General features: G+C 38.0%; 2 protein-coding genes and 1 long non-coding RNA gene across 9 annotated transcripts; 2 read left to right on the top strand and 1 right to left on the bottom strand.

The window, feature by feature from the left end:
* The first annotated feature begins 23,726 nt into the window (after nucleotides 1-23,726).
* On the top strand, nucleotides 23,727-25,430 carry LOC115981765 (pentatricopeptide repeat-containing protein At5g08305). The gene has a single exon (XM_031104111.1). The coding sequence runs from the start codon at nucleotides 23,799-23,801 to the stop codon at nucleotides 25,428-25,430; it is 1,632 nt and encodes a 543-aa protein (XP_030959971.1). The 5' UTR covers nucleotides 23,727-23,798.
* A 509-nt stretch (nucleotides 25,431-25,939) lies between these two features.
* LOC115981932 (thioredoxin X, chloroplastic-like) lies at nucleotides 25,940-30,158 on the bottom strand. The gene is made up of 2 exons (XM_031104371.1): nucleotides 29,638-30,158; nucleotides 25,940-26,404 (listed from the first exon to the last, which is right to left on the bottom strand). The coding sequence occupies exons 1-2, from the start codon at nucleotides 29,974-29,976 to the stop codon at nucleotides 26,198-26,200; spliced, it is 546 nt and encodes a 181-aa protein (XP_030960231.1). The 5' UTR covers nucleotides 29,977-30,158; the 3' UTR covers nucleotides 25,940-26,197.
* An 821-nt stretch (nucleotides 30,159-30,979) lies between these two features.
* Nucleotides 30,980-35,778, top strand: LOC115981933. 7 transcript variants are annotated; one of them, XR_004089473.1, is made up of 6 exons: nucleotides 30,980-31,364; nucleotides 31,506-31,639; nucleotides 32,065-32,148; nucleotides 32,272-32,383; nucleotides 32,551-32,642; nucleotides 35,383-35,778. It is a non-coding gene; the product is annotated as an uncharacterized LOC115981933 (long non-coding RNA). The 7 variants fall into 7 exon arrangements; XR_004089477.1 differs by adding an exon at nucleotides 33,267-33,307 and having other exon boundaries at nucleotides 32,065-32,383; XR_004089475.1 differs by having other exon boundaries at nucleotides 32,056-32,148.
* The last annotated feature ends 36,311 nt before the right edge of the window (nucleotides 35,779-72,089 follow it).

Here is a 72,089-nt window from a genome sequence, read left to right as displayed (position 1 = left end):
GGTTACTACCACCAGATTTTGAGATGGGTTCATGCATAATTTGTTGTTTCATGGCATGCATAATGATAGTTAGGAAAAGCTACAAACAAAAAAATATGACATTTCAAACAACATTCCATACAATATCATACAAACATAAGCAATATTATATAAGCAAAAAATATCATACAAACACAAAGGTATGTCGATGCCTCGCAACTACTCGACCACCCATTGCAGCGACGCTCGCATGCCTTCTCTCTCGGTGCCAGAGTTGTTACAAAGGTGTGTCATACCTCGGGTGTGTGACTGGAATATGAGTCAATTTTAAGGAAATTACCAAGGGTAAGTGAATTCGCCACCAATCATTGGGTTTTTCTAAGGTGTGACTGGTCACCTGACTCTATTTGATTATTACTGATCATAGGCTAAGAAAAAGGTCGTTATTCCTAATCTAATATGGATGGGTAAAAAAATTGATTCTTGAGTTCGGAAGTCTAGTTATGTATGGGGAAGGTGTTAGGCACCCCACAATGCCTATTCGTAGACAATCCTTTGTTTTGGTAAAATCATAACTTAAGGACATTGGCAATTGAAAACAAGCTATTGGCATTAGCTTTTGGGGCTTTAAACGTATTGTGCTTTGAGGTTTGGTTTCAAAATGGGTGTGGTCTTGATTAATGCTTTCCAAATGTGTTTGGAATCGTTGCCTAATTTCCATGGCAAAAATTCGGCAGCATTTCGCATTATTTTCGTGGCTAAAATTCGGTAGCGCTTCATCTCAAATGCGTCATAGCACACCAAATGCTATTCTCACCAAGCTTTCGAGGTGAGAATATGGCAATGGGGATTCCCTATTTTCACAGCGAAAATCCAGCAGAGTTTCATGTTTTGTGTGTTATGGTGCACAGACAGGGTTTTACGTCTGTGTATACAATATGTATCAACATACTCGTACTGTGATGACCTGAAGCCCTTCAAAGCAGCAAGTATGTTGATGCATGCACATGGATCAAGACCTTCTCTGTTTGGTTCTATCAACTTTGTAGTTCTACCCTTGGTGGGTACTCTATCTCATAGCACTTCTTTTATTCCCTCTCTCCTATTTGAGACTATTCGGTCTCTTTCTCTATGTCGTGAGACGGGTAGTGGTAGGCTTGGTTATTGTGACATTCTGCTATAGTTGTGGTTCTGTAGTCATCTGAGTGTGATATCTAAGGCATAGCTTGCTGGGTTCTTGAGGAAGAATAGAGTTAAGATCACTGTAGCCCTTGATCTTCCTTTTACTAGGGACACCATTGGTTGGTTGCAGTATCTGTTTGGCATGGGTCCCACTGACTAGACATAAAGAGTCAAGTGGGGAGTCGTTAGGTGGTAGGGTTGAACCCATTGTGTTGGTTTGCTTGGTGTCCCTTTGGTGGGCATTTAGGGTTGTACAGGGTACCTTCCAAGTATGGCTTTAAGGCCGTTCGGGGGTGATTAGCATGTCCCTCAACTTAGTGATATTTCTACTATTACTTGTGGTTATGGGCTCCAAGACATCGATGTGGTCATGATAAAGCATCCTTTTGGGTTTTGGCAGGAATGTAGGTCGACTATCGACTATCCTACTTGTCCTGGGGACGACCATGAGAGGTCCATTGCTGAGTTTAGAGAGTAGAGGGCTAGTAGGGGCCCATGCATTGTTGTCCTATCGATTCCAGATCCTCTTGATCCTTGCCTTCCAACTAATATATTGAGGTATTATGCACTAGAGTTTGAGGTTAGAGTTAAGAGTACCCTTAGGGCCCTGAAAGAGTGCTTAACGTAGGCTATTAGGGACAGTGATTGCTGCAAGGAGCTTCTTGATACCACTGTGGAGGATTATGATGAGATAGGGAGGACTTATGAGACTGAGCTTGCCACCATTAGAGTAGAGCTTAAGCAAAGGAGTCTAGCCCCTTCAGCCACAGAGGTAGAGTGTATTCAACTGAGATCCTAAGTTACTAGCTTGGAGAGTAAGCTTGCAAACCTTACTTGAAGATTTATCATCTTGGATCAAACGAGGGATAAGGAGAGGGCCATAGTGGAGGCTAGCTGTGCTGGGCGAGTGGCAAAGTTGATGATTTAGCATTGAGGCTATTAGAGGCTAGATCCTTCATCCATTCCACTTTGAGCTTGGAATATGGGCTGGCTGTTGAGCCTAGTGAGCCACAGTTGGCTTTTCGTCGCCTTCAGGATGAGGTAGCCGAGAAAGAGGAGGCATTGAGAGTTGCTAATGCAGAGGTTGGCACCTTGTAGGCTTTGCTTGATACAAAGAGGCAGGGTTACACCTCAACCCCAGTATGGAGAGGGAGCTAGTTCGTCTTTGACATTAGTATGGCTGACTTAGGGAGATTGCCAGGGATCTAGGCTTTGAGGCAGCAGGGTTGTTCCATACCCATTCCTCAGATGATCTAATTCTTCTCACCGGTTTTAGGAGGCAATGTAGGGAGGTTTTTGAACATTTAGGCCATGTTTAACTTACTAGAGTCTTTTTTTTGTTTCTTTTCATTTCTACACATGAGCTATGTAGTTAGTATTCCACCATGTATGGAAAGCATTGTTGTAAATTGCTAGGAAATTACATGCGACCTTCCATTTTTGGAGTTTCAAAGCATTGTCTAGTTTTTAAGGCATGCTTAAAAACGGAATAAAGGTGGAAACAGAGATATTTTTGCGTATATTGATTATCAATAGATATTTACAAGATTTGTGTTTAGATGCATAATGATTAATGCATGAAAGGATTAGGAAGGCACCAGACAGGCATGTTTAATGAATATGTGTGCAAGTATTTTGAAAATGCATGCAAGATCATACAAATAAAATGGCAAATGTAATTCTATGCATATCACTATCTCAATTTTCAAAGGATACATCCTGTTCTAGACGGATCATTTCCTTTCCCATTAGGGTACATCTTCGATTGGCATGGGCCACAAGATCTTTGAATAAAACCACAGCCGGCCATGCGTGTTGCAAACATAAAGTAATCCAAGAGGGTGCATGCTTTCTTCCATTGATCTTGATCATAAACCTAAGTGGATTCAACTAATTGATTTTCCTTTGAAGATATGACCGGGCCAAGGTGTCTGCCAACATACCTCCACTGGGAAGGATCAGGTCATCATGTAGTTCAACCGACATTTTTTATTGCCTTAATTTTTGCCTAGACCACCCCTTTGGGTTCTTAATCTAGCAGGCTCCCTCACGCTTTTTCTTTTGCTCTCCTTTTGCGTAGACCACCCTTTCGGGTTTTCAATCTACCTTTTCATATTTTTAGAAATTTTTGCTTTTTGCTTTTTTGTTTTTTGAATGTAGAAAAAGAGGTTACACTTGGAGGCTCCCTCATGTAAAGTACTGTATGACAAGATCAAAATTGGTGGGCATATTGAAGTCGTGCCCATCCGTGTCGGCTAGGATCAAGGCTCCTTCGGAGAATGCCTTCTTCACCACATACGGGCCCTCATAGGTTGGGGAAAATTTTCCTCTGTGATCAAGCATGGCTTGGTTGCACTTTTTTAAGACTAGGTCACCTTCTTCAAAGACTTTGGGTCTAACATTCTTGTTGAATGCTCGCTCGACGTGGCATTGGTACAACTATCCATGGCACATTACGGTCATGCGCTTCTTATCTATCATGTTCAGTTACTCATGTTAAGTATGGGCCTATTCAGCTTCTGACAGCTTTGTCTGTGATAAGATTCTGAGAGATGGGATCTATACCTCTACGGGGAGGATAGCTTCCGTGCCGTAGACCAAGGAATATAAGGTTGCACTCGTGGAAGTATGAACAGAGGTGCGATAGGCACATAAGGCAAATGGAAAGAACTCGTGACAATCTTTATAGGTGTTTGTCATCTTTATGAAGATCTTCTTTATGTTCTTATTGGCTGCTTTCACCACGCCATTCATTTAGGGGCGGTAGAGAACCAAATTCTGGTGTTTGATCTTGAACTGTTGGCAAAGCTGCTCAATCATTTTCCCATTTAGATTTTTCCCATTATTGGTAATGAGCTCTCTTGGTACGCTGTTACGGCAATGATGTTTTGATTCAAGAATTGGGACACCACGACTTAGGTGACGCTTTTGTAGGAAGCGGCTTCCACTAAGCGGCTTCCACTAACTTGGTAAAGTAATCGATAGCCACCAAGATATACTCATGCCCATTTAAGGCTTTCGGAATCATGGGTCCGATGACATCCATTCCCTAGGCTAAAAAAGGCCATGGCTCTGCTAAAGAATGCAGGGGTTAAGAGGGAACATTCTTTCTATTCTGATAGACTTGGCAACGGTGGCACGTCCTCACATGCTTGATGCTATCACTTTCCATGGTGAGCCAATAGTAGCTAGCTCTCATGATTTTTCGGGCCAACGGGGGTCCACTGGCATGGGCTCCAAGCAAGCCTTCATGCATCTCTTCCATCAAATGGTTAGCCTTGGGGGCATTTATGCATTGAAGTAAGGTTGTATTGTGGTTCCTCTTATACAAGACTTCCCCACTCAAAAATAATTGACATGCCATGCACCTGGTAAACTTCCTCATTGTTCATGGCTCCAAACGGGTATTCACCATTTTTGATATAAGCCTTGATATCGTAGTACTATGGCTTCCCATCGATTTCAGCTTTGACGTTCACGCATTCTTCCATGTTCATGTAGTAGGCCAAATTGACCATGCTAGCCAACTTGACCAATTGTCGCATTTCATCTCCTTCTGCCAACTTGACCATGCTAGCCAAGGTTGCTAAAGCATCTGCAAACTGGTTATGTGGTTAGGGCAAATAAGCAAAGCTGATGTTTCGGAACATTGGGATTAAGTGGCTAACGCACTTTTGATACGAAAACAACTTGGTGTCTCGGGCTTACCACTTTTCCTCTATTTGGGAGATGATCAATAGGGAATCTCCAAAGACGCTTAGATCGTACATGCCGAACTCTGAGGCAACTTGTAGGCCACTATGTAGACCCTGTACTCTGTGACATTGTTGGTGCAATCAAAATTCAATTTGACTAAAATAGGGATTTGCTTACCCTTTAGGGATACTAGAACTGCTCCCACTCCATTTCTAGTGCTATTGGTAGCTTTATTGAAATAAAGCTTCAAATGCCATGGTTCTACATTATTGGGTTCTGGCTCTATTGCTAAAACATCCTCATCTGGGAAGAAAGATTATGAGAAATTTGGATCGTTCAACGGCTAGTCCACCAGGTAATCGGTTATGGCTTGGCCCTTGATGGCCTTTCATACTACAAATATGATATCGAGCTCGGATAACAACATCTGCCAATAAAAGATCTTCCCTGTGAGGGCAGGCTCGGATAGTCATGGGCTTTTCAGCCATAATGGTGATTAACTAATTCTCAGAGATGAACTTGAGTCTCTGGTGGAAGGTAGACATGACTGCATCTGCTATATGCAACCAGGGCCTCCCTAAAAGCATGTTGTATGGAGAGTCAACCATAATCACTTGGAAGTTGACCATGAAGGATCTTGGGCCGATCTCAATCATTAGCTCAATTTCGCCTTACACTTCACAGCACGTGCCATCAAAGACACTAATGATCATAATGATAGGCTTAATAAAAGACATATCCACTTTCAAGCACTCAAGAGTGGCCATCAGGCAGACATTCAAGGCTGATCCATTGTCGATTAGCAACCTTGCGACAATCATGTCTTCACACTTGACTACAATATGCATGGCCAAGGTATGATCTCTACCTTCTAGAGGCAACTCATTATCTAGAAAAGAAACCTAGTTGGTGGCCAACACCAATGATACCATACTCCTGAATGAGAAGTCTGTAATACTGATAGGAATAAGTGTTTCCTCCAACACCTTCAATAGAGCTTCACGATAGACCTCGAAAGATAGCAATAGGGCTAAAATAGAAATCTAAGTTGGAGACTTATTCAATTGTTGAATCACACTATAATCGGCCTTTCGAATGGTTTTTAATAATTCATCGACTTCTTCAGTGGTGACCTTATTCCTGACTGGCTCTGCTGTGCTCTTGCCATTTTCTTTCCTTCTCTTTTCTAATTCTTCAAAAGTATAAAATCGACCACTCCTAGTGAGTCTAGCTAGGACTGAAGAGATATTAGAGCAAACCTCCTCCTTTCCAATTCAGGTGGAAATCAAAGTCACATCGTACTTCCATACAACGGCTATCCTTGTAAGGGAAGGGTTTTGGCATGCGGATGATCGCACCTTCTTAAGTCTGCAGAGTTGGTGCCAGGGAGAACATCTCCCGGCCAATGATAACTGGGCTAGGCAAAGTAGCTTCTAGAGCTATTGGGTCAAGAGCCCTAAAAATTCCTTGGATAGACCTTGGCAAGACTAGAGGATTGAAACCTCGAATGGTGGAGACGATAAGGATTCCCTTCTAGACAAATCCTAGAGATGGCTTTTCGACTAGAGGAAGTGCCAAGACTAAAGGAGTAAAACCTTCGATGGCTAGCATGGCTTGTCCTTTCTTTAAAGCTGGTGCCCCTGAATCTATAGGTGATTCTGTAATTTCTTCGATAACGACGGAAGTCGAAGGAGCTGGAGGAACCTTACATAAGTGCTCTCACAAGTATTCATCCCAGTCTTTCCTTGATTCCATTGTCATAGTGTTGTGGCTAGTTCCCGCTTGGGTATTTAGAGGGCATAGGCTGGCTACCATGCAATCGCTCCTTCGCACAACCTCTCTTTCAATCCAGATAATACCATGGTTGGTAAAACTTTGAACCTGTGCCCTAAGAACTCTACAATCGAATGGGCATGTTAGTCCCCACTATGACAAAATGAGCATATTTCCCAGTCGAATCCTGGTGCTCCCATGTTTTCGAGAACAATGTGACTTTCCTAGGCTAAGGCCCATAGAAATTCAAAACCCTTTTCTTCCATTATGGAAATAGCATTCACATTCCCTTCATGATGAGGAGGCAAGGGGTTAGTGATGACATTCGGCCCAGCAGTGTTGTCGAACTATATTAGCTTGTTGTCAATGAGGTCTTGGATTCGATGCCTCAACTGTGTACACTCTTCTAAGGAATGCCTTTTGCTCCAAAATGGTGCTCACATTTCTTAGATGGGTCAAAACTGGGCAGAGGAGGACCGTCTCTGGGTCTCGCGAATAATGGAGTCACTAGCTTCTTCTATAATAGATAGGCATAAAGCTCTGCCATGGGTATGGGTAACGAAGAGAATTTTCATGGTTCCGCCATGGGATATTGGGGTGGATCAGGCCTTCCCCTCTGATTGAATGCTTGGTAAGGTGCCTGGGCTGGCTGAACCTATTGCTAATAAGGTCGAGCATTCGGGGCTATATAAGCAGAAGTAATACCCCTGGGCCCTTCAGGCGCTTTGTCAATCACATGAACATCGACTTCTTTCCCTTCGCAGCTAGTTGCCTTTTTCACCTATTTTTCTATTACAGAATTTAGAGCCTCGGGATCGACTATGTTCTTGCTCTTAATACCTTCATCACTACACTCCCGAATAGGAATCAGGCTTGTGAAGTGAATGACTTGGGAACTAATCATTTTCTGATAGTAAGGAGGCTTAAGGTTATCAATGAACCACTTGATCATCTCATCTTCCATCATGGGAGGAAGCCCTTGGCAGGCTAGCTCGCGCCACCTTTGGGCATGCTAATGGAAAGATTCCCCACTCTTATTTTCTATCATCTAAAGAACTGTGCGGTCAGGAGCTATCTCAGTATTGAATCGGTAATACTATAGGAATGCATTGGCCATCTCTCGAAAGCTGGAGGCCTTTTCGAATCTCACATACCATGTGGCTGCGGTACTAATCAAGTTATCAGGGAAAATTTAGCAAAGCAAAGGATGAATATCTCCACAGGGTGCCATCTTCCTACAGAACATGCATAGATGGGCACAAGGATCTCCAGTGCCATCATACATGACAAACTTGGGTGCCTTGAACTTGGGAGGCATAATGACCTGAGGGAAATTGGTTAGATTGCCTAGATTGACACTTCCTCAAGCGCCAGAGCCCTCTATGATATAAAATTTCTCAGTCAGGATCTCCACTTGACTTTTGACCTAATCGTAACTAGACTCTATGGTCTTATCCTTAAGAGGATCCACTTCCTACTTATTCCCTTATAGGGTGAATGGCAACGTGGTGTGGCCCTGATTTAGATCTGGCAGTGGTTGGTTCTCATTTTCAAAATTAGGCGTAGAGCCCTCTAGAGTGGGACCAGAGGATTTTCAATTCCCTCCTACAACCAGCTATTACATTATGCGTATCATTTCTGCCATCTGCTCTTTCAAGAGAACGATCTCATAAGCGTTTTCCTCAATGGGGGAGGGACCACTAGCAGACATCTTTTTAGCACAAGACCTAGTGATGATAGGATCACAGTGTGATGGTAACTTGGACCATTTCCTTTGAGCAATATTTTCTCTTTAGGACCCTGGAAAGGAAAAGAATGGGATAGGAGAGAAATGGGGTACATTTGAAAATTTGACAATGTGGAAACACAAAACAAACAAAAAGTTAGTTTAGGTTCTTGCTTATTTAAAATGCCCCTATTATGTTCAAAATATTGGCTTGGACCCTTGATCGAGTATTTATCATGGTGAATTTATATAGTGTGGCAAATTAATGCACAAGCTTGGCAAGTAATCGGAATTTTCATATCATGCTTGGAATTACGAGACGGACCCTCCTCTTTTGATTACATGAAAAATAATGCTTTTACAAAACCCCCAAATCATGGGCTATAGACAATGCCTCCATCAATGTGCCTTTTACAATACAAGGAAATTCAAATTTACAATGAAGAGGCTTCATTCTGAATGGTCTTACCTTTTTAGAGAAAATCTTGAACTCTTGGCAATGTCCTCCTTGGCGCAGAGTTTCAACTACTTGCCACAAATTTTATCTGTACACATTTACATGACGAAGCCATTAGTGTATGCATGCATGCCCTTTCAGGGTCGAAAACCCTTAGGGACCAAGTATGATCTAATGCACAAGCAACATGATTGCTTTTCTCTAGGGGTTAATCACAAATGTTGTGTAAACAAGATGGATAGAACCTAGAGTAGAGCATGACCCTTTGATGCAAGTAAAAAGGGCAAACCTGCAAAGGGAAACTAGACACTTTCACCTTGACTCAATTTGAAAACAATCCTATGAAGGATGTCCTACCCTAGGCTAGGATGTTCACTCAAATTTGGCTCTTCCTAGTTCTCATGGGTTTGACATAATCTAGGCCAACTATATGAGACACAGTTTGATTGGTAAGTTGGTCCTATTCTTAGGGGGGACCTCGATCATCTAATCCTTCCCTTCATAGAGGTTGTAGGATAGAGCGGATCAAGGGGGCCTTTTCATCATAATCCTGTCCACCCATGGACCCAGGAAGAGCCCACAATTTGGCATCCAGTAACTATCTAAGGAATACGCATCTAGTATTAGCCTTCAACGCTAAGCCCGAGTTCAACTCAATATGAGGGGTGATGTCATGCATTTTGAAATGAAAGGGGATAGACTTTCCAAGTACAACAGATATAAGCATAGATAAAGGTGTAGCAAAAATAAAATTTTACTACCCTAGGTTTGCACATGTAAAGGAAAGTTGTAAAGTATGCTTTAGGAAAGTAGAAAAGCTTCGCACAAACAAAAATACCTTAAAGCCGGTTTTTGGAAAACCATTTGAAAAACAACATTTTTGAAAAATATTTTTGAGTTTTAAAAATAATTTACTAGGATATAGTAAAAGTAGTTTTCAGAAGGAAAGCCCTGGAGGCTAATGCCAATTTCAATGTTTTTGAAAGCCAATGTCCAAATATTAGGATCTTATCAAAAGCTCTAAAGTCTAAACTCTCTAAGTGTCCCCAATGGAGTCGCTAGTCTATCAACACCTCGTGGCTACTCAACCACCCATCACAACGACGCTCGTGCGCTTGCTTTCCTAGTGCGAAAGCTGTTATGGAGGTGTGTGACTAGAATATGAGTCAAGTTTAAGGAAATTACCAAGGGTAAGTGAAGTCACCACCAATCATTGGGATTTTTAAAGGTGTGATTGGTCACTTGATTCTATTTGATTTTATTACCAATCCTAGGCTAAGAAAAATGTCGTCTTTCCTAATCTAATAAGGATGGATAAAAAATCTTGATTTTTGAGTTTGGAAGTCTAGTTATGTGTGCGGAAGGTGTTAGGCATCCCATAACGCCTATCCGTAGACAGTCCTTTTTTTTGGTAAAATCATAATTTAAGGACATTGGCTATTGAAAACAAGCTATTGGCATTAGCTTTTGGGGCTATAAATGTATTGGACTTTAAGGTTTGGTTTCAGAATGGGTGTGGTCTCAACCAATGCTTTCCAAGTGTGTTTGTAATTTACAACTATCTATTTTGTTGGCTTTTATTTTGTGCCAAATTTTATTGTAATTTTATTCAATCTTTTATACCTTGTATTTATTGTGGGATTCAATTGTAAGGGTTGTGTGATAGAGAGAGAGTGTGAAGACTTAAGCAATTGAAGATAGAAGAGTTTTCGCGGGTATCTCGCGACTAAGCATCTCGCGAAACGATGCATATGCCCTGCACATGACTGGAATGTGATGAGTTAGGATAGATGGAGATAGTTGTGTTTCATGAGTAACTCGCGAGTAAGGCCTTCCAGCGAGACACTCGCAAAACATTCTGTTTTGCCAGACTGTGCTATCTGATACACACTTTCTATACCCATACTATATATACCCACATTACCCACAAAAGTTGAGGAGTGCTTTAAAGAGAAAACACTAACCACAAACCTTGAGAGTTAGAGATTGTTATACCCATAATCCTCTACACAATTGCTTGTGGATTTTCCTCAACTCCTACCTCTCCATTTCCATATCATTGAGAGGTTGATAGCCCAAACACTTACCACACCCTTTCAGAGTGTCAAGTGAGGCTTTGGTGCTGCTGGGAAGCATTGGAAGAAGCCAAGGATGGCAGATGCAACATGGAGCTTGTTGCGAGATCCGGAGAGCTAGACAAGACACGATTCCGAGAAGCCTTGTTGAAGTAGAAGCTTAGAGGGCTTAGGTACATCGAGTAGATTAGGCTTAGAGGGTCTCTTACTAACCCATGTATCTCAACTGATTGTCTAGTGGATTGATTACTGCTTGAAGGGCGGCGGAGAGGTTTTTCGCCGAGTTCTTCGGTTTCCTCTTCGATAACACATCGGCGTGTTATCTTGTGTTTGCATTCTTCTTCCCTAATCTTTTACCTTTCATTTTACTATTGTGTTATAATGTTTATGGGTTAGAGTAGCTTGTTTATTTATCCGCTCACACTTACTCTATTCCGCACTTAGTATTAAGTTAGAGTAAAATCAATCAAGCCGTAACTCTATTTTGGGGGGTCTAAATAGCTCTCGTGTTTTCACACATTTTCTAGCATTCAATTGGTATCAGAGTAGGTACACTCATTGTGGTTTAAATACTTGAGTGTGATCCTTGACCCTTTGTGATGGACCAGTCACAATCTCTCAATGCCCCACCATTCTTTGATGGAGGCAACTATGCCTTTTGGAAGGTCTAAATGAGGGCTTTCTTGTGTGCTATAGATGAGTCCGTATGGGATTTCGTTGAGAATGGGTATGTTAAACCCATAACAGCCAAGTCTGAATGGGACAAGGTAGCTCTTGCATTAGCTAATGCGAATAGTAAGGCCATTAATGCTATATTCTGTGGTGTGTCCCCTAATGAGTTTCACAGGATATCGCACGTGGAGATAGCTAAGGAAGCTTGGATGATCCTTGAGACTACCTATGAGGGTACCAAGAAAGTCAAGGACACGAAACTCCAAATACTTACCACCACTTAAGACGGGAGATGATGAGGCTTTCAATTATTTCTATGGAAAGCTCAATGAAATTGTAATTACTAAGCTCAATCTTAGAGAGAAGATTGAAGATTCTAAGTTGGTGAGAAATATTTTGAGGTCTTTACTGGAGAGTTTCCAAGCAAAAGTCACAGCCATAGAAAAGAGTAAAGATTTGGATGAGATCAAAATCCAAGAGCTAATTGGATCTCTCCAAACATATGAGCTGGGACTGCCTTCTCATAAATCGAGCAAATCTCTTGCTCTTAAAACCATCACCGAGAGAATGGACGACTCCTTCAAAGAGGATGATGTGGAGAAGGAAGTAGCATTCCTTGCAAAGAACTCCGAAAATTCCTGAAGATGAACAACAGTGGGAAGCCTTTCAATAAAGGAAAGTTTTCATCTCCCAAGGGTGATAGAAAGGAATTTAAGAAGAAAGATGGGAAGGAGTCTCAATCTACTCAAGGAATCACTTGCTTCGAGTGTAATGGACATGGACATGTCAAGAAAGAATGTCCTAATTATTTGAGAATGAAGGGCAAGGCATATGCCACAACTCTTAGTGATTCGGACTCTTCCAATTCAGATTCAAAAGAGAGCTGTGATGAATAAGGGAATTACTCTGCTTTTATGACTATTGCTCATATTGAGTCATCGAAGGACTTGAATTTGCTCGTGAAAGAGCTTGGGGAGCATAGTGAGGTGGAGTCAATGGGAGTTGTAGAAGAATCGGATGCTGAAGAAGATGAAAGTTCAACGGGCCTTCAGGAGAACTACAATTCCCTTCTTGAGAAGTGTGGAGAATATGTAAGGATGGCCAAGGCAACAATTAAAAAGATGAAGAAGGCAGAGGAGGACTATAGGAGTCTTCTAGTGCGTTATAAGGAGGCCAAGTGTGAAATAGAGACGCTGAATGGTGAGCTGACTGAAGTTTACACCAAGGTCAAATTCCTTGAGCTTGAAGTGATTCAAGCAAATGCCAAAGTAGAACAAGTCTCCTCTAAGAAGCTTGATGAAGTCCTTTCTCATCAAAAACCTTTCTCCGACAAAACCGAATTGGGATATACTAGAGAAAGTAGTTCAGCGGTAAATGTATCCAAGGATGTAAAGTTTGTGAAAGCCAAAGAATCGACTGTAGCTGCCACTATTGCTGAGAAAGTAAAGGAAGAGAAGAATAAGAATGTGGCTGACCAACGGGTGTTGATAAAACCTCGTAATCAATCGGTCGTCAAATCTGAAGCTAAAAGGAAATCACTTCCAAAATCACAACGTGGTCCAAGAATAAGACATTTTTGCAATCATTGTGGACTTCAAGGACACACCAGACCAAATTGTCATAAGTTGAGAGCATTGAAGAATGCACAAGATCAATGGTCAAAAGGACCAAGAAATGACAAAAGGAATTGGGTTGTTGAACAATCAAGAAGCCGAGATGGTGATTCCAGAGTGATGGATGTGATGAAGATGATTGATGCATTCATCACCTGTTTGGCAAACTTCAATAGAAGGTTTGAAGGTCACAACACTCATACCCAATCCTATAGGGATATCACCCCAAACGCGCGTGACGTGTGGGTGAAGAAGGGTACTCATACATGATCACCTGCTATGTCCATGCATTAATCCTTCCAATGTTTAGGATCATAGGTTCATGCATCATATCATGCATTGCTTCCGGTTTATAGCATGTTTCCTTTACAAGTTTTGTTTTATACTTGTCTCTGTTGATCTTACTTTACTTGTTCTGTTTTCTAGTGTGTTCAAAAAAATTCAAAAACCTATAAAAATTGAAAAATCTTCAAAAAGTTTGATCACTTGTGTTGTGTATATCACATATAAGTTTGGCATAATACCTTCGCACTAATGGCGGAGTGCATTTACGAGCTTAGCTTGTTATGTATGCACATTTATCTGTGTGGGAAAATCTTGAAAACTATAGGTGACTATTGTAAATAGATCTTCAAGCTTGTCATGAATGATTGGTAAATTGTCTTGTTGGTCTTGATACATGCATAGACTTGTGCCTATATATCTTCCCACCTTTACTTTTATGTTTTTGCAAAAGAGCTCACCAAATGTAAATCTCAAAATGAAAAAAGATTATGAGCTGCAAAAGCCTATCACACATGCTAGTATTTGACTAGGAAAAAGGGAAAGCGACTCTTGTATTAAAATGTATGGTGCTTAAAAAGCCAAAAGCTAACTCTCAATGTTGAAATATCAAAAATTTCAAGCACCGATCTCTAAAAGAGATGTTTTATCCAAAAAGGATCTAATGTTATGCTTTATGCAAAAGCCAAATGAAAAGCTTCTAAGTTTTGTAATCGTTCTCTTGTGGGAAGTCATATATGCTCATTTCTATAATTGAGATAGTCCATTTGACTGAGTACCAGTTGTGTATGACTTGATTGAATTGATCATTGAAGCTTCACCTTGGTCTAAGGACTATTCCACATTTGATACTCACCCACAACACACAAGACTTTGATTCAATAAATGCTTATCTCATTTGTGTGATTGTACATGTTCAAATATGATGTGTATGCTTAATTACTTGCTGATCAAACCCAAAAATATTTTTGAGTGTTTTATATATTTTTGAAAGTGATTTTATACTTTTGTGCTTTTAGTGTTTGCTCAAAAGGCATTTTCATGTTTTTCCTCAAAAACTGGTTCAGAGGCTGTTTCACGAAAAGCTCGCGACTTAGAGCTTCCCGCGATATGTGCTTAAGGGAAATTACAAAGTCACATTTTCATACAGTGAGTCTCACTACTGCCTCGTGAGTATTTTGCGACTAAACTCTTCTCGCGAAATGTTTTTAGGCAAAATCTGGAAATTTTTCATTTCATACTGAGGCTATCGTGACTGTCTCGCGACTATTTTGCGACTAAATGCCTCTCGCAAAAGCCTCAGTCTATCTCGCGACTAATATTACAACTCTCTAACCCACGAAAAACGCATGTTTTCAGTCTTTATGTAGCAGATGTGATAGTTTTTCAAAATTTCCTTACTTCCCTCGCACTGCCTCTCTCAAACCCCTCTCAACCCAAAATCAATTTTCTCTCAACCCCATCATTTTCAAGCAAAAATATTTGCAAAATCACTTTAAGGTTTGTTTTCCTAAACATTGTTTCCATTTTTGTCTTAGATTACGCAGATTTTAGCTTAGGGTTTTGAAATTTGGGGATTTTTGAAAAAGGGGTTGGGGTTCTTATTTTTAAGCAAATGTTTTCAAAATTTTGATTGGGCTGAGTCCCATTTGCAGTGTTTGTATCTGTGTTGACCCCATGAGGCATTTTAAACATGTATTAAGGCAAATTTCATCATGTTCATGCATTCTTCATAGGTGTTGTGCACTGTTGCATGTTAAGTGTTTGATAGAATGTCCTAGTGACATTCATGTGTTGAATTGGACTCAAGTGAGTTCCTTTGCTTGGGTTTACTCTTAATTGACCATGTTTAACATGTTTTGATCAATGATAGTGTGTTCTACATACTTTGCCCAAATTGTGCCTCAATGCCATGCCATGCACACGCTAGGCATCCTCTAGGCACACCCCATGCACCTCCTACTGCACTCACTTGCATCAGCACATGCACAGCATATGCACACATATGCACAGTCTCTTATTTTCATGCATTATGTTTATGTTTACATGTTTTAACACTTATAGCATGCTATTTTAAGTTTGTTTGCTCTGTTTTGAGTTGACTAAACTCTGTTTTAAGCTGCTTTACTTATGGTTTGAACTAACTTGAATCTAATCAAGTTTTGTGTTTTGTTTTATGGTTGTGCACATGTTTCTTGTATGTTCTGTGTTCCCTTATGCAGATGTCTCCTACCAAACATTCAGCTTCCAAGAAACCAACCTCAAAGCGTGCACACACAGATTCTGACAACTTCAAGTCCATGGAGGCAGACTTAAAGTATAATGACTACTACAAAAGAGCAACCATTATCATGGAAAGGGTTGTTAAGTTGGAAACCCTTGTGGACACTTTCATACCTGAAGTGTTCAAGGAAAAGACATGGACAAAATTGCTGAATCCGGTTGGAGTAGTGTACTCGGAGATTATTAGAGAATTTTTCTCCAATGCTAGTGTTGAAGGGGATAATATAAACTGTTAGGTAAGGCACAAAGAGTTTGTCATCACTAAGGACAGTATTTAGAAGTTCTTAGAAGTTCGTCCTCCGTCACACCCAATCACGGTGCAATATGAGGATTGATTGGACTCTACTGAGGAGATGGTAAAGATACTTGGGGGTACTCCGAAGAAAACATCCATGAACACAATCCCATTCAGTCTAGAGATGAGAACCCTTGCTCATGTGATGATCAACAATTTATACTTGGTCAATAACCTCATTACATTGTCCGCTCCAAGGAGAATCTTCTTGTATGATCTCTTCACTCATAAAGAGATTGATATTTATGGACACATCTTCCACATTTTGAAGAGGAGCACTGAGAAGAAAAATTCCAAAACAGATATGCCTTTTCCCTCACTGATTATGGGCCTAATTGCAAAGACAAGACTCAAACTTCTGAGTGGTCTCACAGTCGTTCAAAAGGACTATCCCATTGGTGCACACACAGTGACTAAGAGCACAGCTCACATCAAAGGCTTCAAAACAAGTGTGCATACGATACCACGAGATCGTGTTGAACAGGAGGGAGGAGATACAGAGGAAGAGATTGATAGATTCACTTCTGCACCAAGACTTCAGCATAGCCATCCTCTTCAGCACCCACTTGAGGACCAAACAGACTCGATCGTCTTCTTGCCAGAGTAGAGCAGATGTACACTATGCTAGACTCCCATGTGCAGCACACCGTGGATCAGTTTGCTTATGTCCAAGGTCAGATCACAGCATTATCTTCTCAGATCGACGACTTGTCAGTAGCCCATGGTTCAGATTTAGAGTCCATTCAGTTCTAGCCTCTTTGGCCATTCCAATCAAAAAGGGGGAGAAAATTTTGAGGGGGAGCTTGCATAGTTAAGGGGAGCATAGCTTAGGGCTTAGAAACATTGGTTCATTCAGGCGGTATGCCTATGTTTACTTTAGCTTTTATAACTATTGGTTTATTTTTTTACTACTTTCGTTTTAAGCTTTAGTACTCTGTTTTTAATTTCAGTTTATATTCAATAGTTGTGTTTACCTTTTTGGTTTGTAGCATTTTTTTGTGCTTTTAAGATATTGCTAATATGTCTTGAGTACCTCACACTTGTACCCTAGTAGGATCTTGTATCCTAAATGCATATACTTTGTGTATTTTGCATTGGTTGTGTGTTAGACATGAATTGATCCTTGTGAGTGATCTTCATTGCATTGCATGTCCGGATGAGCATTTACTTGTTAAATGTTCATTGTAGTCATTCTTTAATGACTGTTCTTGTATGATCAAGATATGCTTACATGTTTATATTGTGTTTTCAAACTTGATCGCATTTTACTTGCTCATATATGTACCATGTATTCAACTTGTCGTAAGCTTAACAAAAGTTTTGTTTGTGTGCAAGTGTTTAAGGTTACAGGTATATACGTGCAAGTGCTTCACAACTTCTAAATTAGGTGTGAGTGAGTTTTGCCACTGTTCCCAAACTCACGTTTAAGTCTAGAGTCTGTTTTTAGGGGTTTTGTCACAGAATACCCAAAGGGAGAGATTGTAAAGTTGTAATTTACAACTATATGTTTTGTTGGCTTTTATTCCGTGCCAAATTTGATTGTAATTTTATTCAATCTTTTATAACCTGTATTTATTATGGGATTTAATTGTAAGGGTTGTGTGATAGAAAGAGAGAGTGTGTGAAGACCCAAGCAATTGAAGACAGAAATATTTTCGTGGGTATCTCGCAACTAAGCATCCCGCGAAATGATGCATGTGCCCTACACATGACTGGAATGCGAAGAGTCAGAATAAATAAAGACAGCTGTGTTTCGAGAGTAGCTCGCAAGTAAGGCCTTCCCGCGAGATACTCGCAAAACATTCTATTTTGCCAAACTGTGCTATCTGATACATACTTTCTATACCCACACTATATATACCCACATTACCCACAAAAGTTGAGAAGTGCTTCAGAGAGAAAACCCTAGCCACAAACCTTGAGAGTTAGAGATTGTTATACCCACAATCTTCTACACAATTGCTTGTGGATTTTCCTCAACTCCTATCTCTCCATTTCCATATCATTGAGAGGTTGATAACCCAAACACTTACCACATCCTTTCAGAGTGTCAAGTGAGGTTTTAGTGCTGTTAGGAAGCATTAAAAGAAGCCAAGGATGGTAAATGCAACATGGAACTTACTACAGGATCCGGAAAGCTAGACAAGACACGGTTCCATGAAGCCTTGTTGGAGTAGGAACTTGGAGGGCTTAGGTACATCGGGTAGATTAGGCTTGGAAGGTCTCTTGCTAACCCATGTACCCCAACTGATTGTCTAGTGGATCGATTACCGCTTAGAGGGCGGCGAAGAGGTTTTTCGCCGAGTTCTTGGGTTTCCTCTTCGATAACACATCGGTGTATTATATTGTGTTTGCATTCTTCTTCCCTACTCTTTTACCTTTCATTTTACTGATGTGCTATAATGTTTATGGGTTAGAGTAGCTTGTTTGTTTATCCGTTCGCATTTACTCTATTCCACATTTAGTATTAAGTTAGAGTAAAATCAATCAAGCCACAAACAAACAAGCTATGTAGATTGATTTTAGAGTAGCATTGATTTTAGAGTAGCTTGTGTTTTATGGATCTAATCATAAACAAGGCAAAGAACCTAAAAGCATGTGGATCTAAGCCCAAACATTAAATTTAGACATATCCTAACCCAAGAAGGCTAGACCAAAAACATTAAAGCGATAAGTCATGGCAAAAGTAAGGAAACATGCTAGAGAAAACATAAAACATGCTAGGAAGTAAGAAAATGCTAGGAAAAGCAATAAAGCATATTACTGAACAATAAAAAGCTAGAAAAAGCTAAGAGAAGGAAATGATGTGGATTGTAGCTAAAAAGCTACATCCACACCCCTAAACCTCAAATCTAAGGTATGGAACCAAGGAGAGGAAGATTGGGTGCAAGAACACTACCTTGTAATTATGGTGAAAAGGGAAGAATTAAAGGTGTTTGATGGTGTTTGGAAGAGAAAATAGAGAGAGGAGAGAGAGAATCTGCCTAGAAAACTACCCAAAATGTTCTTTTTTTTGGCAAAATGAGGGATCTGGAAGCTTTTATAGCTGAAGACTGACCCTTCGACTTCCAACGCACCTTGTATGGCTACCGGACACCGCTGCTAACATCAGCAGTTTCGGCTTTTTCCTGGTTTAGTTTTGAATACGTATTTGAAGGCCTTACCAAACTTTGATTGAGCTAATCTTAGTGTCCTTGGAAAGCTATGGATGCCTAGTATCCATAACACTAAAGAAATTGAAAATCTGACGATCCGATCAAAAGTTATGACATTGAGAAGCAAGCTGACGGCTTTGCACGATTTTCTAGATATCTCAACCGTTTAACTTCAATTTTGACTCATGAATAGTCTTTGAAAGGGAATTTGATAATTTTTGCAATAGTTCTAGTCCCAACCCATTTTGAAGGTCGGATCAAAATTAGGGTTTCTGGTTCCCCCAGGAGTCAACCTTGGGTCAAATTTGGTCAAAGTTGACGAAAGTAGCTCATGTTTGATGTAGAAACATGAAAAATGTTGTTTTGGAATGATTTTGATCAACTTTGACTTTTAGTCAACCCAAGGCTAACTAAGGCATTTTGGTCAATTTGACCTAAAATAGCACTTTCGAGTGCTCCAACGCCCGAATGGGTTGTGCCACGTCAATTTAGATGTTTCCACGGCCCCAAGGGGAAAGGATAATATTTTTGGAATTTTCGGGATCCGGCATGCAAATCGAGAGTGGACAAAATACGGTGTCTACAGGTTACTTAATTGATAATCCTAAGTCTAATATGAAGCTTAGCCTTCAACATCCATAGTGGAGTCACCACTGTGAGAGACTAGGACTTGGCTCTAAAAAAAAAAAAATGATTAGGCATCGGCACCTCTCTTTTCGGGATCATGTGAAGTCGCTACTTATTTTTTTATTACAAAGAAATAAGAAAAAAACTATAATATACAATTTACATATCTAAAATACCTCATACAAATACAATTTGGTAGAATATCATTACAAGGCTTTGGTCCTAAATACAATATATGTAAAACAATAAAAATACAAAGCTTTAGTCCTAGATACAATCTACCAAAAAAAAAATATAGCACTAGTTCTACCAACCTAAGATTCTAATGTTCGAGTGGGTTCTAGTTAGCTCAACTGGTAAAGTCTCTAATGGTTGTATAAGAGATCTGGGGTTCAATCCCTGCCTACACCAAAAACTGATTAATGTCTTGGTTTGATCATAAAGAGCTATCATCAGGAGCGAACGCCACAGGTTGAAGCTCTCTAAAAAAAAAAGACTCTAAGCACCCATTATGCCCAAATAGAGTCCGGTCTTCTAGACTTTTACAATCAATTAAGTACCCTTAAACAATGCAACTTGTTGTATTCGTATTCTTAAATCTATGGTTAGATATTATACAAATATCATAGATCTATAGCTCTTTTGTATAAAGAAATTAAATCTGACTTTTTATAATAAAAAAATGATTTTTAGAGAAAAAATAACATATTAAATTTCAAATTATGAAAAAGAATAATTTAAAAGAAAAGTTTTAGATCCAGTTTTTTCTAACTAACAAAAAGGGAATAAATTTTAAAGATAAAATTCAAATTTCATTTTTTAATTAATTATAAAAAATTTCAGATCTAATTTTTGGTTATGAAACAGAATGGATTTCGAAAAGAATTTTTAAACCCGATTCTTTAATTAAAAAATAGAATTGATTTCAAAGAATTTTCAAATCTTATTTTTCTTTTTTAATTAAAAAACAGAATGAACTTCGAAGAGAAATTGCAAATCTGATTTTTTTTTTTTTTAATTAAAAAACAGAATGAATTTTGAAATAAAACTTCTTATCTAATTTTTTTTTAGAAAACAGAATGGGTTTTGAAAATAATTTTCCAATCTAATTTTTTAATTAAAAACAGAAGGAACTTCAAAGAGAAATTGCAAATCTGATTTTTTTTTTTTTTTAATTAAAAAACAGAATGAATTTTGAAATAAAATTTCAGATTTGAATTTTTTTTTTAAAACGTAATGGAATTTGAAAAGAATTCTCAAATCTAATTTTTTAATTTCAAAACAGAAGGAACTTCCAAGAGAAATTGTAAATCTGATTTTTAATTAAAAAACAGAATGAATTTTGAAATAGAATTTCAGATCTAAATTTTTTGTTATAAAACAGAATGGATTTTAAAAAGAATTTTCAAATCTGACTTTTAATTACAAAACAGAATGAACTTCGAAGAAAAATTGCAAACCTGATTTTTTAATTAAAAAACAAAATGAACTTCGAAGAGAAATTGCAAATCTGATTTTTTTTAATTAAAAAACAGAATGAATTTTGAAATAAAATTTCAAATCTGAATTTTTGTTAGAAAGCAGAATGGGTGTTGAAAAGAATTTTCAAATCTTATTTTTTTTAATTAAAAAACGGAAGGATCTTCAAAGAGAAATCGTAAATCTGTTTTTTTTTTTTTTTAATTAAAAAAAAGAATGAGTTTTGAAATAAAATTTTAGATTTGAATTTTTTTTGTTAGAAAATAGAATGGATTTTGAAAAGAATTCTCAAATCTGATTTTTTCTCTTTTTTTTTTTAATTGAAAAACAGAAGGAACTTCAAAGAGAAATTGCAAATATGATTTTTTAATTAAAAAAACAAAATGAATTTTGAAATAAAATTTCAGATCTGAATTTTTTGGTAGAAAACAAAGTGGATTTAAAATAAAAAATAAAAATAATTTTCAAATTTGATTTTTCACCAACAATGAACAACAAATCTAAGATTATATCATGTATATATATATATATATATATCCTACATCTATATGATCAAACGTATGAACACACATGACCAAACAATCATTACATTTTTTCATGAAATAAAGATTCAAAAACAAGAAAATCATATTAGAGATTAATGTTCACAAGGAAAATGTAATTAGATACACATGCTAATGAAAGAATAAACATGTAATACGAGAGTAGAAGTGATACCTGCAGCAATGCATGAATAAATTCTGCAGGGGAGAATTACTTTAGAGTTAGGGAGAGTGAATCTCTCTAACTCCTAAAGAAAATTTACATAACAGGAAAGAAAATCTTAAAGTCAGACTTCCAGAGTTTCTTTAACGTTGTGAGAGTGCCTTTTTTTGTGACACTCAGGCCCAAGGATCCCGGGCCTAAAAAGTGGTTTGGTGAACCGGGCCTTGACTCACCGCAGCTAACAGGCTGTTTAAGAGTCAAGTAATGTACAGGGGATACTTCCTACAATACAAGTAAAATGACAAGCAAGAATATTCGTATTGAAAGACATGCCAAAACAACAAGGTAAAAAGATCAACAAAGAGACAACAAAATAATGCTAAAAGGATCCTTAAATTACTGAGACGTATTTCATTAATATGTTCTCTGTTATGGTTATAGAAGGCTCACTAAGACGTGATACAATGTTCAATCAAGCTCAAAAATTACAGTCTTGAATGGCTATTTTAGCCTTCAAAACTTGCAAAGTTTGATTCTCTTTGAATCCGAGTATGTGCAATAGTAGCTTTTACAGGATACCGAGAATCAATATTCATTTTTCCCTTGTTTTCTTTCTTTCACCACAACTTTACTGATAGTTCTTTTCTCTAAAAATCTCTTTTTTCTCTCTTTTTCGCTGCCTTGTCTTCATAACCTACCCCTTCCTTTTATAATGAAGTTCTGGCCTTCCAATGGTTCCCCTGTTTTGCCTTCTGGTGAACAGAGCCTGTTCCGTGCCTATCACTCGGCAAGTTCTATTTCCCGTTTTTCTCATTCTTTCCTTCTTTCAGCTTTGATTCCTTTGAAAGTCCCTGGTTGGTTACCTTCTTCGGGATGTGCTGAGGTATGCCCTTCTCGGCCTCACTGTTTGACAGTTCCATTTTTCCCTTTTTTTTCCCATCTGGGCGGAATCCTATTCTGCCAACTTGAAAGGTCGCCTGTTGCCATTCTCTTTTTCGTATTTCTCTATTCTGGTTCCCCGAGACTCTTTCTACTTCTGCCATGAGAGGTCGTTGGGTCTTTTGGCGCTTGTGTTTTTTTGCTCTGTTTCTTATTTTCTTTTCCTGTCCTTTTCTTTTGAGTTGTCCTAATCTTCTTTTGACTGTGCGCCTAGAAGGATCCGCACCTCTTGATGGTTGCTGAGGATCCTGGCTATTTAACCTCTTGCTGTGGGTTTCTTTTTCTTCTCGATGTTTTTTCGTCTAGGCTTCAAGCCAGCTAGGCCTTTGTATTCAAGTGGTCATCCACAAACATTTTTTGATATCTATTAAATCTGTGTAATTACATTAAAACAATCTCTCTCTCTCTCTCTCTCTCTCTCTCTCTCTCTCTCTCTCTCTCTCTCTCTCTCTCTCATATATAGCTTTAAGATGTTTCTTGAGTGATAAGAGATAACACATTCCAAGTAAACTTTTCATTGTCCAAACTTTATATTCGAAATAGACTTTATTTGTAACACAAAATTTTTTTTTTTTTAAAGTTAAAATGCAAAACTTATTTCCTATGTTTCACCGAAATTCATTTTAGTTTTTATATATATTTTTACTTTCTGTTTAATTTAGTCTTCAAAATTTCAAGTTTATATTCAATTAAGTACATTTTGACAGGGCCAATCAAAAAATTCCATTCAAGTAGACATTTGACATTTGTCATTGCCTTGTAAAAATGGCATTATAAAGTATAAACCGAACTCTAGAAAGTCCGAACACAGACGTGCAAGAATTCAACGGAGCGGTGCTTGGCAGCAGAGCAGTAAGTAAATGTTGCATGCGTCGTTGCCTAAGCCTACATGTATAAACCAAACTCTAATCACCGTTCTTGATCAATGCAAATCAATGCACGAGCTTAAGAAAATTTATGCTCTCATAACCACTCTTGGCCTCTCCCAAGATGACCCTTTGGTATCAAAAATTCTTTCTCTCTCTGCACTATCTGATTGGGGTGACATCAATTACTCTCACAGGCTATTTTCACAACTTCACAATCCAAAAACCTTCTATTGGAACACAATCATAAGAGGCTACTCGAACAGCAAAAACCCCAATCCTTCTGTATCAGTTTTTATTAAAATGTTGCGAGTTGGGGTCTCCCCGGATTATTTGACGTACCCTTTTCTTGTAAAGGCTTCCGCACGCCTTTTGAAGCTGGAACTCGGTGCGGCAGTTCATACCCATGTCCTGAAAACTGGGTTTGAGTCTGATAGGTTTATTCAAAACTCTTTGATTCATATGTATGCTTCTTGCAGGGATATCAGATATGCACGCACAATATTCGATGGAATGCTTACAAGAAACTTGGTTTCATGGAATGCAATGTTGGATGGGTATGCCAAATGTGGGGATGTGATATCTGCGCGGGGAGTGTTTGAATTGATGCCAGAGAGGGATGTTGTGTCGTGGAGCTCTTTGATTGATGGTTATGTTAAGAGTGGGGAGTACCAGGAGGCTATGGTTGTGTTTGAAAATATGCGTGCTGCTGCTTCGGGAACCAAGGCCAATGAGGTGACTATGGTGAGTGTTTTGTGTGCTTGTGCTCACTTAGGTGCACTTGAGCAGGGGAGAATGATGCATCAGTATGTTATCGATAATGGGTTGCCTTTAACTTTAGTCTTGCGAACATCTCTTGTGGACATGTATGCCAAATGTGGGGCGATACCAGAGGCTTTGAATGTGTTTCATGGGGTTCCAATGAGTCGTACTGATGTTTTGATCTGGAATACAGTAATTGGAGGTCTTGCAACACATGGATTGGTCAAAGAGTCACTTGAATTGTTCACCGAAATGCAAATTGTTGGGATCACCCCGGATGAGATCACATACCTGTGCTTGCTAACTGCTTGTGCTCATGGAGGATTAGTAAAGAAAGCTTGGGATTTCTTTGATTGTCTTGGTAAACATGGCATGACACCTAAGAGTGAGCACTATGCTTGCTTGGTAGATGTGCTGGCTCGTGCTGGTCAAGTAGCAGATGCATATCAATTTATAAGTCAAATGCCCGTGGAGCCAACAGCTTCAATGTTAGGTGCTCTACTAAGTGGGTGTATGAACCATGGAAAATTAGATCTTGCTGAAATAGTTGGAAGGAAGCTTATAGAGCTGGAGCCAGATCATGATGGTCGATATGTTGGCTTGTCAAATATTTATGCAGCTGAGAAGCGCTGGGATGATGCAAGAACCATGAGAGATGCCATGTTGAGGAGAGGGGTGAAGAAATCTCCAGGTTTTAGTTTTGTGGAGATATTTGGAAACCCTCATAGGTTCATAGCTCATGATAAAATACATCCTGATTCTGAAAAAATTTATGTGATGCTGAAGTTTATTATAAGCCAAATTCAACATGATACCAATTATGAAAATCTAGAAAATTGTATGTATGATATGAAAGATGTCTGAGTATTTTGCTCTTCTTCTGCATAACAAATCTAGTTCATAAAACCTAATTTTTATTAATTATTAGATATTTTTATATGATTATTGAGAAAAAAACTAAAATTTTCTTGGTAAAGGGATTTGATATCTTTTGAGTAAAATGCTATGCCGCTATGCTGCTTGCAAGTTCAGACTTGATTGGGGGAGTGGAGAAGGTTAAATGAAGCCTTCCCTACATTTGATCTTTGGTCCCTCATTCTTTTAAGAACCAAGCTCCTTATGTTTTGGGTCTTCACCCAAGAACTTAAAGAATAGTACAATCATAAACTCTGGTACTTCCTGTAGGAGGAAAAATAATTCAGCTCCACTTTATACAAAAAAATCATCAATAAAATTGTACAAAATGCATGTCGGTGGTGGACTAGCAGCATTTTGCGTGGGTGGGTGTTAGTGTTAAGAGAATGTATTATATATTCTCAGTTCCATGTGAGACTCAGAGAGATTTGGGTGGTGACATAAAATAAAAACAAAAATTGGTGACCAATGGAACCAAGCACCTATCATTGGCAATGGCATGAGTTGAGGGACACTACTTGTGAAATGGTAATTGGGTGCTCGAAAGGATTAATCATTTGTACATAACCATACCCAAGTTACCATGGAGAAAATTGTGTGTGATGATCAAGTACGGTTGCTCAACTCAACAGGATATACAAATTACAAACCCTGTTTACTTACAAAGTATTATAGCAAATTATAAAATTACAGGTAGAAAGATAAGGTAGGCAAAACTATGCAACTGATACTGACTCCAACAAAGCATCCACATATTCCTTAAGCTTCACTTTCGTAATTGCACCTTCCCTCCTGCTTTCTGGAACTTCCTCCCCATTCTTGAAGAGGATCAAAGTTGGCAATCCATAAACTTTGTACTCTTCAATTAGCCCTGGATTTGTATCATGATCTATTTTTACAACCCTCAATCTGTCTCCGTATTCCTGAAGTTATAAAATTATATATATTAATGAATAAATAATTAAATATAGAAATTACTCATAATATTTATATTATTTGCCAATATTTATATAAAAGTAATTGGGATAAATAATTAGTTACCAAAGAAACATTGACATAAATACTTGTTTATTAGTGGTAGAAGTAACATCAATCACATTCATTATCAAATTGTCATGTTGATTCGTGAATTTCATAGCAAATTCATTATCAGTTTGTTATGTTAATTTGAAAATTTTTAGAGTAAAATTTATAATAACTTAAATATTATTCATCAATCATTATATTACCATTACCATATGAGTAATTACTTAGTTTGTATTCCTTTCTCTAGTATATTAATAATGAATCCTCCAAATTAAATTCATAATTATTTGTTGATGCCTATTTTTGACAAAAAAAACCAATGGCAGAAGAAGCCCAACAATAGGGGAAGGTGAGAGAAAAAGGGAAATGGAAGAGGTAAAAGTAAAGTAAATGGGCCGTGAAAGCCCAAGAAAAGAAGTAATAAACCCAATGGGCCAACATGACAAAAATGATAGCTAAAGGTAAAGTAAATGGGTCGTGGAAGCCCAAAAGAAGAGGTAATAAATCCAATGGGCCAACATGGCAAGCCCATAAGCATGGCAAGAAAAGGAGCAATAGAAATGGAAGCCCAGCGGGCTGGACAGGCAAGGGCTTCTACCAAGACAATGTCCAAGCCCACGAAGGGAATAAAAGGAGGCAGTACAAGCCCAAGCCCACACTCTTCACACCATGAGGGATAGCATGAACCTAGGACATGCAACAAAATGAGACAAAGCAAGAACAGAGAAATGGCATGGGAGTAAAAGAAAATAAACACAAAGGATAGTAGAACTCACACAAGGGCTGGAGCACCACCCACTTGTACCCAACCAATACAGGAGAGGTGGGTCCTCTATCAAGGAATTCAGAGGGTGTGGTTTGATAGTAAGGAGAAAAGTGGTTTATTTTGGAGTTCCTACCGAGGCTTCTTTTCAGAAAAATGCCTTGCTGGGATGACATTTCGCCCAAAAGAGGCAAGTAAAGGGTCAGAGCCACCTAATGCATGCCATTGGGATAAGTAGAGAGAGAGCCTCCAATTCTTATCCATTCGGGTAAGGCAGAGAAGGGAAGGGGGAAAAACAAAACAAAGAGTTTTGTCCTAAAATAAAGAGTGGTGCAGCAAGTACACTCTGAGTAGAGGTAGTGGCCGGGTAACCAACAGGTTAGTGTCCTAGAGAAATGCCCACAAGAAACCAAAAATGATTAGTGAAGCCTTAGGGACAAAAATGAGAAATCCCATGGAATCAAGCAATATAAAAGGAAAGGAGGTAGCAATTAATAGGGAGGACCTCACAGAGGGGAAAGGAGAGTAAGAGAAAAAACTAAGAATCAGATAACAAAAGAAAAGAAAACAAAGTGGTAAAAAAAAAGGGAAAAAAGAGAGAAATCAGGGTAGAAATAGAGGCATGCATCGATAGATCATCTTTTCTCTCCATCATGACATTGCCACCCTCTAAAACTCTATGAATCGGAACCCAAAACCATTTAGGCCCTTTCTCCAGCATGAGTAACTTTAATTGCAGAAACTTGTAACAAGGTTACCCGTGTTGCCGTTTGGTTCCCTTCTTGGACCCATTCCTGCTAAATGACTCAACCCAAGATTGGGAGAGCGAGCTAACGCTATTGCACTTGCTTAAAATTGTAGTTATTCCCTTGTTACAGCATATTTTAGCTTATTTGATATTCACGCTGTTATTCATTCTGCTATAGTGTTTTCAAATTATTAATTATTCTACTGTGACATCCTTACTCTATTTGCTATTTCAGTTGTTCTGCTGTATTATCTTTTATTTGATTCACGATAATAGTTGTCCTATAATAGTTTCTTTTGTTATACTTTATTATAAAAGTTACGTTATCGTAGTATCTTTTGTTGTGCCCGTTGTAACAATTATTCTGCTGTAATTACATTTGCCGCATCCAACCTACCGTATTGTTTTCACGCCATCTAAGTATTGGGCATGTCTGGCTTGCGTGCAAGCTAGCCTATAGTATAACCCCACAAGGCTAGTCCCAACTCCCTTATCCACTCACTCACAGGCCTTGATGTAGCAGATGGGCTTTGGCCCATTAATGTGAAATGGCCCCCACATTATTATTTGATTACTACATTTTTACTCCGTGATTACTAAAAAAGTTTCTAGTTAACAAGACAAAAGCAAATTTATGTGCATGTTACTAAAGTAATTCATGTGTCAACATTTGCTGAAAAGTAATATATAATATATATATATATATATATGTATGTATGTATGTATGTATGTATTTATTTATTTATTAGTTGTTGAAGTGACACCAACGATATCTGTTGTCAGTTTTTCAAGTTAATTTAAGATTTTTTTTTTTATAATAAAATTTATAGTAAATTCAATATTATTCATAAAATTTTATTTCTACAATCGTATGTTAGAATAAGTAGCAACTTCTCAATGTGGATAAACAATGTTTCTTTACACGTTAACGCTGTAATTTTAGCCAATATAGTTAGTCTTTCTTAATAATGTATACCACCTTCTTAAAAACTTAAAAAAAAAAATGCTAGAATGAGTAATTATTTAGTATATGCTCCACTCTCTCATATGAACGAAGAATTTAACTAATTAAAATAATTATGATTTACTATTCATGTGAGATAAGAGACGAAATACAAAATTTAGCTACAAAATTGATTGTAACCTAATGTTACAACCTTACTTAATATCTTATTATTGGAGGTAAATTTTCTTCTTACATCTTCCATTTTTGCAAAATTTCTATAAAATTAAAGATGAATAACTATGTCATCAATAAATTGTTTAAATCGTAAGTTTTTTTTTTTTTGTTAAAATTATGCATAAAATGTAAACTTATAAATCATATAATAAATAATATCCAATTGGCATAAAATTTGATGTGTATTAAGAATATAAAGAACATGCAATTTAACTGTTAAATTTCAAAACACATAGTAATGTGAATAATATTGAGAAAACTTGTAATCTTAGGTTTTGTAACTAAACTTTGTCAACAAGGAAATACTACTGCTACTGCTACTGCTACTGCTACATCAACCCTACTCAGCAAGTAGTGATACTTTTGGGTTAGAATGGAGGTGATATTTTGTGTAACAATGCAAAAGGTAAATAAAAAAATAGATAGATAAATTAAATACCTGGGCAATTGATTCGATAGCCGGGGAGATTAAGCGGCAGGGACCGCACCAATTGGCAACGAACTCCACAAGAACAAGACGGTCTGACTTCAACACCGCGTCCGAGAACTCCTTCTCCTCTATCTCCCTAATACCACCACCACAAGTAATTATTGTTGATGACTTATTATTACCAACAGCAACAACTACTGTGTCAGCACAAGGATTTTTACGGAACCTAACTACTCTTCTTTTTTGGAGCTTCTTGAAGAAATAAGTGGTTGTTGAATTCAAGGTTATTCTAACAGGAAGGAGTGGTCTTGGAAATAATGTTGAATTTGAGAGAACAGTATCCATCATCAAACTCGATCAGTTGAGCGAAACAGAGAAAGAGAGAGAATGGGATCAGAAGATAAAGTGTGCGTGTGAGTGTGAGGAAGAAAATGGTGCTTGAGTTGTGGGGTAGAAGATGATGAGGAAAACCCTCATTTGATTTGCGGTCATATGAATGTCACGTGGAATCAAGCCTTTTGTGACTTGCACCAGATGGGGCAAAGTTGGCCTTTTCTTTTCTTTTATTTTTTTCTTCCTTTCACAATCTGGGAAATACTAATCCCAACAATTCAACCAAATTATATCACGTATAAAAATTACTCTAGGAGCGCTAGCATCGACTCTTCTATCCCAAATGTCATTTTTTTCATAACAAAACTTACTCTTTTTTTTTTTTTTGTTAACACATCATTTTATAATGTATTCTACATCGCACATTCTATTTTAAGATTCAACACATTAAAATATCTTCAAATAATATCCCTACCAAAAAAAAAAAAAAAAAGCTCAACAACCCAACTAGTCAACCGAACCACCATAACCCAACCAAAAACCCATCACAACTTGCAACAACACAACCAAATCAGAATTCACCATTGTGAGAGACTGTGCTCCCAACCCTTTTTTAGGATGTTGGGGTAAACCCAAGTGAATAAGTGGAGTCATGTTATTGCCTCTCAAAATGGAGATTCGACTAATTATATTTTTCCATTTAGATTAAAGGTTTTACAATAGAATCGCCACTTATTTAATTATCTCTATATATATATATATATATAATAGCAGAAGCTGAGAGAAAGTGAATTCCTATAATTAAGAAGGTGTTGACAAATAAGACAATTGACTATCTAAAATTCAGACACATTTAAGTTAAAAAGTGATAAATTATATTGTTTGGTAATGCCATAACACCATTTAAAATTAAAAGTGGTAAATTATAATATTTCACTACGTTAAAATACTGTTTAGAGCCCTCTTGGTATAAAAGGAAACTAACCGCTTAAAAAAAAAAAAACAAAAAACAAAAAACAAAGATTGGTACACGGAGAAAGGAGAGAGAGATCAACAGAAAAGAGAGAGAAACAGAGAGACAGAGATAGAGAGAAGGGCGCCACCCAGATCTTCTACCATCACCATATCCCCAATCAAAAGTTCAAACTCACTCTAATTTCAGTTTCTCCTCCTATGAATACTCTCTCTTTTCGCTCCCTTTTAAATTTTCTTAACACCAAAGCTTGCGATGCGGAGATAGAGAAGGAGGAAAAAAAAACCTTGCGATACAGAGATGAGAAGGAGACAGAATTCGTACGCACCACCGTCCGTTCCCCTGCCAAAATTATACCACCAAAACCGGCACCGGTAACCTAAAGGTACATGCAGGAATTGAGATACGGACATAGAGAGAACTACCATCGGTAAGTTTTTCTTTTTTTCTTTCTTTCTTAGATCTGGGTATGGGTATGGAATATGAATTATTTTTGAGAAATTTGGTTGGATTGATTTTAATTTAGGTATTTGGGTTACATTAGGTTTTGATTTGATTTTTTGGAATTTAGGGTTATATATGATTTAGGTTTGGAGAGGGCAAAGACAGAGAAATAAGAGAAAACGTGAGTTCGTTATTCAGAAAGAGCATTAGTAACCAGAGAAATCAGACATCTTCCTATCAGAATGCCAGAAACCTTTATCGGTAATTTTTATTTTATTTTATTTTATTTTTTATATTGCTTTAAACGTTTGAGTTGATTTAGTTTTAGGTTTGGGTATTTAATTGAATTGAATTGATTTTGGTTGGATTGATTTTAATTTAGGTATTTGGGTTACATTAGGTTTTGATTTGATTTTTTGAAATTTGGGGTTATATATGATTTAGGTTTGGAGAGGGCAAAAACAGAGAAATTGTGCCTCTTCATATACAACAAAACACAATTTAAAAACCTCTTGAACAAAACGGTGTACCATTTAGTTTTTAACCGATTCATCACTATTAAATATAACACAATCTAAACAACGATAGTAACAAACAATCGAATGGTAGTTAGAATTGGTTTGGGGTAAGATTATGGGTTATAATAAGGTAGTTAGAATTGGTTTTATTGTGCATAGTTGTTGCAGTTGAAAGGCAGAAATTTGAGACTATAAAGCACAGATAGAGTGACATCTGAACCTCCGCCAGTCAGACTACTGGAATCGTTACTGGTAAAGTTCTGATTATATTCCTATTTAAATACAATATCCTGCTTCTAGCCAAATTGTTTTTGTCTGCTACCGTCCATACACCAATCTTCCTCTCTCCAATTTATCCTATCTGACCCTCTTCAGAAATTTTAAATATTTACTATCGAGTATCACCAAATGCATTCAATGATGACAAGCACTGGACTTCTCAATGACACATCAAAGATATTCAGTGACTCAATATTGTTTCACCAAGGTATTTTTGAATTTGATTTGTGTTTCAATTTATTTCCATTCTTACGTTTAAAACCTATGTCAATGCATGTAAAGAATTATACTTTAATTTGCACTTTATATATTTCCAACACACTATTCCAGCAGGAAATGATGCAACCCAAACTAACATGGCTTAAATCGCATCAGGATTGAAAGCTTGAACAACCAAGGCTAGATTGAATGCAACCCCTGGCAGTGCCTCAAGATTGGGAGCAACACCATAAACGTTTTTTTTTTTGGTATTTAACTATCTTCTTCATTTATACATTTTTGCTTTTGATAAAATTGTTGTCTATGCTTTATTGCAAATTAGATCATTTTTTTGAAAACACACATTCTCCCTTCTATACTTTCTGCTGCATCATACGCTGTATTTCTTTTTATTTTTCTCCTCCAACCCTACCCAGGTTTAGTTTAGATAACTTTCCTAAAGGCAAAAATAGTTTCACTTTCCATAGACGCGCACCATCTGTTTGATAAGAAGCTTCTAAATTATTTTCATGACCAACCAAAATTAATACCAAAACAAGGAATCTGATTTTTTTTTTTTTTAAGTAAATAGGATATATTCATGATATAGAGCATTAGATCAATTAGATAAAAAAATTGAATACTAATTTTAAAGTTTGGGTACTATTGCAAATTTGCATAAGCATGTGCCAGAAGAAGTTCATGGTGTTTTTTAAGTCTCTATTAAGGTAAGTATATCATTTTATCATAAAAAAATAGCAAAAGAAGTCACAGGACATAAATTTTTATGTTTCTTTATGTTTTTGGTATAATATGGGTGATTGAAATGGAATGTAGCATTTAAGTACCTGGAAAAAAAAGTGACATTTATATTATAAATACTATTGTTACAGACACTTACGGCCTACTTTGTTGGGTTCAAAATCGCCGCAAGGTATGATGTGCTTTCTTCTGATATAAAATATAAAAGCCATGTGCCATGAAGAGTTGGGTTTTTGGCTTTACACTGTTCATGGAATAAGTTAATTAGTTATGTAGTTCCATGTATTTGATACTTTTCAGTTTGTTTGTTCTGCCTGTTCATCGTGTTATTGTTGTTGAGTTATTTGTTGCGTTACAAGAACTGTTCAATGTGTCAATAAGTTGTGTATTTCTGTTTTAATTCCTATTATTTATAATAACAATTGTTAATATCTTAAACATTGTTACATGAGGTGTGGATTTCTGACTTGGCTTTGATTGTATGGACCATCTGATATGCTTATCCCACACTTTTTGGTTGTTCATTATTGGCTTTATGGTACATTCTAATGCTGAAATTTTGTGCACACCATGTGTTTGACAAAATGTTTTGCTTACTCTTGAATTAGTTTGTGTCCACTACATGGTTTGTGCCTCTTGGTTTTAGTTGCCGTTGGTCACTGCATTTTTTCTAATGTGCATTTAGGCCTACTATGTCATCAACATAAGTGGAAATTTAGTACATTGTCCACTTGAACTTCCCATCATCAAAAAACCCAAGCTACAACATTAGAAAATTTAGTAGTTTTCTTAAATTGGAATGTATTTTGAACTACACCTTCTTTATTAACATATGTATATAACAAAACAACTACAGCTTTAAATTTGATTGAGATCAGCTAGATAGGCATGTTTTATCATTTAATTTCAGTAAAGTGAATAAAAAAAAACATCTAATTACGTGTAGCCACTCTTAGAACTCATACTCCTATTAATGGCACTTATCTTTCCTAAATATCTAAGTCAACTTAATGACATTTCAAATGTATGCAATTCAGACCACTTCCTGGATGTGACTGCTTTTTGGTTTATTTATGGGATAGTTTCTTATTTGACGTGTTGTTGAAGAAAATAGGGCAATGATTAATGAAGGAAATGGCAATTCAATTTTGGTTAGTGGAGATAGTGATGATGGTAAATAGGACAACAAAGACGCTCATGAGATATCACGCACACTTATATATATAAAATGAAAAACTATTACATATTTTAGAAATTCATGGTTTAAAAAATGTGGCATGTAATTGTGTTACAACGAATATCAAACAATGGGCATTTTGTTCTTTGAAACTTTTTTCCCTACATCTTGCCATCCTATATCTATGGTAAGCTTTTTTGTAGCAGGCATTATTCTTTTGATGGACAATTTCTACTTGAGCATAATTTGGTTTTAATGCTAATTTGAGAAATTTGTAATTTGTAAATTCTATTAAATAGTTTACTTGCTGCAAGTATTTTGATCTCTACTAATTACTATGTTTTGTGTCATACTATGTGCTTGATATTTTGTTTCTAGATGGACACCATTGTAACATATGATATATATTTTTAAAATTCTATAAAAGATAGTTGGAGTTGATATTGTATTTTATACATAGCATTCCTACAAGTAGGACAAATGAGGGGCTATACAACATGCCCTTGCACTAATATATATTTAACTGTGAAGGTACTTTGATGAACATTTTCTTTCATTCTTAATTTTTTTTCCCTCTTTTTTATATAGGTTTGGGAAGAGTTTTAGACTTCCATTTTCTTTTCTTTTTTCCCAGCTAAAAGTACTTGCCTCTTTGTAGTGAAAAAATTTCAGCTGAGGTTTTGGACTTTCTTTCATCAAGCCAGTGAGTTAGGCAGCTTAGATTTGGTGCAAATTGAGTTGGGTGTTTTGTCATTTGATGAATTGTCTTGAATGTGTTTAATTATTGTTGTCAATCAGAATCACATCTAGAGTTTTGAATGAGATTTACACTACTTTGACTCAAAAGAACAAAAAACTAAGCCATCTCTCAAAATTTTATTATAAGAATAGAGAATGCCAAGAAGAAATCTGCACTTGACCATAAATTAGGATTTAATATTGGATTATTTCAATGAATTATGTAGACTACTTAATCTATCCTTTGGAATTGTTTTCCCAGTTTCAGGCTTCTTCTTTTTTCTTCTTTCCTGGGTAAACAACATTGAACTTCTTCTTTTCTTCGTTTGCAGCTTCATCCTGATGCCAAACTCAAGATTTAATGTCAAAATCAAAGTTTGAGAGGGAATTTGCAGCTTGAAAGTGGATGGATTAATTTCATTTTGTACGTTAATAGCAATTTCCCATTTTGATTTGCAAGGACATTCTCACAAATTTAGAGACTACTATGCCCCTCTTGGCAGATATGTTCTGAGTAACCTACTTACAATGAACATAAAGCATAATATTAAATTTGTATCAACAAAAATGGTGTCCTCACACACTATAAATAAAAGAAACAGAGGAAACATAAATTTTTTATAGTTATATTTTTTTCAGCTTCTTTCATTCCTGTTGTAACAGAGACAGAACTAAGTAAAACATGCAAAAGGTTAAATTTTATTTGAATATTCATGTTTTATCAATAATTTTGTTGTGTCTATTGCTATGAAACAAATTGGAGAGCTTGGAAAGGGTACTTTTTTCATCTTTGATTTCTATTTTTTTAGTTATTTTAATTTTTCAACCAAGTCAATATAGTGTATATAATTGTATCATGGCTGTATGGATCAGTTATATATTTGCTTGAATGCATCAAAATTTTCCTTACAATGTCTATTGAATTTTGTGTAGAATTTGTATCATGATTATAATGTAGTGATGTCAAATAGGCTATTTTTTCTTCTCATCATCTATTGAGTTTTTTTTTTTTTTTTTTTTTTTTAAATTTAAAACACGTTGTTTTCCGAAATAGTATGCCATGGTTCAGATATATAAATCTAACGATCTAAATTTTTCTTTCCATTTCTTTTCCTCTCTTCTTTTTTTTTTTTAAAGAAACATAATGATATCTAATTCTTATAACTTTATTACTTCTAATGAAACCATTTTTATAGCTATACACAGGTTATCATTTTCATCTCTCATCTTTAAAAAAAAATTCATATCCAAAAACAAACAAAAAAGGAGGAAAACTATTTTAGCAAAACAAATTATAGATGGAACATATATACTTCAATGCATACAGTGGAAGTATGAGAACTAAGTTTATATTGAAAGTAAGTTCATTCATACATAAAATGATCCCGCGCATTGCGCGGGTTAAAAGCTAGTTGGAATAAATAAGAAAACAAAAATTGAAAATTCCTCATTTTATTGATTTGCAAATGAATTTACATTGGTCCTAAGAAATTACATGGCTTTAGTCCTAGATACAATCTAAGATTAAAGTACATGGCTTTGGTTCCTAGTTACAATCTAGAAATTGAAAATTATAAGGATAAGCATTGATCTATCAACCCTTAATCTAAACTCGAAGGTTATGTTACAAGGTGAAAAGGTGTTAGGCACCCACCTTGCCCGGTGAAACCGGTCTTTTAGACTATGGTGACCAACTTTCATATCATATCATCTAATATGTCAATAAATTTGCATGTTGAATTTAATGTGTGTGCATGTGATAAAACCTAATTCAATTTATTAAGCATTGCATTTGGATTGAAAAATAAATTTTAGTGAATGTGTGCGGATGATAATATCCTAGATCCAAGGATTTGAGAGAATTATGAAACAAACATGTTTTTCATATCTTTGATATCCTAGAATGCATATGAACATTTAAGAACATTCAAACATATTCAAGGAAATTTAAATAATGACTATCATGCTTTAATCTTAAATTCTCATTATGGCAACATAAAAAACAAGTTAGGGAAAGAGATTATACCTTCATGCAAGATTCACATGGTGGAGGAAGAGGCTCTTAGTGGAGGTTCTAAGGGTGGAGTAGAGAAAAAGAGCTAGGAGAGGGAGAGTGAGTCTCACTCAATACCTTGAGTCTCAGGAAAACCAAGATATGACAAGACTATTCTACTTCACTATAACTCAAGAGAAGAGAAGAGATTGGGTTTTTTTGTGTGCTGGAATGGAGGAAATGGGGGTTTATATAATAGTAGTGGAAAAAATATGAATGGAATGTCATTTAATATGGATTCACAAAGGATCAAAAGAATCATGAATGTAGACCTTATTTTAGACTTTAGAGAAATCTAGTGCATTAAATGTAGAGATTGGTGGGAGTGAAGAGCAAGCAACATTCAATTTTCCCGTAACTACTGTAACAGCCAGCAGAGCCAAATTCAAAAAATCATATCTTACTCAATTCTTATCGGAATTGTCTTGTTCTTGTGCTCAAATTGAAACCTCGAATGTCTAGTTTCTGGAAACATTAATCTCATTCACAAATTCAAAATATTCTGAGAGATATGGTCAAGGGTATGGTCATGTGAAATCAGAATGTCCTACATTCTTGAGATCAAAGGGTAAAGCTATAACTATAACCCTTAGTGATGATGAAATTTCTAATCATGAATCTGGTAGTGATGAGGATGGAAACTTCATTGCTTTCATAGCTACTGCTATAGTTGATGAAAGTGTTGTGGTTGATGAGAACCCTTCTGATGGGGAACTCTCTGAGAATGCTAATTTGCAAGAAGCTTATAATAAGTTTTGCAAGGTTGCTGCAAAGGATGTTTGAATGTTGATTTAGGTTTAAAGAAAATTGCTTCTCTTGAACTTAATAAGAAAATTTTGCTGTTGAAAATGTTTGATGCTAATGAATTGCTTGATAAGGTGAAGACTGAGAACATATTGTTGCTTGATAAAGTTAAGAAGTTGTAACTTGAATGATCTATTGCTAGAGAACAAACAAATAGGTCTGCTAGTTCTAAACTTGATCACATGTTGAGTATTCAGAAGTCTCCCTTAAACAAAACTTATCTAGATTTTGTAGATAGCATCTTTGTGTTTAAAACTAATTCCACAAATTTTGTTTCTTCTTCTGAGTCCCTCGTATGTGGGATTGTCAAACCATTAGAAGTTACACCTCCTAGGAAGATTAGAGTTGATCTTAAAGAGTCTAAGTCTAAGAATCCTACCCTTCCTAAAGACAAGATGCATGATAGAGTTTTGTGGGTTTGTCATTTTTATGGAAAGACTGGGCACATTTGTCCAAACTGTTTCAAGTTGCAAGTTGCTAAGCGAGCAAATAAGCCAAAAGTACCTATGCCTTAAGTACAAGATCCTATGGTACTTATTGGTGAATTGGTAAAGGCATTAAACCTTTATACCAATCCTGGATTTGCTCATCATTCTAATATGAATAATAACTCCAATGCTAGAGTTGCATCTAAGAGGTCTTGGATGCAAAAGGTGAGTCTTTTTGACATGATCCTTATGCTTCATCTCTATATTCTTTGTGATCATTCTTCTTTTGTTCTTTTTTTTTTTTTTTTTTTTTTTTTTTTTTTTTTTTTTTTTAAAGGGAAAAGAAGGAAAAATGTGTTTTGTAATGAAGGCTGTCCATATTATTTTTACATAACATGCTTGTGTACCTTGTTTAGCTTGGATGATCTTATTTTATTGCATTTTACTAGTTTTGGCTATGTAATGCATGTTGTGTGGGAATTGTCTACAGTTTTTAATCACATGATCTTGATTTTGAAGTCACATGCTTTTGATTGTAAGGACTAAAAAATCCTAAGAAAAGGGCATAAATAACCATCTCACCACTGTTTACTAGCCAATCATGAACACTTTAGTGCATATCATAAGATTTTGTGCTTGAGAAAGTGTAGCACGTGCACAAAAGAACATAAGGTGTAGCCTTGGCTTAATAATAAAATTGGTGTGTACATTATCTAGCCTAAATAATAATTTCACAATGAAATAAAATCTGTGTGTACATTATGAGGCAAATCAAGAAACTTACATGATTGTAAGCTTGTATTCTAGAAGATGTGAGAGTTATATGATATAACTCTTTAGGTGATAATTACTTTCAAACTTATGTGATGAATTTTGTAGAAATTGTGATTGATTACTATCTACTTATCACCTCACATGTATCTCATGCTTTTACTAGTTGCACACACTACACAAGTTATTCTTTGCTAAACTTCGTACATGATATTGTGTGTGATCTTGCTGTGGCCATCCAAGATTAAAAATTCCTTGATTTTAATGCAAAATGTGTTTATTTTTTGAGTTTTCGAGGAAAAATTGTTTCAAAAATGTGTTTTTGGAAGATTTGGGTTGAATTCATGTGTTTTGGAAAACTTTTAAACTTATACTCATGCATTTCATTCATGAAATATGGTGTTTTGAGTCATTTTTGCATTAACTTGCACTATTTTTCAAAAAAATTCACTTTCCCAAATTTTCGATTGATCGAAGCTATTGCTCGACTGATCGAAAATGCGATAAAAAATTAGGTTTGAATTTGCCTGGCTTGATCGGTTCTTGATTAATGTTGGATTGATCGAATATGATTTTTGGCCGATCGAATCTAATTTTCGACCAATCAAAAATCGGTTAGTGAGTTTTTAAGAAGGTTTTTCTCTCACGTGTTCTCACACTTTTCAAATCTTTTTCAAAAGCTCTTTCACTATTCTACGCTAACCGATCTACACCAAGCCTTTTTTGTCGTTTTCTTCCTAAAAATTCTCAAGTGTTTTTTGTCTTCAAATGCAGGTATGACCTAAATACCCTTCCTTTTTCATTAAAATCACATTTTTCATGCATTTTTTCTTAGAATTTTTGAACCTAAGAATTTTGGGTTTTTGATTTTTGGGTTGTTTTTATTCACATTTGATTGTTGGTTTTTTGTCCTTAGATGGTATAAACATGATTGTCATGCATTAATTTGATCAATTTTGTGAATTTTGAAAATTTTGAAATTCTAGGGCTTGAAACTATGTGAAATTGGGGATTTTGTTCAATTGGGCTAAAATTAATGAAATTGACTTGTGTTATTGATTGATTATAACATTATATGATGTTGTTTAACTAGTGTAATGTTTAATTGATCAATTTGGTTTATTTTTGAAGTTGTGTTTTTTTTTTCAAAAATTAGGGTTTTTTGCTCTAAAACTTTATGTTCAAGTCAATTGGTGGTTTATGAAGTGAACTTGGACAAATTTCAATGCATTAGAGCATGCATCATATATGCATTCATTTCATGCATCATATAAATTGTTATTTGTTGAGTTTTTTGTGCTCTAACCCTCTCTAATGTAGTCTGACCTTGTGAATCATTTTTTTTTTCTTTGTTTTTACCCTGAAAAATCAAGAAACCTTTGAGAAACTAAATGTCTATAGGAAGGTGTGGGCTGAGCATAAAGTGATTTTAGATGAGGTTGATCCTGAGATTCGTAGGAGTTTTGATCGTAGGGGTTGGTTGCCTCTTTTAGATGTTGATCATCCTCCTCTGGCTTTTTTGATTAGAGAGTTCTACTCAAACCTCTCTGTCCACTCCACTTCATCCAACATTCAGTTTGTGAATAGTTGGATAAGGGGAGAAGAGTATGTCATTACTCCTCAAGTAGTGGCCTATGCTCTTGGTGTACCTCTGGTACAACAACCTGTCTATCATTACACCAAGGTCCCTCCTCTTAATGACATCATGTCACTCATCACTAGTACTTCCATTCAGTGGGGTACTGATCCTCGTATCACCTCTCATGAGCTTACTGAGCTCAATTATCTGTTTTTCCGGATTTCGTATCATTCCATTTGGCCTATCTCTCATTTACACACTATTCCCATTAAGAGATGTGCATTTTTGTATGCTCTTGTCACCGATGCTTCTATTTGTTTTCCTTCTTTGTTTATTAGCTATTTAGTTGAGGTTTATAGGAGTAGCTCGAAAGGGCATGGTCTTTTCTTTCCAATTTTCATTCATAGGATCTTCTTAGATTTGGGTTTAGAGAATTTTCCTGCATCCAAGCCTATTCATATCATCACCCCCATAGGTGCCACCTTCCTTAGGCAAAGAGTGGCTCAAATGAAAGCTAGCTCTAAACGCCTTAAGGTTGAGTTTTCAACAGGTGATGCATCTCAGCCTCCTCCATCTGGTGGTCCATCTGCTGAGGAGTTTGTCAATCCCACCGCCACTGTTAATCCTCCACCTTCTTCATCCAGTGATGCTTCCATTCGAAGTATGTTGGAAACTATCATGACTGTTTAGGCGGTGTATGGATAGATTTTGGTGTATGTGCTTGTTGAGCTTTAGGCTTTACGTGCAGATTTGGCGAGTGTTCGACATTCTACTTCACCTCCACCTTTTGATGATGAGTCTTGATTGCCCTTTGGCAATTCGTCACAAAAAAGGGGAGTATTTATGCATGTCGATAGGGGGAGATTTTGATTGTATTTAGGAGATTCATGATGTATTCATTTTCTTTGGCTCATGATGTATTTGTTTTTATTGGTTGTATATGATAGGGGGAGACATTTGTGCTTTGTGTTTAGTATTTTTATTGTTTCTTGTTTCACATATGGTACATTTGGTTATTGATTTATATCTATGAGGTTATTCATGATATATATTTTTTTTATTTTATGTTTTGTGAAATCAAGAAGTTTAATTTTGGTTGACTTGTATTTTCCACAAGTGTTTATGTGTTTGTTGAGTGTTTCAAGAATTTACAGGTTAATTCAGTCGTGGCTGCCATCTACATTTGCAACTGATAGATAGAAGTTAGGTTGGGTTGTTTGTAACTTTGAACATTTCATGTTTGTGATGTGTTTTGTCACTGATTGCCAAAAGGGTAGTTTGTTAGGTTCTAAGACTTTAGGATCTAAATGTATTAGAACATAAACTTGTAATGTGTTGGCAAACCATGATCAAGACATTAAGTCTAGATTTAGGCTACTCAAAGTGTGTTTATTTGTAAAGTTGGAATCAAGTGAATTGCAGGATTTATTGGCTAAATTTGCAAGGCTTGATCGATCGAAAATTAGACTCGATCAATCGAAACTCATGCAAATTGTTTTTTTTGCAGAATTTCCAACTCAGCCCAAGCCCATATGACGTGTAAGGTTTTATACTTTGCTACAAGTATAAATGGAAAAACCCTAGCCACGTTTTAGAGGTTGTTGATATGCTGTGTGTGTGAATCTTTTATGAGATCTAAAGGTGTTTACCTTCATACACACTTAGGATTATCAAGATCAAGATTGATGTCAAGAACTTGGTGATCTCTTTGGTTGTTGTTTCAAGAGCTTAAAGATAAACACAAGTAGGAGAACTTGTGGTTGCTGTGGATCAAGGAAAGAAGTAGTCCGTGGATTCGGAGCTATAATGTGGTCATGGTAGTAACTTTTCTACTCGAGGTAGCAATAGGATGTTAGTGGTCTAAGTCTTATTATAAAACTTTAATTCTTTCATAGTGGATTTTTTTTTCCTTGAGGATAGCTAGGTTAAATCCTCCCCAATTTTTTTACCGATTTGGTTTTCCTGGGTTATCTTATCATTGTGCTATTTACTTTTCCGCACTATTCACATGATATGATTTGAATGTGTTTAACCAAGATCTTATTAATGAACTTGTTAATCAGTTTGGCTTAATATTAGGTTAAACAACTTGTGTTAAAGGGTCTAAAAACGTACAGGTTACATCCAAACAAGGCCTCATGAACGCCAGATGTAACCACACAACCACAAACCCACTAAGGGTGTCAAGCATGGCAAAGCCTAGAACTAAAGAGGCTAACACAAGCATAAAGCATAGAAGCAAGCAACATAGATATGCAAATAAAGGTGTTCCAAACCCTTTGATATGGGCCTTGGTGTATGGACAATGACAAAGACCATAGGGTCTAGACCAGGTCCGAACAAATAGGCCAAAACACAAAAAAGAAAGACAAAAGTGACGAAAGGGCTACAATAGCACATGGCATGACAAAACAAGGCCTAGGTCTAAGCACACAAACATGGCATGGAGCACGCAAGCACATAGATGATGGCATGAAGCACGTAGAGAACATAGATCCAAGCACACAATCATGTGAAAACATAGATCTCGACATATAGGCATAGAAACATACATGTAAACATGTAGAAACCGGGCACATAGACATGGAAGAACATGAATCCAAGCATATAAGCATGTGAAGACGCAAATTTAACCATATAGCATGTAAATAAACACATAAAACAAATAGATCCAAGCAAGGCATAGCCAACAACATCATACAAGCATGTGAGCATGTAACCCTAACATCAACCTAGAACAAAAAGAGGAACAAAACAAAGGAAAACATGGCATAGGGTACAAAGCATGTAGATCTAAACATATAGGCATGTAAGAATGTAGATCTAAGCATGAAACATGGAAAAAGGCTTAAAAGCAAGGAGATTTAGGCTAGAAACACAAATAAAGCAAGCAACATGCTAAAGAAAAAAATAAAACATGTTATTCAAGAAAAAAAAAAGCAAGATAAATGCTAGAAAATGATTTAGAAGGTTAGAGGTGTGGATAGTGGCTAAAAAGCTACATCCACAGCCCTAAACCCTAAATCCCAAAAAGTAGAACCAATGAGAAGAAGATTGGGTATAAGAACAATACCTTCTGTTTTTGGTGAAGAGAAGAATCAAGAGGCTTTGATGTGTTTTTTGTGAGTTCTTTTGTGTTTGGAAGAAAGGAAAAATATGTAGAAGACGTTCAGGCAGAAAGTAGAACCAAGGGAGGCCTCTCTTCTTTTTTAGTCTGAAGGGTGCCTGGGGACTTTAATAGCCCTAGCATGCTTTTCGAGGAAACGACCCTTGCAGGGGCACCACCTTCAAAAGGCCATGGATTAGGTTGAACTTGACACCCCTGGTAATACTTTTACTTCCTATTTCTGAAAAGGTATAGATCTTGGAAATCCAACGGTCGAATCGAAAGTTAACGGTGCATCGATCAGTGCGTTATCCCGGTTTTCGTGATATCTCGGCCGTTCTAACTCCGATTTTGACTCATTGGAATCAAAATTTGATCATCTTTGCAATGGCGTTGGTTCTAACCTATTCTAACGGCCGGATCAAAATTAGGGTTTTGGGCCCACCTAGAGTCAACTTGGTCAAAGTTGTTAAAAATCTCTAAAAAGCTCGGATTTGATAAGAAACTATGAAAAGTATTGTTTTGTGAGGGTTTTTACTTCGTTTGACCTTTGGTCAACCCAAGGTTGACTAGGAGCGTTTTGGTCATTTTGGCTAGAGGCACTTTGACTGCTTTAATCTCTGAACGGGTTGCACCATGTCATTCTAGATGCTCTCGCGGCCCCATGGAGTGAAAATAATATTTTTGAAATTTTCAAGGTCCGGCATGCAAATCGAGGGCGTATAAATTACGGTATCAACAATTATGGCCTCTAGCAAGTGCCAATCCAAAGAAGTACGAAAGAGTGAAGTGGCATCTCCAAGGAATTTCTTAATGTAAGCCCAATCATTGGAAGAGAATGAAGTCCACCATCTCTTGAGCTCCCTCTTATGAAAAGTCTCCCACTCAAGCTCCACCACAGTATCAGAAGTCTTGAACCTAAGAACATCCATACTCAGATTTGAAAGAATCTGGTGTTCTGATGTAGATCTGTGCAAAAAAGCGAAGAAAAATGGCGTTTCTAGGAGTTTTCAGTGAAGACAAAGGGTTGGAGAAGACCCCAGGAGTTGTAGACTAGAGTGTGGAAGGTCTGGGAAGGCACCCAGCCTTTATGCACACTTCCCAAGGTCAGCGCACCTACAAGGGCCACCACCCCTTAGGACACGTGCTAGGGTAAACCCCTCTAGCACAAACCCATACCTATTCTAAACTTAAATCCAAAGGATGAAGGGTTTTGGATGGCTCTGGAGTAAAGATTCCTTCGGTTTTTGCATTAACAGTGGTGCATTATAGGTTCAACAACAAACTTGTCCTTTAAAAGATTTTTTCACACAGCCAAGCCCGTACAAAGCCTCACTAGGGAAATTTATCTTTGTGCGTCTCATCTGGCATCCCATAATATCTTGAACCTCATTTTCGAAACCCGGATCACCTGATTTTGGGGTCGGTTTAGCCCTGGCCACTAAAAAAAGTAATAGGACAATGCTAAGGCTATTCCCAATCACTAACAATCGTCCATCCAGCATGGTATGAAGATCTCAACGATCAATTCCTCAAGGGAACTTTTCTCAAAGCATCAATCAATTCAATTAAGAATCGAGACAATCAGTACATTATGCTGCACGGAGAGTCCGAATTCCCACTGTGGAAATCCACGATCATCATTAGGGTTGTCAAGAAACTCGTATCGTCTAGTGAGATTCTAATCTCGCTTCAAGTCAATTAATCATTTCTGAACCATGCAAAACCCTACACTGGGGCGGTTTATTTTGCATGGTTTAGTCTGTTTTCTGCTAATCAATATGCTCAAGAATGGGTCTATCCTACCAAGAACCTTTCCTCTCATGATAAGAACCGCATAAAACCTACACTTGGGCAGTTTTGTTTTATGCGGTCTCCCCCTTTTAAATATCCCTCAGTGGTTCAATCAACATCAGATTCTATCTATAAACCCGTGAAAGTACGGTGCGATGTGAAGTGACCATAGTCGTGCAACTAGCTCCGAAATGCTAAGTGCTACTAGCATACATACATGAGGACTATCGAGTGCCAATGTCGAATCATACATTCGAGCCTACCAACAAGCGATATCCAGAAACATACATGTAAGACCTACCAAAAGGCAATGTACATGCATACATTGAGTGCCTACCTACAGGCGAAATCTAGAAACATACATGTAAGACCTACTAAGAGAAACTATTCATACACACATTGAGAGCCTACCAACAGGCAAAATCCAGAGTCAAACATGTAAGGCCTACCAAGTGGTAGTTTTCATAGATACATCAAGAGCCTACCAACAAGTGAAATCTAGAAACATACATGTAAGACCTACCAAGAGGAAATGTTCATACATACATCAAGAGCCTACCAATAGGCAAAATCTAGAGTCATACATAAAAGACCTACCAAGAGGTGATGTTCATGCATACATTGAGAGCCTACCAACAGGAAAAATCTAGAAACATACATATAAGGCCTACCAAGAGGCAATGTCCACACGTACATCAGGAGCCTACCAAGAGGCAATATCATACATTAGGGTCCACTATGGGGCAATATAATACATACATGTCTAAAGTTTACCAAGAGGCAATATAATACATACAGTCCAAGCCTACCAAGATGCAATCTAATATATATACAAGTCTGGCCCACCAAGGGTCAATGTCTACGAAGTACAAGAAAAATGAGAAAAACATGCCCATTTAGGGGCTACATCATCATGGTACAACAATACATGGCTAGCCCAAAGGGAATCATCATCCGCAATGGGACCTATAGAAGGATCGATTTGATTTTTCGGAGAACTTGGGACATAACCCAAAGCTTGAAAGGGTTCCTAATCAGGTGCAGGGCCTCGTGCCCAATCAACTAAAGGGCCATATCCCCAACTACCGGCCAGTCTAGTTGGAGTAGGCATGTACTCTGATTCATGTAGGCGAATAAGTGGATCTCTACTAGGAATATGAGGTGTAAGCATCCTATGCCCCCTCATCTCACCAATCAAAATGCCGATGTACCCATGAAGTAGGTCTATCTCAACTTAGAGCTGGCCCCTCTCTCTTTATGGCAACAGTATGGGCCTCCCTCTCCCTCTCTCTTTGGGGATTTCAAAGATTACTTAACTCAAAATGGGATTGTATCCTAATTGACTGCACCTGGAACTCCCTAAAAAAATGATGTAGCAAAGAGAAGGAATAGGACTCTTTTAGAAATGGTTAGGTCCATGATGAGTTATTCAACTTTACCAATTTCCTTTTGGAGATATGCACTAAAAACTACAATGCATATTTTAAATTTAGCTCCATTAAAATCTGTTCCCAACACACGTAAGGAATTGTGGAAGGGGCGCAAGCCCAGTATGAAATACCTCCACATTTAGGGATGTCCAGCACATGTGTTGAAAGAGAAGTCTAATAAGTTGGAAGCAAAAACAGAAGTATTCATGTTTTTAGGGTATTCAAAGGAAACTAAGGGTTATTTATTCTATAACCATAAAGATAACAAAGTGTTTGTTAGCACCAATGCAAAATTTTTGGAAGATGATTATGTGAATAATTTAATCCTAGAAGTAAAGTTGTTTTGGTTGAAATAGGTGAACTTGTAAATGAACAACCAATGGATGAAACTAGGGATGATGTGGTTGTATTAGATACACCATAAGACACTACTTATAAGATGTCTAGTACATAGGTGCCTCGTCATAGTGGGAGGATTGTTTGGCCACCTATAAGATTTATAGGTTTAGGAGAAACTTATGAAGAAATCTCAAGAGAGGCTAAAACTAATCCTTATACTTATGAAGAGGCAATGAATGATATAAATGCACATCATTGGGTTAAAGCTATGAAATCTGAATTAGATTCAATGTATTCTAATCAAGTTTGGGATCTTGTAAAGGCGTCTAAAAGCATTAAACTTGTTGGTTGCAAATGGGTTTCCAAGAGGAAGAGAGGGATAGATGGAAATGTTGAAACCTTTAAAGCAAGGCTAGTGGCGAAAGGGTATACACAAAAAAAAGGTATTAATTATGAAGAAACCTTTTCACCAGTAGCAATGCTTAAATCTATCAAAATTCTCTTATCCATTGCTGCTCATTATGATTATGAGATTTGGCAAATGGATGTCAAGACTACATTTCTAAATGCAAATCTTGAAGAAGAAATCTATATGATGCAATTGGAAGGTTTCATAGCAAAGAACCAAGAGCATATGGTATGCAAGTTGAAAAGGTCCATTTATGGACTTAAGCAAGCATCTAGGTCATGAAACATCATATTTGATCAAGCAATCAAGTCATTTGGTTTTGAACAAAATCTTGATGAACCATGTGTGTACAAATGACATTGAGATAAAGTAGTAATGTTCCTAGTACTTTATGTTGATGATATTCTACTCATTGGAAACGATGTATGGGTAATGTTATTAGTAAAGATTTGGTTGTTAAGCCAATTTGATACGAAGGACTTGGGTGAAGATAACTTTTTTCTAGGGATCAAGCTTTGGCGAGATTGCAAGAATAAGATGTTAGGTTTGTCACAAGCTAGGTATATAGATAAGGTTCTAGAACGATTTAGCATGCAAAACTCCAAGAAAGGATTGCTTCTTTTTAGACATGGAGTTCCTCTGTTTAATGACCAAAGGCCTAAGACTCTTGAATATGATGAGACAAGTTCCTTATACTTCTGTAGTAGGAAGTCTTATGTATGCCATGCTTTGTACTAGACCAGATATCTGTTATTCAGTTGGCATGGTCAACCGATATCAATCAAATCCAAGACCAAAACATTGGCAAGTTGTAAAGCATATCCTCAAGTATCTACGGAGAACAAGAAATTATATGCTTGTTTATCGGTGTGAGGATTTGATACCTATTGGCTATACAGATTCAGATTTTCAATCAGGTTGATTTTAGAAAGTCCCCTTAAGGTTGTGTATTCACCTTGGGAGGTGGAGCCATAAGTTGGAGGAGTGTTAAGCAATCTTGTATTGCTGACTTCACCATGGAAGCTGAATATATTGCTGCTTGTGAAGTGGCAAAGGAAGCTGTTTAGCTCAAGAAATTCCTTTCTGATCTTGGTGTTGTGAGAATGGAGCAAGTTCCTATCACATTGTTTTGCAAAAATAATGGAACGGTTGCACAATCCAAAGATCCAAGGAAGCACATTGAGAGAAAGTATCACATCATTCGAGACATTGTTGCTCAAGGAGATGTAGTAGCAACAAAGATAGATAGTGCAAATAATCTAGCAGATTCCTTTACCAAAACCTTGTCCCAAAGGACTTTTGAGTCACATTTGGAGGGAATGGGAGTTAGATTAGTGCACAATAGTCTTTAGGGCAAGGTGTATGATGCTATGTATGACATTATGTATGACTTAATGTTGTAATAAACAAAGTTGTTTTATTATTATCTAAAATAATGGTAACATGAATATTTGGACATTATCATATAGTCCATAAGATGCATAATATGTGATTTATGTGATTTAGTCACAGAAGATATAAGCCACAAGTTCTTTGTAAACTTAGAATTTTAGTTCGTAGTTGGTGATGAATTTAGGCATTTCATCTTCGAAGACTATAACATATCAACTGAGATGATTTGTCTTGATCATGGAAGTAAAGACTTCTAGTTGATATGTTGATATGTTTTAACAGTTAAGACATATTGAACTGGACCGTTGTGAGATTTATTATTTTCCTAACGACTATCAAATAAATAATAAATCTCACGACTTCTATTTACATGAACTTTTAATCCTGAGAGAATAATGGACCAAATCATGAAGTGTAAGTTGCTTTGATATATCAAGAGTGAGGTCTAAAATCACGATCAAAACCTCAGTATGTTGGTCAGCCACATTTAGTGTTGATGGAACATATATTCTCAAGATGGAATTCATAATCTCTTAATGGAGATATAAAATATTCATTTGAGATAAGTTTAATGGGTTTGGTTATTCAAAGTGTTAGACCTAACCACTTTAGTAAGGAGTTACTAAAGTATATATTTATGAAATTGGATTTTATAAATATATGATGAAGAACTTAAAGGATTAAACCTGGTACTCTAGGATTAAACCTGGTACTTTAGGATTACGATGTAGTAATCTTCAAAGTGGCAGTCTACATTCATGACTTTGTATTACTACGAATATTTTATGAAGGGGTTGCATGTACAATAAAGTTTTGGGATATAATTTATTAATAAGGCCTAGAGTGCAATTATATATATAGTGGTATTAAATATAATTAGTGGTAACTTTGGACTTGTCAAGAGTTAATAGAAAAGCCCAAGGCCCATTGGAGTTAGAGTCTTATTTGTTCCCTTTTGGTCCCACTCCAAGCCACATACTAGAGCCCAATTGGAATGGCCTGAAAGGCTAGCCCAATTAGATAATCAATTATAAAGAGAGAAACATACAGAATTTTATAAGAGAATGAAATTGTTTGTATGTGAGTATATGACACTCTCTTATTCTCCCTTGAACACACACATAAAATTAATTGAGAGACCACACTTCTTGGGCATAAGTGGAATTGAAGGGAAGATTAAAAGTGTTCCCAAGTACTTCTAATCTTTGGTTTTGAATTTCACCGCACCAAGGTACACTCTATTGTTCTTATATTCTGAAATTTACATAGTACATGTTATCAATTATGAATGAAGGAGATCTGTTAATTTTTCTACTGCATATGTTTTGTATGCGATACAAACATGTATTTTTCCAACAAATTCGGCCATGAACGTTTAATCCTATCCATCTTTTCAAGATTCAATTCGACTATGCTCATTTAATCTCACGTGGATTCAATTCGGTCATGACCATTTAATCCTATCCTCCTTTTTGCGATTCAATTTGACCGTGTTCGTTTAATCTCACAAGGATTCAATTCGGCCATGATTGTTTAATCTTATCCATCTTTTTGAGATTCAATTAGACCATGTTCGTTTAATCTCACACCGATTCAATCCAGCCATGACCATTTAATCATACCTTTCGCAAGAACTACTCTCATTTAAAATTGCATTGTTCCCACGTTTACGAATCCCCCAAAACTTCCTAGTTATCATGCGTAGTTTCTCATGTTTACCTAGCATTTCTCCTAGTTTTTCGTTGTTTTTTTATAAGTTTTCATAGCATCCAACATTCTCATGTCCATCTATGTGGCCTAAAATTTAAGTTTTTCTCGCGCAAATAGGTAAACATAATTATGCATGACATGTGAAAGCATGCAAGTGTGATTATGCAAATACCCAAGCATGTGAACAAAAATATTTTTCCTAACAGCATCATGGCATAAATGATAAAAACAAAAAAACATATATGTGCAAAAATACCAAAAATAAAATAAACATTAGCCTGCTTGGCTACTAACATACTTGCAGAAAATAAAAAGGAAGAAAAATAGACACTGACTTCAAGTGCAGATCTGGAGATTGAAGCTGTGGACTAAAGCTAAAAGCTAGACCTGCTAGACTACAACTTGCTCCAGAGAACTTTTTAGAAGTGAGAATTAGAGAAATAGAAGTGAAATGGTCAAAATGAAGCCTCAAGACTACTTCATATGGCCTTGTGTAGCCTGGTCTGCCCGAGGCATCTTAAAAGGTCTTTAGGTCTGCCCAGCGCACCTACAAAGGTCGTCGGTCAGTGTTGACCTGATCAATGTTGATTGGTTGACCTTTGACCCAAAAAAATAAAGAGACAGAGTTTCTTGCCCAGTTCTAAGGACTAAGTCAGAGAAATTTTTCCGAATCAGCTGTAATAGCTTAATCGTGCTAGGTAAAACCGATCTTGATCCATGAACAACACAGTTTTTGCATGCAATTTTGGGGCAACAAAATACAGAATCACGTTCTTTATCCAACACCTCTCATTGCACTCGAGATGTTAGATAAAGAAGGGGCAGTTGTAGACACCGTATTTTGTATGCTTTCCATTTGCATTCCAAACCCCGAAAATTCCAAAAATATTATCTTTTCTCCAAAGGGCTACGGAAACATTTAGATTGTCGTGGTGCAACCCGTTTAAACATTAGAGCACTTGAAGTGCTATTTCAAGTCAAATTAACCAAAATTCCCTTGGTCAACCCTAGGTTGACTGAAAGTCAAAGTTAGTCAAAATCATCCCAAAATGACATTTTTCATGATTCCACATCAAACCCGTGCTACTCAGTGATGTTCATCAAGTTTAACCCAAGGTTGACTCCTAGAGGCACCAGAATCCTAATTTTGATCCGACCGTCATAATGGATTGGGACTACTGCCATTGCGAAGATTATCAAATTCCCTTTCCAATGACTATCTAGAAAATTGTAAAAGTGCATCAGCATGCTTCCTAAGGCCATAACTTTTGATCCAATCATTCGGTTTTCAATTTCTTTAGTGTTTTGGAAACTAGATATCCAAAGCTTTCCAAGGACACCAAGATGAGCTCAATCTGTGTCTAGGAAGGCCTTCAAATACGCATCCGAAGTTGAACTGGGAAAAGGCCAAAGCTACTGACGTCAACAAGGTGGCCGTGTGGCCTTACAAGGTGTGCCAGCAACCGAAGAGTCACTTTTCAACTATAAAAGCCTCCAAACCCCTCATTTTGAAAAAAAAAAAAAAACCTTCAGGGAAGTTTTGGCCAAATTCTCTCTCTCTCTCTCTCTCATTTTTCTCCCAAATACATCAAAACACCCTCAAACACCTTAGATTCTCATATTTTTCCTTCAATCTTCAAGGTAGTGTTCTTGCAATCAATCTTCCTCTCCTTGGTTCCATACCTTAGATTTGAGGTTTAGGGGTGTGAATGTAGCTTTTTAGCTACAATACACACCCTTTTCTCTATATAGCTTTTCCTAGCTTCTTTTTGCTTAGTAAAATGCTTTTATTGTTTTCCTTAGCATGTTCTTTCTTCCTAGCATGTTCTTATAGTTTTACTAGCATGTTTCCTTGCTTATGCCATGATTTATTGCTTTGATGTTGTTGGCCTAGTCTTCTTGGGCTAGGATATGTCTAAATTTAATGTTTATGCTTAGATCCACATGTTTTTAGACTCCTTGTCATGTTTATGCTTAGATCTACATGTTTTTAGACTCCTTGTCATGCTTATGCTTAGATCTACATGCTTTTGTGCTCCTTACCATGTTTATGCTTAGATCTACATGATTTTAGGCTCCTTTCCATGTTTTTGTTTAGATCCGTATGCCTATGTGTTCTTTGCCATGTTTATGCTTAGATCTACATGTTAGTGCCTAGATCTACTTGTTTTTGTGCTCCGTGCCATGCGTGTGTGCTCAAATCTATGTTGGTTGCTATGCCGTGTGCTACTTTAGCCCTTTTTGTCCCTTGATATCCCTCTGTCTTGTGTTTTGGCCCTTCTAGTAGGGTGCAGATCTAGATCCTGTGGTCTAGGTCTACATCCATATACCTAGGCCTATATCAAAGGGTTTGGCTCATTTCCTTTATGCATGTCTATGTTTGCTTGCTTGCTCCTATGCTTTATCTCCATCTTAGCCTCTCTAGATCTAGGCTTTGCCTGCTTTGTGCCCACCATGGGCTTGTGCTTATGTGGTCACATCCGTCCCCCCTAGGGCTTGTTTTGATGTCACCATTTGTGAGATACACCTTTGTGGTGTTGGTGTGCTTGATATCCACCTTTCTCTTCCGTGCAATGTTGATATGCTTGCCATGCTTGCTTTGTGCCACTCGTTTGGCTTTCTTTGCTTCCTTGCAGCTTTGCACGCTTGCTTACATGTTCGTGCATGAGTCTGTGTGTTGTTCATACTACAATCCAATGGAACTATGGACACTCGATCCAAACCTACATTTGTCCTCCTAAGACACATCCTTTTGTTTGATAACATGCTTATTTGCCCCCTTTATATGCTTCACATGTTTGTTTGCCCCTGAATGTTCTAAAATGTGTTAAAACACAAGAGTTGTTTAGACCCACAATTAAAAATTACAGCTCGATAGATTTTACTCTAACTTTTACTAAGTGCGGAAAAAAGTAAATGTAAGCGTATAAATAAACAAGCTACTCTAACCCATATTCATAATAACACAACAGTAAAATAAAAGGTAAAAGAGTAGGGAAGAAAGATGCAAACACAAAGACAACACAGTGATGTGTTATCGTAGAGGAAACCGAAGTCCTCGGCGTAAAACCTCTCCGCCGCCCTCCAAGCGGTAATCGATCCACTAGACAATCAGTTGGGATACATGGGTTAACAAGGGACTCTCCAAGCCTAATCTACCCAATGTACCTAAGCCCTCCAAGCTCCTACTCCAACAAGGCTTCTCAGAACCGTGTCTTGTCTAGCTCTTCGGATCCTGCAACAAGCTCCATGTTGCATCTGCCATCCTTGGCTTTTTCCAATGCTTCCCAACAGCACCAAAACCTCACTGAACACTCTGAAAGTGTGTGGTAAGTGTTTGGGCTATCAACCTCTCAAGGATATGAAAATGGAGAGGTAGGAGTTGAGGAAAATCCATAAGCAATTGTGTAGAAAATTGTGGGTATAACAATCTCTAACTCTCAAGGTTTGTGGCTAAGGGTTTTTTTCTCTCAGTAGCACTCCTCAACATTTGTGGGTAATGTGGGTATATATAGTGTAGGTACAGAAAGTGTGTATCAGATAGGGCAATCTGGCAAAACAGAATGTTTCGCGAGTGTCTCGCAGGAAGGCCTTACTCGCAAGCTACTCGCGAAACACAACTATCTCCATCCTGTCCTGACTCTTCACATTCCAGTCATGTGCAGGGCACATGCATCATTTCACGAGATGCTTAGTCACGAGCTACCCACGAAAACTCTTCAGTCTTCAATTTGCTTGAGTCTTCACATTCTCTCTCTCTCATACACAACCCTTACAATTAAATCCCACAATAAATACAGGGCACAAAATATTGAATAAAATTACAATCAAATTTGGCATGGAATAAAAGCCAACAAAACACATAGTTGTAAATTACAACTTTACAGCCCCCGTTTGACATATTTTGCTAGCTTGTCTTTTGGTATACTTTCCTTCTATTTGTTTCTTTGCTTGTCTGCTAGTTTGTTTCCTCGTTTGTTGCTTGTACATGCATGGAACAAGGATGCTTGGAGCGAGGGCACGACCTCCTAAGCGCAAGCAAAAAGGGCAAGGAGGCAAGTAAGAGGGTGAAAGCTCACAAACGGCAATGTTTAGTTGATTAAAGGGTCTAGCCCCTCTAGAGTGGTCTTCTCTCTCTCTCTCTCTCTCTCTCTCTAAGCCTTTCTCTAGAGCATGTATTAGAGTCCCCCTCCATGTACCCCCTTTTAAAATTTCTTGTACCATACTGGGCCATACCCTTGGAATGTTGACAATGTCTGATTTACTCTCCCACTCTATGTGGTTCCATTGTGCATGATGTATATATCTATATATGCCAGCTCGTGTGTGGGTGATTGTGCACTTTGTATGATGGACTCTCATGGCTATGTGAGTGGCCCTCTCTAGTCATGAGAGCTCTTGACCTTGTAGTATGGGTATGTGCTTAAGGTGATTGTCGTAGGTGCATATTCATGCTCTATTGTGTGCACGATCGTCGCAGTGTGATTATCTTGATCCATGTCACCAAGTGACATGGTTTCTCCGTGTATGTGACACGCATCAATATGTTTAACACTTTGGAGGGCTTTGGCTCATCACGATACGAGCATGTTGATACGCGTCATATACACAAACGCAAAACCCTACCAGTGAGCCATAGCGCACCCAACACGAAACTCTACCGGATTTTCGCGATGAAAATAGGGCATCCCTGTTGCTGTATTCTTACATCAAAAGCTTGGTGAGAATAGCGTTTTGCGTGCTATGACGCATCTGAGGTGAAGCGCTTCTAAATTTCTACCACAAAAATAAGGCAAAACACTGTCGGATTTTTGCCATGGAAATTTGGCATCGACTTCAAACACACTTGGAAAGCATCGATGCTTCCCTAGTGTGTTTGAAATCTGGTGCCAAATTTCCATGATAAAAATCTGGCAGCATTTTGCCTTATTTTCATGGTAGAAATCTAGTAGCACTTCGCCTCAGGTGCGTTATAACACACAAAACACTATTCTCATCAAGTTTTCACTGTGAGAATATGGCAACATAGGTGACCCATTTTCACAACAAAAATCCGACCGAGTTTTGTGTTTGGTGTGCTATAGCGCACTGGTAGGCTTTCATGCTTATGTATACAGCTCATGCTGGGACGAGTCGAAGCCCCTCAAAGCATCAAGCATATTGACACTTGTTGTATACACGAGGAAACTAATGTCACTTGGAGACATGGATTGGGATGGTCACACCACAATGATTGTGCACATAATATAGCGTGATTATGTACTTACAGCAATTGCCTTAGGCATATACCCACACTACAAGATCAAGAGCATTCATGGCTAGAGAGGGTCGCTCACGTAGCCACAAGAGTCCATCATACAAAGTGCACAATCACCCATATACAAGCATATATAGATATACATACATCATGCATAATGCTATCACACAAAGCATGAAAGTGAAACAGACATTGCTGACGTCCCAAGGGTATAGCCCAGTAAGGTATAGGAAATGTAAAACAAACAATGCCATACCCAGGGAATGCAACCCAAGCAAGGTGCAGGAAAAGATAAAGGGTACATGGAGAGGGAGAGCCCTAATGCATTGCTCTAGAGAAGGGGCTAAGAGAGAGGGAGAAAGATGTAACCACTTAGGGAGGTAAGGCCTTCTAATCTACTAAACATTGCCCTTTGTGGGCTCGTGTCTTCTTGCTTGCATCTTTGCCCTTGTTGATTGCACCTAGGAGGTTTTACCCTCACTCGAAGCATCCATGCTTCAAGCAAGTACATGCAATGAAAAAGAAAATAGGCCATCAAACAAGCAAAGAAATAACTAGAAGGAAAGCATGCTAAAAGACAAACTATCAAAAAGAGCAAAACAGGGGCAAACAAACATGTTCTCAAACAAAAGAGGGTGTCCTAGGAGGACAAATGTAGGTTTGGATTGGACGTCCATGGTTCCATGAGATTGGAGTATGGACGACACATAGACTCATGCATAAACATGTACCCAAGCGTGCAAAATTGTAAAGAAGTAAAGAAATCCAAACGGGTGGCACAAAGCAAGCAAGGCAAGCATAACATCATCGCATGGAGTAGAAAAAGGTGTGTATCAAGCACACCCACATCACAGAGATGTGTCTCACAAGCAATCATAAAGCAAGTGGCCTCGAAGACCGGCAAGTACAAGCCCACAGGGGGCACAAAGCAAGGCAAAGCTGTGATCTAGAAAAGCAATTATGGATACAAAGCATAGAAGTAAACAAGCATACACATGTATAAAGAAAATGATCCAAACCCTTTGATATAGGCCTAGGTGTATGGATGTAGGCCTAGACCACAAGATCTAGATCTACACTCCACCAAAAGGGCCAAAACACAAGAAAAAGTCATAACAAGAGATAAAAGGAATTTAGAAGCACATGGCATAGCAACCAACATGTAGATCTAGACACATAAACATGTCACAGAGCACATCATGATATAGATCTAGGTATAGGCATGCAAAAAGGCACCTAGGCACATGGATCTAAGTACAAACACAATATTTAGGCATATCCTAGCCCAAAAAGGCTAGGTCAACATCATGAAAGTGGTAAAACATGGCAAAAAGCAAGGAGATATGCTAGGAAAGCTATAAAACATGCTAGGAAGCAAGATAAAGCAAAGATATGCTATGGAAAGCAAATAAAACATGTTATGAAGCAAGATAAAGCAAAGGATGTAGATAGTAGCTAAAAAGCTACATCTACACCCTTAAAACCACAAATCCAAGGTCTTAAGACCAAGGAGAGGAAAAAGGGTGCAAGAACACTACCTCTTGATTGTTGAGAAAAGAGAAGAATCAAAGGTTTTTGGATGTGTTTGGGAGAGAATTTAGAGAGGAAAAGAGACAGAATCTTCCCCCAAAAATGCTCTAAAAATTCCCAGGACCTTTTTTTTTTTTTTTTTAATCAAAGGGGGGTCTGGGGGTCTTTATAGCAAAAAGGTGACTTTTCAGCTCTAGTGGCCACTTAGTGGCTGCTGACTTGGGAGGCCTTGTTAAGACTTTACTAGGCTTGGATTGGGTTGATCTTGGTGTCTTTTGAAATTTCTAGATGTGGAGTTTCCAGAACACTAAAGATATTGCAATTCCAACAGTTAGATCAAAAGTTATGGCCTTAAGAAGCAAGCAGATGCGCTTTGCATGGTTTTCAAGATATCTTAACCGTTTTAACTCTAATTTCAAACCAGGAATAGTCATTGGAAAAGACATTCAATAATCTTTACAATGACCCTGGTCCCAACCCGTTCCGATGGTCAGATCAAAATTAGAGTTTTTAGAGCTTGAGGGAGTCAACCTTAAGTCAAATTTGGTCAAACTTGATGAAAATCTCCAAGTAGCTAAGGTTTGATGTAGAAACATGAAAATTGAGATGTTTCTGTAGCCCCATGGAAGGAATTTAATATTTTTGGAATTTTTTAGGTCTAGCATGCAAATCGAGCGAAGACAAAATATGGTGTCTACACACCTCCCAACTTGAAACGTAGTAAATGTGTCTAGCACGCAAATTGAGGGCAGACAAAATATGGTGTCTACACACCTCCCAACTTGAAACGTAGTAAATGTTGCGTTGGTCCAAATGGCATGGTTTATCCTTTGTACTAAACAAGAAATGATCAAGTGACTTTGGGCTATAAGTTGGTAAGTTCACCACCGGGTACCCGAATCTAAGGAAGACAGGTGATCCATGGTTACTACCACCAGATTTTGAGATGGGTTCATGCATAATTTGTTGTTTCATGGCATGCATAATGATAGTTAAGAAAAGCTACAAACAAACAATATGACATTTCAAACAACATTCCATACAATATCATACAAACATGAGCAATATTATATAAGCAAAAAATATCATACAAACACAAGGGTATGTCGATGCCTCGCGACTGCTCGACCACCCATTGCAACAACGCTCGCATGCCTTCTCTCTCGATGCCAAAGTTGTTACAAAGGTGTGTCATACCTTGGGTGTATGACTGGAATATAAGTCAATTTTAAGGAAATTACCAAGGGTAAGTGAATTCGCCACCAATCATTGGGTTTTTCTAAGGTGTGACTAGTCACCTAACTCTATTTGATTTTATTACTAATCCTAGGCTAAGAAAAAGGTTGTTATTCCTAATCTAATATGGATGGGTAAAAAATATTGATTGTTGAGTTCGGAAGTCTAGTTATGTGTGGGGAAGGTGTTAGGCACCCCACAATGCCTATTCGTAGACAGTCCTTTGTTTTGGTAAAATCATAACTTAAGGACATTGGCAATTGTAAACAAGCTATTGGCATTAGCTTTTGGGGCTTTAAACGTATTGGGCTTTGAGGTTTGGTTTCAGAATGGGTGTGATCTTGATTAATTCTTTCCAAGTGTGTTTGGAATCATTGCCTAATTTCCACAGCAAAAATTTGGTAGCGTTTCGCATTATTTTCGTGGCTAAAATTCAGCAGTGCTTCGTCTTAGATGCATCATAGCACACCAAATGCTATTCTCACCAAGCTTTCGAGGTGAGAATATGGCAATGGGGATTCCCTATTTTCACAGTGAAAATCCGGCAAAGTTTCATGTTTGGTGTGTTATAGTGCATCGACAAGGTTTTACGTCTTTGTATACGGTTTGTATCGGCATGCTCATACTGTGATGACCCGAAGCCCTTCAAAGCAGCAAGTATGTTGATGCGTGCACATGGATCAAGACCTTCTTAGTCGGGTTCTATCAACTTTGTAGTTCTACCCTTGGTGAGTACTCTATCTCATAGCACTTCTTTTATTCCCACTCTCCTCTTTGAGACTATTCGGTCTCTTTCTCTGTGTCGTGAGACGGGTAGTGGTAGGCTTGGTTATTGTGTGCTTTTGCTATAGTTGTGGTTCCATAGTCATCTAAGTGTGATATCTAAGGTATAGCCCACTAGGTTCTTGAGGAAGAATAGAGTTAAGATCACTGTAGCCCTTGATCTTCCTTTTACTAGGGACACCGTTGGTTGGTTGTGGTATCTGTTTGGCTTGGGTCCCACTGACTAGACATAGAGAGTCAAGTGGGGAGTCGTTAGGTGGCACGGTTGAACCCATTGTGTTGGTTTGCTTGGCGTCCCTTTGGTGGGCATTTAGGGTTATATAGGGTACCTTCCAAGTATGGCCTTGAGGCAGTTCGAGGGTGATCAGCATGTCTCTCGACTTAGTGATATTTCTAACATTACTTGTGGTTATGGGCTCCAAGACATCGATGTGGTCGTGTTAGAGCGTGCTTTTGGCTTTTGGCAGGAATGTAGGTCGACTATCGACTATCAACTATCCTACTTGTCCTAGGGACGACCATGAGAGGACCATTGCAGAGTTTAGAGAGTAGAGGGCTAGTAGGGTTCCATGCATCATTGTTGTCCTATCGGTTCTAGATCCTCTTGATCCTTGCCTTCTGGCTAATATATTAAGGGATTATGCACTGGAGTTTGAGGTTAGAGTTGAGAGTACCCTTAAGGACCTAAGAGAGTGCTTGACATAGGCTATTAGGGACAAGGATTGCTGCAGGGAGCTTCTTGATGCCACCGTGGAGGATTATGACGAGATGGGGAGGACTTATGAGACTGAGCTTGCCACCATTAGAGCAGAGCTTAAGCAAAGGAGTCTAGCCTCATCAGCCACAGAGGTAAAGTGTATTCAACTGAGATCCTAAGTTACTAGCTTGGAGAGTAAGCTGGCAGACCTTACTTGAAGATTTATTGTCTTGGATCAGACGAGGGATGAGGAGAGGGCCATAGTGGAGGCTAGCTGGGCGAGTGGCAGAGTTGATGATTTAGCATTGAGGCTATTAGAGGCTAGATCCTTCATCCTTTCCACTTTGAGCTTGGAATATGGGCTGGCTATTGAGCCTAGTGAGCCACAGTTGGCTTTTCGTCGCCTTCAGGCTGAGGTAGCTGAGAAGGAGGCATTGAGAGTTGCTACTGCAGAGGTTGGCACCTTGCAGGCTTTGCTTAATACAAAGAGGCAGAGTTACAACTCAAGCCCAGTATAGAGAGGGAGCTAGTTCGTCTTTGACATTAGTATGGCTGACTTAGGGAGATTGCCAGGGATCTAGGCTTTGAGGCAGCAGGGTTGTTCCGTACCCATTCCTTGGATGATCTAATTCTTCTCACCGGTTTTAGGAGGCTATGTAGGGCGGTTTTAGACCATTTAGACAATGTTTGACTTACTAGAGTCTTTTTTTGTTTCTTTTCATTTCTACACATGAGCTATGTAGTTAGTATTCCACCATGTATGGAAAGCGCTATTGTAAATTGCTAGGAAATTACATGCGGCCTTCCACTTTTGGAGTTTCAAAGCATAGTCTAGTTTTTAAGGCATGCTTACAAATGGAATAAAGGTGGAAACAGAGATATTTTTGTGTATATTGATTATCAGTAGATATTTACGAGATTTGTGTTTAGATGCACAATGATGAATGCATGAAAGGATTTGGAAGGCACAAGACAAGCATGTTTAATGAATATGTGTGCAAGTATTTTGAAAATGCAAGATCATACAAATAAAATGGTAAATGTAATTCTATGCATATCACTATCTCAAGTTTCAAAGGATACATCCTGTTCTAGACGGATCATTTCCTTTCCCATTAGGGTACATCTTCCATTGGCATGGGCCACAAAATCTTTGAATAAAACCACAGCCGGCCATGCGTGTTGCAAACATAAAGTAAGCCAAAAGGGTGCATGCTTTCTTCCATTGATCTTGATCATAAACCCAAGTGGATTCAACTGACTGATTTTCCTTTGAAGATATGATCGGGCCAAGGTGGCATCCTACATATCTCCACTAGGAAGGATCAGGTCATCATGTAGTTCAACCGACATTTTTTATTGCCTTAATTTTTGCCTAGACCACCCTTTTGGGTTCTTAATCTAGCAGGCTCACTCACGCTCTTTCTTTTGCTCTCCTTTTGCGTAGACTGCCCTTTTGGGTTTTCAATCTACCTTTTCATATTTTTAGTAATTTTTGCTTTTTGCTTTTTTGTTTTTTTGTTTTTTGAATGTAGAAAAATAGGTTACACTTGGAGGCTCCCTCATGTAAAGTATTTTATGACAAGATCAGAATTGGTGGGCATATGGAAGTCATGCCCATCCATGTCAGCTAGGATCAAGGCTCCTCCGAAGAAGGCCTTCTTCACCACATACGAGCCCTCATAGGTTGGGGAAAATTTTCCTCTATGATCAAGCATGGCCTGGTTGCACTTTTTTAAGACTAGGTCACCTTCTTCAAAGACCTTGGGTCTAACATTCTTGTTGAATGCCCGCTCGACGTGGCATTGGTACAACTATCCATGGCACATTGCGGTCATGCGTTTCTCATCTATCATGTTCAGTTACTCATGTTGAGTATGGGCCTATTCAGCTTCTGACAACTTTGTCTGTGATAAGATTCGGAGAGATGGGATCTCTACCTCTATGGGGAGTACAACTTCCATGCCATAAACCAAGGAATATGAGGTTGCACCCGTGGAAGTATGAACAGAAGTGCGATAGGCACACAAGGCAAATGGAAAGAACTCGTGACAATCTTTATAGGTGTTTGTCATCTTTACGAAGATCTTCTTTATGTTCTTATTGGTTGCTTTCACCACGCCATTCATTTGGGGGCAGCAGCAAACCAAATTCTGGTGTTTGATCTTGAAATGTTGGCAAAGCTACTCAATCATTTTCCCATTTAGATTTTTCCCATTATTGGTAATGAGCTCTCTTGGTACGCTGTAGCGGCAATGATGTTTTGTTTCAAGAATTGGGACACCACAACTTAGGTGACGCTTTTGTAGGAAGCGGCTTCAACCAACTTGGTGAAGTAATTGATAGCCACCAAGATATACTCATGCCCATTTGAGGCTTTCGAAATCACGGGTCCGATGACATCCATTCCCTAGGCTGAAAAAGGCCATGGCACTGCTAGAGAATGCAGGGGTTGAGGGGGAACATTCTTTCTATTCTGATGGACTTGGCAACGGTGGCATGTCCTCACATGCTTGATGCTGTCACTTTCCATGGTAAGCCAATAGTAGCTGGCTCTCATGATTTTTCGAGCCAACAGGGGTCCACTGGCATGGGCTCCAAGCAAGCCTTCATGCATCTCTTCCATCAAATGGTTAGCCTTGGGGGCATTTATGCATGACATGACATGCACCTGGTAAACTTTCTCTCATTGTTCATGGCTCCGGCCGCGTATTCACCATTTTTTATATAAGCCTTGATATCGTAGTACTATGGCTTCCCATCAATTTCAGCTTCGACGTTCACGCATTCTTCCATGTTCATGTAGTAGGCCAACTTGACCATGCTAGCCAACTTGACCAATTGTTGCATTTCATCTCCTTCTGCCAACTTGACCATGCTAGCCAAGGTTGCTAAAGCATCTGCGAACTGGTTATGTGCTTAGGGCAAATATGCAAAGTTGATGTTTCAAAACATTGGGATTAAGCGGCTGACGCACTTTTGATACGAAATCAACTTGGTGTCTCAAGCTTGCCACTTTTCCTCTATTTGGGAGATGATTAACAGGGAATCTCCAAAGATGCTTAGATCGTACATGCCGAACTCTAAGGCAACTTGTAGGCCTACTATGCACACCCCATACTCTGTGACATTTTGGTGCAATCAAAATTCAGTTTGACTGAAATAGAGATTTGATGACCCTTTAGGGATACTAGAACTACTCACATTCCATTTCTAGTGCTATTGGTAGCTCTATTGAAATAAAGCTTCCAATGCCATGGTTCTACATTGATGGGTTCTGGCTCTATTGCCAAAACATCCTCATCTAGGAAGAGGGATTATGTGAAATTTGGATCGTTCAATGGCTGGTCCACTAGGTAATCAGCTATGGCTTGGCCCTTGATGGCCTTTCATACTATAAATATGATATCAAGCTCGGATAACAACATCTACCAATAGGAGATCTTCCCTGTGAGGGCAGGCTCGGATAGTCATGGGCTCTTCAGCCATAATGGTGATTAACTAATTCTTAGAGATGAACTTGAGTCTCCGATGGAAGGTAGATGCAACTGCATCTGCTATATGCAACCAGGGCCTCCCTAAAAGCATGTTGTATAAAGAGTCAACCTTAATCACTTGGAAGTTGACCATGAAGGATCTTGGGCCGATCTAAATCATTAGCTCAATTTCGCCTTACACTTCACAGCGCGTGCCATCAAAGACTCTGATGATCATAATGCTAGGCTTAATAAGAGACATATCCACACTTGACTATAATATGCATGGCCAAGGTATGATCTCTACCTTCTGGAGGCAACTCATTATCTAGAAAAGAAACATGGTTGGTGGCCAACACCAATGATACCATACCCCTGAATGAGGAGTCTGTAATACCAGTAGGAATATGTGTTTCCTCCAACACCTTCAATAGAGCTTCATGATAGACCTCGGAAGATAGCAATAGGGCTAAAATAGTAATCTTAGTTGGAGACTTATTCAACTGCTGAATCACACTATAATCGGCCTTTCGAATGGTTTTTAATAATTCATCGGCTTCTTCAGTGGTGACCTTATTCCTGACTGGCTCTGTTGTGCTCTTGCCAATTTTTTTCCTTCTCTTTTCTAATTCTTTAGAAGTATAAAATCAACCACTCCTAGTGAGTCTAGCTAGGACTGAAGAGATATTAGAGCAAACCTCCTCCTTTCCAGTTCAGGCGGAAATCAAAGTCACATCGTACTTCCATAGGACATGATGGCTATCCTTGTAAGGGAGGGCTTTGGCATGTGGATGACCGCACTTTCTTGAGTCTGCAGATTTAGCGCCGGGAGAACATCTTCCAGCCAATGATAACTGGGCTAGGCAGAGCAGCTTCTAGAGCTATTGGGCCAAAAGCCCCAAAAATTCCTTGGATAGACCTTGGCAGGACTAGAGGATCAAAACCTTGAATGGTGGGGACGATAAGGATTCCCTTCTGGACAAATCCTAGAGATGGCTTTTCAACTGGAGGAAGTGCCAAGATGATGAGAATGCAAATTGTCATATTTTTCTCCCTTAATGTTTAGTCTTTTATATTTATTTGGTTCCTAAATGTACTCATTGTTCTTACATTTTGATTTAGGATGCAAATGGAGGCGTTAAGTGCAAAACGTGGCTAATTGGGCGATTCTGGACAGCTTTGACATCGCTTCATAATCTGGGCATAACTCTCTCATCCAAGCTCCGATTGAGATGATCCAAGATACTATGGAACGCCAAGACAAAGATATACAACTTTCATGTTTTGAGCTTTGAGAGATACGGGCTGCATCAAGGTCGAAATCGGGCTTGAAGTTCCTGCACCTGCACTGTTGACGTTCTGGAATGTTCCTTCGCCTGCAATTCTAATACGCAGATCTGAAGGGGTTTATTTTCAGAAGCTTCCAGATCTGGTGCACAAAATTTCCAGCTGAAAAACGCCACTTTCCTAGTTATATTAGGACTTTGTTTTATTTTTAATTATTTTTCCTTCATTAATTAGATTTGGATATTATTATTGAGAATATTTTTAGGAGATTTTGTAGGTTTGGGAAAGGGGGAATTAACGTGTAAAAGGGGGAGGAGAATCAGAATTGGAAACACACGCCTCTCTCTCCCCTCTTCTCTGATTTTTTCCTTTGAGTTTTCATCATGGCCCTACTTAGCTAAACTTTTATACTTGGTCAAAGGAAACTGAAGCCTCGAAATCAATAAAACTGTGAGATCTAATTTGTTTTTATTGTTCAATTTATGCTTTGAATATCAGATGTTCTTCTGTGCCTATTTTCATGATTGTCTCGTTTAATTACTAGGAGGCGTACTAGTTTATTGTTCGTTGAAACCTACTGCTAGGTTAGATATCAAATTCGTAATTGTTTGATCTCTCTAACTTGTGAAGCAACCAAGATTTAATGATTTGCTACGTCAGAAATTATTAGATCTTTGGAAGAATGCTCGACTAAATTAAATGCAACCGCTTGTATTTGTGTTGTTTAGTTTCATCGATCTCTCTAATTCTTAAGGCTGCTACTAGATTAAACCTTTAGCGCTTGTCTTGGGTTGTTTAGTAGTTAGGGTTTATTAGATCTCTTATTTTCTAATTAACTATGACTAAGGAGAGATAGGAAAATTGTTCCGATGGTGAATATTCAAAGTGTGAATTGATATATACTTGCATCGATGATCAGTTGTAAAATTCCGATAGTGGATGTTGACTTAGACCAAGGTTTGTTCTTTTGATTAATTTCGATACTTTAATTTGAATTGTTCCTTAGTTGTTTTTTTTTTATTAAAATTGTTTTCTTTATACTCCACCCCCCCCCCCTCCTTGTTCACATAGCATAAAACTAGGCTAGATTCTCGCCATGGGAACAATCCTTACTCGCACTACTACATATATTTTTAGGAGTATAGGTTTTATTTTTGGTAGCCTGGGACAGCACACCACAAGACTAAAGGAGTAAAACCTTCGATGGCTAGCATGGCTTATCCTTTCTTTGAAGCTAGCGCCCCTAAATCCATAGGTGATTTTGTAATTTCTTCAATAACAACGGAAGTCGAAGGAGCTAGAGGAACTTTACATAAGCGCTTTCACAAGTTTTCGTCCCAGACTTTCCTTGATCTTATTATCATAGTGTTGTGGCTAGTTCCTACTTGGGTATTTGGAAGGCATAGGCTGGCTGCCATGCAATCGCTCCTTTGCACAACCTTTCTTTCGATCCAGATAATGCCATGGTTGGCAAAACTTTGAACCTGTGCCTTAAGCACTCTACAATCGAATAGGGCATGTCGGTCCCTATTATGACAAAATGAGCATATTTCCCAGTCAAATCCTGGTGCTCCCATGTTCTCGAGAACAATGTGACTTTCCTAGGCTAAGGCCCATAGAAATTCAAAACCCTTTTTCTTCCATTATGGAAATAGCACTCACATTCCCTTCAAGATGAGGAGGCAAGGGGTTAGTGATGACATTCGGCCCAGCAGTGTTGTCAAACTATATTAACTTATTGTCAATGAGGTCTTGGATTCAATGCCTCAACTGTGTACACTCTTCTAAGGAATGCCTTTTTGCTCCAAAATGGTGCTCACATTTCTTAGATGGTTCAAAACTGGGCAGAGGAGGACCATCTCTGGGTCTTGCGAATAATAGAGTCACTAGCTTCTTCTCCAATAGATAGGCATAAAGCTCTGCCATGGGTATGGGTAACGGAGAGAATTTTCATGGTTCCGCCTTGGGATATCGAGGTGGATCAGGCCTTCCCCTCTGATTGAATGCTTGGTAAGGTGCCTGGGCTGGTTGAGCTTGTTGCTGATAAGGCCGAGCATTTGGGGCTGTATAAGCAGAAGTAATACCCCTGGGCCCTTCAGGGGCTTTGTCAATCACATGAACATCGACTTCCTTCCCTTCGCAGCTAGTTGCCTTTTTCACCTATTGTTCTATCATAGAATTTAGAGCCTCAAGATCGACTATATTCTTGCTCTTAATACCTTCATCAATGCACTCCCGAATAGGAATCAGGCTTGCGAAGTAAGTGACTTGGGCACTAATCATTTTCTCGTAGTAAGGAGGCTTAAGGATATCAATGAACCACTTGATCATCTCATCTTCCATCATAGAAGGAAGCCCTTGGGAGGCTAGCTCGCGCCACCTTTGGGCATACTCATGGAAAGATTCCCCGCTCTTATTTTCTATCATCTGAAGAACTGTGTGGTCAGGAGCTATCTCATTATTGAATCGATAATACTACAGGAATGCATTAGCCATCTCTCGAAAGTTGGAGGCCTTTTCCAATCTCACATACCATGTGGCTGCGGCGCTAATCAAGCTATCAGGGAAAATTTAGCAAAGCAAAGGATGAATATCTCCACAGGGTGCCATCTTCCTACAGAACATGCGTAGATGGGCACAAGGATCTCCAGTGCCATCATACTTGACAAACTTGGGTGCCTTGAACTTAGGAGGCATAATGACCTGAGGGAAATTGGTCAAATTTTCTAGATCGACACTTCCTCGGGCGCCAGAGCCCTCTATGATACAAATTTTCTCAGTTAGGGTCTCCACTTGACTTTTGACCTAACCGTAACTAGACTCTGTGGTCTTATCCTTAGGAGGATCCACTTCCTGGTTATTCCCTTATGGATTGAATGGCAACATGGTGTGGCCCTAATTCGGATCTGGCAATGGTTGGTTCTCATTTTCAAAATTAGGCGTAGAGCCCCCTAGAGTGGGACCAGAGGATTTTCAATTCCCTCCTACAACCAGCTGTTGCATTATGCATATCATTTTTGTCATCTGCTCTTTCAAGAGAATGATCTCATGAGCGTTTTCCTCAATAGGGGAAGGACCACTGGCAGACATCTTTTTAGCACAAGACCTAGTGATGATAGGATCACGGTGTGATGGTAACTTCAACCGTTTCCTTTGAGCAATATTTTCTCTTTAGGACCCTGGAAAGGAAAAGAATGGGATAGGAGAGAAATGGGGTACATTTGAAAATTTGACAATGTGGAAACACAAAACGAACAAAAAGTTAGTTTAGGTTCTTGCTTATTTAAAATGCCCCTATTATTTTCAAAATATTGGCTTGGACCCTTGATCGAGTATTTATCATGGTGAATTTCTATAGTGATGCAAATTAATGCACAAGTTTGGCAAGTAATCGGAATTTTCATATCATGCTTGGAATTACGAGATGGACCCTTCTCTTTTGATTACATGGAAAATAATGCTTTTACAAAGCCCCCAAATCATGGGCTATAGACAATGCCTCCATCAATGTGCCTTTTACAATACAAGGAAATTCAAATTTACAATGAAGAGGCTTCATTTTGAATGGTCTTACCTTTTCAGAGAAAATCTTGAACTCTTGGCAATGTCCTCCTTGGCATGGAGTTTCAGCTACTTGCCACAAATTTTATTTGTACACATGTACATGACGAAGCCATTAGTGTATGCATGCATGCCCTTTCAAGGTCGAAAACCCTTAGGGACCGAGTATGATCTAATGCACAAGCAACATGATTGCTTTTCCTTAAGGGTTAATCACAGATGCTATGTAAACAGGATGGATAGAACCTGGAGTAGAGCATGACCCTTTGATGCAAGTAAAAAGGGCAAACCTGCAAAGGGAAACTAGACACTTTCCCCTTAACTCAATTTGAAAACAATCCTATGATGGATGTCCTACCCTAGGCTGGGATGTTCACTTGAATTTGGCTCTTCCTAGTTCTCATGGGTTTGACATAGTCTAGGCCAACTATATGAGACACTGTTTGACTGGTAAGTTGGTCTTATTCTTAGGGGGGACCTCGATCATCTAATCTTCATAGAGGTTGTAGGATAAAGCGGATCAAGGGGGCCTTTTCATCATAATCCTGTCCACCCATGGACCCAGGAAGAGCCTACAATTTGGCATCCAGTAACTATCTAAGGTATACGCATCTAGCATTAGCCTTCAACGCTAAGCCCAGGTTCGACTCAATATGAGGGGTGATGTCATGCATTTTGAAATGAAAGGGGAAAGACTTTCCAAGCATAACAGATATAAGCATAGATAAAGGTGTAGCAAAAATAAAATCTTACTACCCTAGGTTTGCACATGTAAAGGAAAGCTGTAAAGCATGCTTTAGGAAAGTAGTAAAGCTTCACACATACAAAAATACCTTAAAGCCGGTTTTTGGAAAACCATTTGAAAAACAACATTTTTGAAAAATATTTTTGAGTTTTAAAAATAATTTACTAGGATATAGTAAAAGCAGTTTTCAGAAGGAAAGCCTTGGAGGCTAATGCCAATTTCAATGTTTTTGAAAGCCAATGTCCAAATATTAGGATCTTATCAAAAGCTCTAAAGGCTAAACTCTCTAAGTGTCCCTAGTGGAGTCGCTAGTCTATCAACGCCTTACGGCTACTCAACCACCCATCACGACGACGCTCGTGCACCTGCTTTCCTAGTGTGAAAGTTGTTATGGAGGTGTGTGACTAGAATATGGGTCGATTTTAAGGAAATTACCAAGGGTAAGTGAAGTTGCCACCAATCATTGGGATTTTCAAAGGTGTGATTGGTCACTTGATTCTATTTGATTTTATTACCAATCCTAGGCTAAGAAAAATGTTGTTTTTCCTAATCTAATATGAATGGGTAAAAAATCTTGATTTTTGAGTTTGGAAGTCTAGTTATGTGTACGGAAGGTGTTAGGCATCCCATAACGCCTATCCGTAGACAATCCTTTGTTTTGGTAAAATCATAATTTAAGGACATTGGCTATTGTAAACAAGATATTGGCATTAGCTTTTGGGGCTTTAAATGTATTGGGCTTTAAGGTATGGTTTCGGAATGGGTGTGGTCTCAATCAATGCTTTCCATGTGTGTTTGTAATTTACAACTACGTGTTTTATTGGCTTTTATTCCGTGCCAAATTTGATTGTAATTTTATTCAATCTTTTATACCCTGTATTTATTGTGGGATTTAATTGTAAGGGTTGTGTGATAGAGAGAGTATGTGTGTGAAGACTCAAGCAATTGAAGACAAAAGAGTTTTCACGAGTATCTCACAACTAAGCATCCCGCGAAACGATGCATATACCCTGCACATGACTGGAATGTGAAGAGTCAGGATAGATGGAGACAGCTGTGTTTCGCAAGTAGCTCGCAGGTAAGGCCTTCCCATGAGACACTTGCGAGACATTCTGTTTTGCTAGAATGTGCTATCTGATACACACTTTCTGTACCCACACTATATATACCCACATTACCCACAAAAGTTGAGGAGTGCTTCAGAGAGAAAACCCTAGCCACAAACCTTGAGAGTTAGAGATTGTTATACCCACAATCCTCTACATAATTTCTTGTGGATTTTCCTCAACTCCTACCTCTCCATTTCCATATCATTGAGAGGTTGATAGCCCAAACACTTATCACACCCTTTCAGAGTGTCAAGTGAGGTTTTGGTGCTGCTGGGAAGCATTGAAAGAAGCCAAGGGTAGTAGATGCAACATGGAGCTTGTTACGGGATCCAGAGAGCTAGACAAAACACAGTTCCGAGAAACCTTGTTGGAGTAGGATCTTGGAGGGCTTAGGTACATTGGGTAGATTAGGCTTGGAGGGTCTCTTGCTAATCCATGTATCCCAACTGATTGTCTAGTGGATCGATTACCGCTTGGAGGGCGGCGGAAAGGTTTTTCGCCGAGTTCTTCGGTTTCCTCTTCGATAACACATCAGCATGTTATCTTGTGTTTGCATTCTTCTTCCCTACTCTTTTACCTTTCATTTTACTGCTGTGTTATAATGTTTATGAGTTAGAGTAGCTTGTTTGTTTATTCACTTGCATTTACTCTATTTCGCACTTAGTATTAAGTTAGAGTAAAATCAATCGAGCCGTAACTTTAATTTGGTGGTCTAAATAGCTCTTGTGTTTTCACACATTTTCGAGCATTCAATTGGTATCAGAGCAGGTACACTCGTTGTGGTTTAAATACCTGAGTGTGATCCTTGACCCTTTGTGATGGATCGGTCACAATCTCTCAATGCCCCACCATTCTTTGATGGAGGCAACTATGCTTTTTGGAAGGTCTGAATAAGGGCTTTCTTGTGTGCTATAGATGAGTCCGTATGGGATTCCGTTGAGAATGGGTACGTTAAACCCACAACAGCCAAGTCCGAATGGGACAAGGCAGCTCTTGCATTAGCTAATGCGAATATTAAGGCCATTAATGCTATATTCTGTGGTGTGTCCCCTGATGAGTTTCACAGGATATCGCACATGGAGATAGCCAAGGAAGCTTGAACGATCCTTGAGACTACCTATGAGGGTACCAAGAAAGTCAAGGACATGAAGCTCCAAATGCTTACCACCAAATTTGAAGAACTTAAGATGGGACATGATGAGTGTTCGCGAAAAATAATCTGCAAGCGCACAAAATCGTAACAAGTAGTAAAGTGTTTTTAGAAAACGAATGTCGAACCCACAGGGATTAACTATGTTATTAAATACCAAAATTCACTAAATTAATTACTATTTGGAAAATCGAAAATAAAAGGAAGATTTTCTATCTAAATATAATTAAACTATTCAATAAAAATAAATCTATGAATACAAAACATAAAAATCTAAAAGCATAAAAAAAATATGATAAGAATGGATCTAGAGCGATTGATTTCACCTAACAAATCCCACACAATTTATTCTTCCTAATTATTAAATTCCAATAATCTCCCGTTGATGATTAA

This window comes from Quercus lobata, chromosome 3 (assembly GCF_001633185.2).
Source record: "Quercus lobata isolate SW786 chromosome 3, ValleyOak3.0 Primary Assembly, whole genome shotgun sequence".
NCBI lineage: Eukaryota > Viridiplantae > Streptophyta > Magnoliopsida > Fagales > Fagaceae > Quercus > Quercus lobata.
Note: the sequence above shows the minus strand (reverse complement) of the source record. Positions and strands in the feature narration are given on the sequence as shown.

Coding starts and splice junctions, on each gene's coding strand:
- LOC115981932 (XM_031104371.1), bottom strand. CDS start 29,976: ATGATGGATACTGTTCTCTCAAATTCAACATTATTTCCAAGACCACTC. Junction 26,405..29,637: donor CTATCGAATCAATTGCCCAG/GTATTTAATTTA, acceptor TTATAACTTCAG/GAATACGGAGACAGATTGAG.
- LOC115981765 (XM_031104111.1), top strand. CDS start 23,799: ATGTTGCATGCGTCGTTGCCTAAGCCTACATGTATAAACCAAACTCTA.